The sequence below is a fragment of the Artemia sp. Qi Xiang Cuo genome, chromosome 13, assembly GCF_049724085.1.
Source record: "Artemia sp. Qi Xiang Cuo chromosome 13, ASM4972408v1, whole genome shotgun sequence".
Taxonomy (NCBI): Eukaryota; Metazoa; Arthropoda; class Branchiopoda; order Anostraca; family Artemiidae; genus Artemia; species Artemia sp. Qi Xiang Cuo.
This window is the reverse complement of record NC_142806.1, coordinates 69920053-69979404: the sequence shown is the minus strand read 5'-3', so window position 1 is coordinate 69979404 and position 59352 is coordinate 69920053. Positions and strand designations below refer to the sequence as shown.

Sequence of the window (59352 nt, the reverse complement as noted above, 5' to 3'; positions counted from 1 at the left end):
GAAGGGGTATGTGGGGGAGGGGATGGGGGGTTCTGACCATGGTACAGAATAAATTGTCGTAGGAACTACGAAAGGGGCTGTAACCATCGTTTCCCTAAACACATACAATCTAAATTTTGAAATAGTCACTTCGTTCAAAATAGTTCAAGTACCATATAACAAGACTTTTGTGAACGGAACAACAACCAAGAGTCTGGGGACAAGTGTTGTAATCTATGCCCTGTGGGGGGGGGGGCTCGTAAGGTTCTTTTGGAAGGAGTGGTCGTATGAACTTTGTAGAAGGCTCATTTGAGTCCAAAATCTTTTTTTAAGTAAAAAATGATGAAGGGCATCAGAACATGCAACAATACCTCCACGGTTGACATGACCCTTAGAGCAGAGAGGCAAGGGTTTAAAGTTATGCCCTAGTGGCATGCAAGGTTTTTATGAAATAAATTCGAACGGAAACAGGAAGTTCTAGTGCTCTTAAGAGGAGGCAAAAGTTATTGGAGGGCACCCTCCCCCCAGTTAAACACATTTACCAAAACACATTCAATCAAAATTTTAAGACAGCTATTTTGTTCAGTATTGTTCAAAAGTCCAGTGATTATGCCTTTGGGAATTTCAACCTTCCCACACCTTTCGGGGCAAGAGCTGTAACTTAGGCAATTCGTTTATTGTTTACATATAGTATATTTTATTGAGAAAGGTGGGCATGTTTAACCTTTTCTTTCAAAAAAGACGGAAGGCATTCAAGTCAGAAATTAAAAAAATTTTAAGGGGAGTAAATTGCAAGAAAATAGCTAAAGAAATTTGCAAGTTTTTTAAGCGTGGAAATTGCAAATTCGGCCAAAATTTTTGGCATAATCATTCAGCTATATAAGCTGCTCGCAACCTCAAAAAACGAAATCACCATACAATCACTGACCTGGCCGAAAGTGATATTTCTTCATACATTTGTAAAGAAAATTCTTAAGTGGTAACTGTAGAGCAAGTCATTGCAATGTGTTACGTTAATGTAAATTCTACCTATTAGGTAAATGTATTATAATTTAGTGCAATTTTAAGCATGTTAATATCTGTACCGTTTTTCCAAGTGGCCGTTGTTTTGGTTGCACTAAAGCTCGCGTTAAGGTTCCTCCTTCTTTTTATCTACCCCCAGGAAGAAAATTGCACCAATCTGTAAAAGATATCAGAGGCAACCCTGTAGCGTTGCCTATAGTAAAGACCATACGGCTCCAATGTTTTATTATTATTTTTTTTTCCCCAGAGGCACTTCATATGGAAGGGGTCGTCGTCGAAAATTAAAAGGGGGCTCATTCGATTGGAAATCGAGAGTTCTGGTGCCCTTTTTAATAGTCTAAAATGATTGGAGGGCAACTAGCCCCCCACACGCCCATCATTCCCCCAAACACAGCCGATCAAACTTTGGAGATAGCCATTTTATTCAGCGTAGTTGATTTCCACATAGAAAATATATTTTTGAGGAGGACACCCCCAAAACCCTCAGGGCAAGGGTTTTAAGTTATGCCCTGGGGGCATATAAGGTTTTTATAGAAGGTGTTGTCGTAAAAACTTCAAAACAGGCTCATTCGATTGGAAATTAAAGGGCTAAAACATAATTTCTATCTGTAAATCAACAACGCTGAACAAAATGGCTATTTAAAAATTTTGAGTGAATGTGTTTGGGGAAAAGGTGGGCGATAGAGGAGGGTTAGTTGCCCTCAAATCACTTTCGACTTTTAAAAAGGGCACTAGACATTTGAATTTCCAATCAAATGAGCCCTTTTTTAACTTTCAACGACAAACATTTCAATAAAAACTTATATGTTTTCAGGGCATAGCTTATAACCCTTGCCCTGAAGACTGTGGGGGGAGTGTCCTGCTCAAAGGCGAAATTTCCTAAACTTTAAACTGCGTGGAACAAAACAACTATCTAAAAATTTTGATTGGATGTGTTTGGGGAAATGGTGCGCGTGGAAGGGGTATTAGCTGCCTTCCAATTACTTTCGACTATTAAAAAAGGGCACTAGCCATTTCAATTTCTAATCGAATGAGCCCTTTTTGAAGTTTCTATGACAACGCGTTCTACAAAAACCTTATATGCCCCCAGGGCATGACTTACAACCCTAGCCCAGAAGGCTGTGAGGGGGTTGTCATCCTCAAAGACCTAATTTATAGAACTTAAAACTACGTTGAATAAAATGGCTCTCTAAAAATTTTGACGGATGTGTTTGGGGAAAAGGTGGGCGTGAGAGGGGGGTTAGTTGCCCCTCCAATCACTTTTGACGATCAAAAACGGCATTATCCCTTTGAATTTCCAATCGAATGAGCCTTTTTTGAAGTTTTACGACAACGCCTTCTATGAAAACCTCATATGCCCCAGGGGCATAACTTACAACCCTTGCCCTGAAGGGCTTTGGGGGAGTGTCCTCCTCCAAACATATTTGGATTCAACTCCAAGCATATTTTCTATTTGGATTTCAACTACGTTGAGCAAAATGGCTATCTCAAAATTTTGATTGGATGTGTTTTGGGAAATGGTGGGCGTGGAAGGGTTGTTAGTCGCTTTCCTTTTACTGCCATCTATTAAAAGGGCAGAAGCCACCCCAATTTCTAATTGAATGAGCCTTTTTCGAATTTTCTATGACAACTTCTTCTATACGAAGTGCTATGCTCTAAAGGAAAAAAAAAATCAATAATACATTGTGCCAACATCGTTCTTATATGCCCTCAGGGCATAACTTAAATCCCTTGCCCCGACGGTTGTAGGGGAGTGTTCTCCTCAAAAACATACTTTCTATCTTGAAATCAACTACACTGAACAAAATGGCTAGCTCAAATTTTGATTGGATATGTTTGGGGCAATGATGGGCGTGGGAGGGGCTAGTTGCCCTCCAATCACTTTCTACTATTAAAAAGGGCACTAGCCACTCCAATTTCCAATCTAATGAGCCCTTTTCGAAGTTTCTACGACAACTCTTTCAATACGAAGTGCCAGAATATGGAAACAAAAAATAAATAATAGATTGTGCGAACATTGTTCTTCTGGACGATTCTTCTATGATTTCTGGTCGTTTTGAGTTTGAATTTTAACAGGTATTTGTATCTGCTGACCTTAAGTTTAAAATGTCCTTTACTTTTCTTTGAAAAACTTATTTTTCGGAAAGTTTTTTTTTTAATTAATAATAATAAAACATTGGAGCCGGTTGGCCTTTACTATAGGCAACACTATAGCGTTGCCTCTTAAAGACCAGAACTTAATTTGCACTTTACTAAAAAACAAACAAATAACGATGGGTTGTCAATTTAATATACATATTCTTATTTTTATTCGTTAAAGTGTTGGTAATTTTTTATAAATTAAAGTAAAAACAGTTAAAATGTCTTTTGTTTTCAGTAAAATGCAAATTATGTTCTGGTCTTGAGAAGTAATAGTCTTACTCATGTTAATTTTTACTTGTTTTGAGTTTGACTTGGTTATTTATTATAATTTCTGCTACTTTTTGGTAACAGAAATTTACCAAATATTTTTAGAGCTCTTTACTTTTCTTTGAAAAACCTGTTTATTGAAAAAAGTTTTTTACATTAATAGCCAAAAAAGCCAAAGCTACTGTGTATCAAATTTATGGGGCTTTATTTGTGTTTCTTGGCCTCATCTTTTACTGGAAATTGAAATACATAGATTCCGTATTTAAATTCATGATTATTCAGTATTTTAGATTATTTAGTTCCCTTTCCGCCCCTCCAGCTACTGAACTTGAACTTGTAATACTTTTTACGGAATTATTTACTTATGATAAGTTTCTGTTACACTTGATCAGGAGAAAATCTTTCTAAATTATTAATGTCTGTGGAATCTTGACTTTCTCTCTCTTTCCTTACGGGCAAGATTGTGTTAGCTATCATTTTCTGGTATGAATGTATTATATTCACTTCGTAGAATGTATTTAGATATTCCAGTAGTGGCAGATGGACTTTGAAATACATATTCTGAAGCAGTTGTGTGTCACATTTATATGGCTTTGCTTGTATTAAATAAAAAATAGTTTTTTTTTTAACTGAAATTAAGGAGCGACATTAAAACTTAAAACCTGGTCCTGGGTTCTCTGAATATTTTCCTTATATTTTGTCTAGGAATATGACATTTCTAAATAATGTTTCCACTGATTTTCTAATGTCTATAATTTAAGTATTGTAAAGAAAGAGATGACATCCGACGGGAAGGAAGCATTGCTGCGTGATGTCGTAGCATGATGTTGACTTTTTTCAGACCAGGGATCAATCTAGCCAAAATTATTTTTAATTTTTCTTTTCTCCATCTGACCAAAAAACTTATGAATGAAAATTATGGTTCTAAATATTTCACCCCAAGACATGGGCGCCCATAAGGGGGGGCAGGGGGGGGGGGGCGTTGGCCCCCCTGGCTGAATTACGTTGCCTTACATTTTTGTTTTGAGATTTCTATTATATATAGCATTGAAAGTGCCGATTAGACCAGGTAAATAAGACATTTGCTTCCCAAGAGATCGTTAAAAGCTGTAATTGAGCAAGTGGCACCATGAAGCTGTAATTGATGCTAATAACTTCTGTGATTCAATGACGATGAAGAAAAAAGACATCAAAGAACAACTGGATTCTGCTATATCTGATCTTATACAGATAAACCGAAGCAAACTTACATTAATTTTAAAAGCAATCATAGTTTGTGGTACTCACGACATTGCTCTTCGTGGAAATCATTCAAAGAGAGGAAACTTTCAAGGCCTGCTTCGTTTTCGCATTGAAGCAGGAGATCAAGTTCTTAAAGACCACATAACGACATATTCAGGAAAAGCTAAATATACATCTCATAGAGTCCCAAATGAGCTAATAAATATTTGTGGGAGTATACTACAAGATACAATAGTCAAAGAAGTAAATGATAGCCAAGCATTCTCTTTGCTAGCAGATGAGACTGCTGATATTAGTGGGAAAGAGCAGATGTCAATAGGGGTACGTTACATAAAACGGATTCAAACGTTGGATGGGTGATCAAAGAAGAATTTGTGGGGTTTGCCGAACTTGAAAAATTAGATGCAGGAAGTATTGCTGATGCAATTTTTGCATTTCACAGACAAGATAGGACTAGACATGACAAAGCTAATTGGTTTAGGATTTGATGGATGTTCAACGATGGCCGGGAAAGATACTGGAGTTCAACGAAGAATCCGGGAAAAATATCCAAAAGCTGTGTATTTTCACTGTGCCTCTCATAGATTAAATTTAGTTGTCAATGACCTCAGTATTGTACCAGAAATTAAAACACAATAGGCACAATAAAAAAAGTGATCCGATTCTTCAGGGAGAGCACTCTTAGAAGGAAAAAGATCCCAAAAATATCCCAAAGAATCTTTTTCACTCTTAGAAGGAAAAAGATCCCAAAAATTCCTATTCTGTGTGAAACAAGGTGGTCTGAGAAGTACAGATGCATACGCAACTTTTCAAACAATTTTAGTGCCATCAAGGAAGCTTTGAGTCAACTTTCCACTGACAATGAGGCGAACCAAGAAACGCGTTCACAAGCTTTTCAGTTGGATATTGCAACATCATCAGTAGTTTTTATCGTATGTCTAAAAATCATTTCCAGATACTCTTCATACCTTGAGCCAGTTGTAAACAAAATGCAGTCCGTCGATTTTGACCAACATGCTGTACATATGCACGTAAAAAAGAAATTGTTATGCGTTTTTCAAAAGCACAGAGTAGAAGCAGTCATGGAATTTGAAGAAATTTTCACGGAAATACAAGAAACCTGTGATTTACTGGAAATTGAAATCAAAACATCTAGGACAACCGCAAGACAAACTCATCGCTCAAACATTTCAATTGACTAATCCAATAGATTACTATAGGTTAGCTGTTTTTATTCCTTATTTGGACTTGTTAATTGTGTCACTTGAATCGAGATTCAATGACCACAACAAAACCCCATCCAAAGGAATTCTTATTCATCCCAACATTTTAAAAAACACGGAGAAGGATACATTTGTTAATGCTATGAAAGATCTATCTAAGTTCTATGACAATGAAAATTTAGAAGTAGAAGAAAGAACCTGGTACGATGTGTAGAAAAACAAAGACTGTGGTGAGGAAGTGAAGCTCATAGATCTCTTCTCTGAAACTACATTTTTCCCTTCAATTATGAGAGCCCTTGTTAACTATTTAATCATCCCACCAACAACATGTACTGTGGAGAGATCCTTTAGCACCCTGAGGCGAGTTAAAACATGGCTGAGGAGCAATATGAGTGAAGAACGCCTATCAAGTTTGAGCTTATTAAGCATTCACAGGTATAGAGTACAAGAGCTCAATTTGGAAGAGCTGGCTATAGACAAATTTTCCAAACAGAAGCGAAATCTACAATTTGCTTTTTCTGAAAAGTTATAATTTTGTGATTTAAAGATCTTAAGTAAGTTTCTTTTCATGAGTTAAATCAATTTTTTTGAAATTTAGATAAATCAAAATTTTAAATCCGTTTTTTATTTTTTGAATTTTTAATGATTAAAAATTTGTGATTATGTTCCGAACTCCAGTTTCACTCATTTCACTTTCATGTGGTTCATTTCATTTCACTCTTGTGGTTCACAACAGAGAATTTCGCTAAGAGGGCAAATGTCATCTTTAGCAGAACCCACCGATGTTGACAAAATTTTCTGCCACCATTATGTTTTTTGTCTGTTTTTGTTGGTTTTGAAAGCAAGGCAAATATCAAAATTACATTTTACAGTTTAAAAGGGAAAATCGTGTGTTTGTACAATAAGGTGCCCTCTAATTAAATTGGAAGAATATACTGACATTAAAGGATATAGCTTAAATTTCACTGTTTTGCCCCCCCCCTAAAATTCAGCCTATGGATACCCATGCCCCAAGATGATACCCACCCCACCCCCCTGTGTTCCCCATGGATAAATTTGGATGTTCGTTAGAAAGGAAATTGAAAATGCTACTCACCTTTTCAAGTTAGAGGCAAAGCTGTTGCGCTGCCTATAATAAAGAGCCATAAAGGTTCAATGTATTGCTATTTCAATATATTATTATTTATTTATTTTTTCGCAGAGGTATTTCAAAAGGAAGGGGTGGTCACATAAACTTCGGAGGGGGTTCATTCGATTGAAAATTTTAAGTTCTGGTGCCCATATTTAAGAGTCAAAAGTCATTGGAGGACAGCTAACCACCACCAGCGCCGTTTTTTCCCAAACGCATCCAAATCAAAATTTTAAGACAGCCATTTTGTTCAAAATAATTCAAGGGTCAAATAACCCTGCCTCCGGTTTTCACAACTCCTATGGCAAGGGCCTGTAAGTCATGAAAGCTGTCCATTGTTAAGATGTAATGTTTTTATGGAAAGGGTGGTAGTATAGACTTTGAAGGGGACTCATTCAATAGGAAATCGAAAGTCCTAGAGCCTTTTTTTAAGATTCAAAGTGATCAGAGGGTAACCCACCCCCTCCCACGCCCTTTCTCCCTCAAATGTATCCGAGCAAAATTTTGAGATGGTCATTTTCTTTACATGCAAAATTTGCTCAAAGGAAGAGTTCGAGGGAGGAATAGAAATTAATATACAATGCCTTCCAAGATTTTTTCTGGTCTATGCTGTTATTACGAAAATAAAGAGTAATATTATACCCCAAAATGAGCAAAAATTAGTTCGTGTAGGGGAGTGGCCGTCCCTTCCTCATCCCTAACCTTCTTTTCATGGTTGTAGAAATTTCGGAGGATGCTTATTTGATCGGAAATCGAGACTTCTTGTCCTTTTTGAAAAATCGAAAGTGATTCGAAAACCAGCCAGCCCCCTGTCCTAGAACTGTTTTTGATGTCCGGTTCTTTCTTATGTTAAATAAAAAAACTTTTCTCAACTGACGGTATGGAGCAACACTAAAACTCAAAACAAAATGAAATTATTTCATTCATGAAGGGGATTTCCTCCCTCTTCAATACCTTCCTCTTTGCGCTAAAGATTGACTGTCCCAATTATTTACAAACGACTCCTGAAACATAAAAGCCGTATACTTTGAATAGGAAGCTTTTTTAAAGTGCTGAAAACTTTAGTGTAAAAATCAAGCTATTGAGGAGGAGGACAACCTTCATATACGGAATAATTTCCGTTCGTTTTAAGTTTAATGTTGTTCCTTACTTTCAGTTGAGAAAACTTCATGTTTTGAATTTAATGTCTGATCGTTTTTAAGTATTGCTGATAAATCTGACTCACCCTTCCTGAATAATTTCCTTCCCTCCCTGGAAAATTGCTCCCGCGTAAAATTTACATCCTCGCTACCCCCCCCCCCCACCTTCGTAAAATCTCTTGCGGAAGCTTTGGGCTGAAAAATTTTCTTTATCCTACTTTCAATTTAAAAAGAGATTTATAATTGCTTTTCCGATCAAATGAGAAATTCCCCTTCCATGGAGTTTTTTCCCCAGAAAATCCAACCCCCCCCCCCGGAAAATCTCCAAATGGAAAATTGAGTTGGCAAAGCGAAAGTAAGATAAATAAAAAGAATTTCCTACAGGATGTCTGTCACATCACCCCAGTTTGAAATTAAATAAAAAAAACAAGTTTTTTAAACTGAAAGTAAGGAGCGACATTAAAACTTGAAACGAACAGAAATGATTCCGTATATGAAATGGACTGTCCCCTCCTCAACGCCTCGCTCTTTACGCTAAAGTTTTTTATTGTTTTAAAAAATAAAGTTGTGAGACAGAGTCAAACTTTAGCGTAAAGAGCGAGGCGTTGAGGAGGGGACAGTCCCTTTCATATACGGAATAATTTCTGTTCGTTTTAAGTTTTAATGTCACTCCTTACTTTCAGTTTAAAAAACTTGTTTTTTTTATTTAATTTTTGAACGTTTTTGAATAAATGCAGGTTTTGATATTGGCTCACCGTACATGAATAATTAAAACAAAATTTTCATATTATTTTACTTTTATTTAGTTAAATGGCTTTCTCGAAACTTGTTTAATTTTATTTACGAACGTTTTGATTAGTAATAAATATACGTAACTTACGAATTAACTTACGTAACGAACTTTTATATTCATATATTTTTAATACGTTTATTAGGGGGTCCGCCCCCTAGTCAATACCTTGCTCTTTAAGCAAAAGTTCGAATTTTGATCCAATTCTTTAAAAATGACCGCTTAATCACAAAGGCCGTTAATTACAATAAATAGCTCTTATGAAAGTACTAAAACATCTTTGGGTTAAAGAGCGAGGCATTGACTACGGGGTGAACCCAATTATATATGTAATATTTTCTGTTCGTTTAAAGTTTCGATGTTGCAGTTGAAATACTTCTTTTTTTATATTAAATTCCTGATCTTTTTTTAAATAATGCTGGGAATTCCGGCGTCCCCTTCATAGCAATGTCCTTCAAAAAAACTTCCTTCATGGAAAGATTCTCCCACATAACCCCCGACCCACCCACCCCTCCTTCCCACTACCAGGAAAAATCTCCCCGGAAAACGTCTGTATACTTCCAAATAATCAATACTATATTTTAACATTGGGTAAAGTTCATAACTTTCAGCCCTCTCCCTGGGAACTTCGGAGGATTAAGTCGTCCTAAAAGACATACTTATAATATTTTCGAACATGCTGAACAAAATGGCTATCTCAAAATTTTGATCAGGTGGCTTTGGGAAAAAATGAGCGTGGGAGGGGGCCTAGTTGCCCTCCATTTTTTTTGTCACTTAAAAAGGGCACTAGAACTTTCAATTTCCATTCGAATGAGCCCTCCCACGATATTCTAGGACCACTGGGTTGATACAATCACCCCTGGGAAAAAAAACCCCTAGGAACAAACAAATAAACACGCACCCGTGATCTTTCTTCTGGCAAAAAATGCAAAATTCCACATTTTTGTAGATGGGAGCTTGAAACCTCTACTGTAGGGTTCTCTGATACGCGGAATATGATGGTGTGATTTTCATTAATGTTCTATAACTTTTAGGGGGTCTTTCCCCCTTTTTTTTAAAATAAGCCAAATTTTCTCAGGCACCTAACTTTGGATGGGTAGAACTAAACTTGATGAAACTTATATATTTAAAATCATCATTAAAATTTGATTCTTTTGATGTATCTATTTGTATCAAAATACCGTTTTCTAGAGTTTCGGTTACCATTGAGCCGGGTCGCTCCTTACTTACAGTTCGTTACCACGAACTGTTTGATTTCCAGGGTTGTATCCAGGATTTTTTTTGGGGGGTGTTACACAAAAGAATTTATTTCGAGGGGAGGGGGGTCTACAAAAATTAAAAAAAATCATCAAAAATTCCTTATAATCATTTTCGTTATGTTTGTACAAGTCCGACAAACATTTATAGAGGGGGGGGGGGGTTCAGTTCCCCTACCCCTCCCCCTGGATACGGCCTTAAAAATTTCCCGTGGAAAGTTCACCCCCGGAAATTTCCTTTTCCTGTAAAATTATCCCCACAGAAACCCAACCCAAGCACAAAATCCCGCCCTCCGAAAAATGTTTGTATACTTGCCAATCACAAATACTATACGCAAATAACAGGCAAAATCATAACTTACCGGCCTTTCTCCATGGGCTGTGGGGGGATCCTGTTACCCCTAAAGGCATAGTTATTGGATCTCTTAACTACGATGAACAATATGAATATTTCAAAATGTTAATCGGAAACCTTTGGGGGGAAAAGGGACGTGGGAGGGGGGCTAATTGCCCTCTAATTTTTTTGGTCTCTTAAAAAGGATACTTTAAACTTTTATTTTTCGTTCTTGTGCATCTTTTCCTTATCTTCTAGGTCTTCTACAACAAGTGTTTTAACACAATTACCCCCCCCTTCCCCCCAAAAAAAACTGCAAATAAACATACATCCGTGATCTTTCTTCTGGCAAAAAAAACGCATAATTCCACATATTTTTATATAATTTATTTATTATACACGCACATATTAGGCTACATAAAAAAAAAACTTTTTCACAACACCTATGAGGTAAACGTCCAGGTGATTTTTTTTTTAAATTTTAAACTTTTTAAAAATTTTCGCCTGTTTGTTCTACTCGTTAATACTAGTTAGCCAACTTACTAGTTGGCTCTTGTAGCCACTAATCTTCTGCTTGATTTTTGTTAATTGTACTTGTTAAAATTTAATATATGTATATTTTGAAAAAGTATTGGGTATCGTCCACTAAGCTTACATCAGAGCTCAAGTTTTCTTATATGGAGAACTTTTAAGGGCCTGTTTATTTTTCAATATAACTTAAAGAACTTGTAACAGTCAGTGTAACTAAAAAAAACAATCCAGTGTTTGAACTTTTTTAGATATTTTAAATAGCGGATCTATGCATAAAAATCTTGCTCGTTAGTAAAGTATTTGTTATCATCCCCTATCGACGAATCTAAAGCAAAATTTCGGGGGAGGATGCATGGACCAAGGCCGCCAATGTGACTCGGGATATATACCAAGAAAGTTTCTAGAATTTTCCAGCCTGTTTTAGTAGCCCCCTTTTGAAGGCTCGTGCCTCAAAACCTGAAAAAGTTTTTCCACAATAAGGTATTATTGTGGTTTAGTTTTCAAGCCGATATATATATTAGGCTCCTATTAGGAGCCTAAGGAGCCTAAAAAATTAGGCTCTTATTTCTTCAGAAACTTACGAATTTAAGGTTCAAGCCACAAAGGAAATATTTATTTTACCGTTTTCTGCTCCTTGGCCCTGGGACTGGTAAGCTTCAGTTTTGAGACCCTTCAAAAAAAAATTTCTGTATTTTAGGTAAAATATCATTTTTACAGTTTTCTTGTATTGGGTCCCCTCGGTCAGATGGTTTATGGACGGAAGTTTCAGGCCAATAAAAATTTCCCTTTGCTTTCATCTTCAGCGTTTGTGGATTAGGTTCCCGTAGCTTACGAATGTAAGATTCTAGCATAGAGGAAAATCATCTTGCCTGTTTTTCAGACTCTATATCCAGGGAAACTAATTTTTCTTGTGCATTTAGGCTCCAAAAATATAAGTTTCAAAGTCGATCGGGAAAAAAAATCCAGAAAAACTATGCATAAATAGAGAAAGCTTTTGCTTATTTTTGGGAGCCTCGTTGCCCAAAAATTAATTTTTAAATTATGGACACGTTCGGTTGTAATTTGTATGCCTTTTTTTATAGCATATTGTTATATTTTATAGCATATTGTTTATAGCATACATTGCTATAAACAAGCTTTTATGCGCATTCGTTTTGTGGAGGGACAGTAAAAGCATTTCTTTTTTTTTCTACTGTAAAAGCATCACTTATTTTCATATCATAGTCCCAAAACTTTGAGAAACTGACCCATACTGAACTTAAGCTCTAACCATGGGAAAATTGAAAATGAATCTTTTTTGCTATTATAAAACTATATATGCATACAAAATAAAATATTCAAAAATAATATAATTAAATATACATACCCTTGCCCTGATGAAACTGATAAATATGCCCCTCTTAGGAAATAATTGATGAAAATGAATATTATTATAAAGAAATTTAGACATAAGATGAAAACAAGAAAAAATATACTGAAATAAATAACTGAAATGAAATGAAATAAAACTAAATAGAGATGTGGTTTGCCATTTTAAGCAAACCACATCTCGGTTCATTTTTAGAGCTCGTGGCCCTATTTTTTCTCCTGTGTTATTGAGGTACTCCTGAACCAGAAAATTCAGGATAGAAGCCTTAGGCAACTGGGAAATTAGTTTTAAGCTGAATTTTGGCCAACTTGCTAAGTTTCTGAGGATAAACATGGGAGGCAGACGACGGTCTTGCGTTATCTTGATGAATGTCGATTGAATTTCGTCTTGTATTTTGGTCTGCAATTGGTGAACACAATTATTTTTAAACTAAATACGTTAGTTTAAATATATAATATATACAAGAAAATGAGGTATGTTTAAATATATTAATTTGCACCCTAAATATATTCTAAATATATAAATGAGCCTCACATTATTAAGCAGAAACAAAATCTTTATTAAATATAATTCATGTCGGCCGGACGACCGGTTACAAAAAATATGCTTCAAAAACGCAAAATTATAATATATATAATATAAATACATAAAAGAAGAGGTAAAGAATATGGCATTGGACTTTGCAGTGGGTGGCGCTAATTTCTGTTTCTTGGCTTCTCAGCCAGGAAGTAAAAGATGTAACAACATAGAATAAACAATAATATCATATAACAAATACAGAACAATCTCTCCACAATATATTGCCCAATATTGCGCCAGTTTATCCAACCTGCAAAAAAGAAGACTGAATTGTGCTATGTATTAAAATTTGTGATTTCGGTTAATTAATAAACAGACTTGAACTCAATGAAACTACGCAGGAGGGGCTTTCCTTGTAAGGGAGGGAGTGGTCTTCGATTAAATGAAGAAATTTGTAAACTATGGAAACTATGAACTAGTATGCGTAACTATAATGCGTAACTATAATGCAGATATGAGATTACACCGGATATGGAGGATGAAGCCCTGTGCATGATTCTGATTTAAATAGTTAGTATGCAAGGCTTGAATTCAGTGGACAGGTGTGATTTTAGACAGGTGTGAGTGTGATCCATTAAAAGTGTGATCCAGGTGTGATTCAGTGGACCATGATTTTGGACAGGTGTGAGTGTGATCCATTAAAAGTGTGATCCAGGTGTGATTCAGTGGGCCATGATTTTGGACAGGTGTGAGTGTGATCCATTAAAAGTGTGATCCAGGTGTGATTCAGTGGGCCATGATTTTGGACAGGTGTGAGTGTGATCCATTAAAAGTGTGATCCAGGTGTGATTCAGTGGGCCATGATTTTGGACAGGTGTGAGTGTGATCCATTAAAAGTGTGATCCAGGTGTGATTCAGTGGACCATGATTTTGGACAGGTGAGTGTGATCCATTAAAAGTGTGATCCAGATGTGATTCAGTGGGCCATGATTTTGGACAGGTGTAAGTATGATCCATTAAAAGTGTGATCCAGGTATGAGTCAGTGGGCCATGATTTTGGACAGGTGTGAGTGTGATCCATTAAAAGTGTGATCCAGATGTGATTCAGTGGACCATGATTTTAGACAGGTGTAAGTGTGATCCATTAAAAGTGTGATCCAGGTATGATTCAGTGGACCATGATTTTAGACAGGTGTGAGTATGATCCATTAAAAGTGTGATCCAGGTGTGATTCAGTGGACCATGATTTTTGACAGGTGAGTGTGATCCATTAAAAGTGTGATCCAGTTGTGATTCAGTGGACCATGATTTTGGACAGGTGTGAGTGTGATCCATTAAAAGTGTGATCCAGTTGTGATTCAGTGGACCATGATTTTAGACAGGTGTAAGTGTGATCCATTAAAAGTGTGATCCAGGTGTGATTCAGTGGACCATGATTTTGGACAGGTGTGAGTGTGATCCATTAAAAGTGTGATCCAGATGTGATTCAGTGGACCATGATTTTAGACAGGTGTGAGTGTGATCCATTAAAAGTGTGATCCAGGTATGATTCAGTGGACCATGATTTTGGACAGGTGTGAGTGTGATCCATTCAAAGTGTGATCCAGATGTGATTCAGTGGACCATGATTTTAGACAGGTGTAAGTGTGATCCATTAAAAGTGTGATCCAGGTGTGATTCAGTGGACCATGATTTTGGACAGGTGTGAGTGTGATCCATTTAAAAACCTGGTGCCTGTGAATCATTTTATTTTTTAGTAATGGAATTTCGGGAATTTCATATCAGGCAAATAGAAACAGAAAATTTATTTAGGACTTTTCTTTAAGGAGTGTGCCGTTTTAAATCTTACTTTTGAATACTAATTTTTTCAGCTGCCATTTTTGTCGAAAAAAGGACTCAGAGTCAATGCTGAAAAATTGCTTTACTTCTTATTTTAAACCAGTTCGTTCCTTACTTTAAAGACAGAAATTAGAAGAAAAAAGAACTGAATTAAATAAGAAATGGGCGAATAAAAAATTCGAACATAAAATATTTGAGCATAGTCGTTGAACCGTCATGGTGCGTGAATTTACAATTTCCGGTACGTGAATTTACGTTTTCTGTTCAACAGAAAACAGACGAAATCTAATGGAAAATGCAAAACGGTCGTCTTTTTCGCATTGGAAAAAAACAACGTAAACCAAGGTTGAATCTAGAGAAAAGGACAAGGGCGTCCGTCAATAGTGTGCCCAGCAAATATTTTAGATCGAAAAAAAATTGGGTTTCTTTTTTGTTTATTTTTTGTTAAAAGTTATTAATTTAATTAAGGAATAAAGTAAAAAGTATTGTTTGAATTTACACAGGGTCATGAGGATGAGAAGCATGTATTATTATTATTTATTTCTAACCCACACTGTACAGAGGTACAATACGTGGAGTATCACGAGGAAAAACACATAAAATGCAACACAAAGCAATATATAAATCAAAGATTACCAGTTACAGAGTAACACATAATAATTTAAAAGAAACTAAAACAAAAAAAACATGAAAGGAGGGGGAAAAGAGGAAGAGAGAAAAAAAACTCACAACTTGCAGAATCTAATAAGCAATAATATGAAGAAATATGGACACAAGCTGTCATTATTATTATCATTTTTTTATTTTTACTCACTCTTTACAATGTAAAAGTATGCGTAATGTAAATGAAGGAAGAGACAAGGAGGATGAAGAAAAGATGAAAAATATACGAAACAAAGCGAACTACAAATCAAATTGAAGTAATATACTGAATTATTATCTTCTAAATTTTGCGGATACACCCAAGTTATTTTCTGTTATAATTTTTTTCAAAACGAACTGAAATAAGAGCATTTGTACCTTCTGAAAAAAAAGTAGAACCATTTGCAGAGGTGTCTTCAGTTGAATTTGTCGATTCCTGACTTTCCATTGGTACGTTTAAGAGCATGCTCTGATGAGCTTGGTTGCCACGAATTCTTGATATCTATTCAAAATACATTTTTGAATCAAAACATACATTTTTAAAAACACTTCTTTTCTGAACTTATTAATGTCCATATATAAACAATTATATATATATTTACATATTAATTATATTATATATATATATATATATATATATATATATATATATATATATATATATATATATATATATATATATATATATATATATATATATATATATATATATATATATATATATATATTCTTCGGGAACGGATATACATATTCTGAAGCAATCGTGTGTCCTGTGGCTTTGTTTGTATTTCTTGGCCTCACCTTTCACATAGATTCGGTACCAAGATCTAGAAACACAATTTAATCCCCCTCCCCTACCCTCCTGATTCTGATCTGGACTCTTGAATCCTTTCCCGTTGAATTATTTACCTATGATAAGGCTCTGTCATAGTTCATCAGTCCGATAAATAAAAGTTCAAATAGGGATAAATCTTTTTAAAAGACATTGATAAATCATAGGCAGCGCAAAAGCGCTGCCTAAGTAATGAACGATGTTGGCATAATGTATTATTTATTTGTTCAGACAGGCACTTTGTATCGAAGGAGTTGTCGTAGAAATTTAAAAAGTGCTCATTCAGTTGCAAATTGAAAGGACTAGCGCCATTTTAATAGTCGAAAGTGATTGGAGGGCAACTAACATCCCTCCGACGTCCCCCTCGTCCCTACGAGTCCCCATTTTGTTAAACACAGTTCAAGGGTTTGGAAAATTATGTATTTGAGGATGACAATCCTCCCCCTCCACAGTCCTTAAGGGCAGGGGCTTTAGTTTATACCCTCGGGACGTATAAGGCTTCTATGAAAAGTGTTTTCGTATGAACTTCAAAAGGGCTGATTTAACTGGAAATTGAGAGAGCTAGTACCCTTATTAGTAGTCAAAGGGGATCGGAGGGTGAATGTTCCCCCCTCCTCCCCATGCCCATCATTTCCCCTAGCACATCTGATCAAGATTTTGACACAGCCTTTTTGTTTAACGTAGTTGAAAGATCTGGAAATTATGTCTATGAGGATAACACCCCCCCCCACAGCCCTCAGGACAAGGGTTGTAAATTATGCCCTTGGGGCATATAAATTTTCTTATAGAATGTGTTTTTCTAGAAACTTCAGAAAGGGCTCATTTGATTAGAAATTGAAAGGGCGGGTGCCCTTTTCAATAGTCAAAAGGGATTGGAGAGAAACTAACCCTCGTTCCACGCCCAGCATTTCAACAAACACATCCAATCGAAATTTTGAAACGTAGTTGAAAGGTTCGGAAATCATGTCATTGAGGATGAAACTCCCCTCCCCCAAAGTTCTCAAGGGCAAAGAATGTAATTTATGCCTTGGGGGCATACAAGGTTTTTATAGAAAGTGCTGTCGTAGAAACTTCAAAAAAGGCTCTTTTGATTGGAAAGTGAAAGGAATAGTGCCCTTATTAATAGTCGAAGGTGATCAGAGGGCGAATGCCCTCCCCTTTCCCCACGCCCATCATTTCCCCAAACACTTCTAATGAACATTTTGATATAGCCTTTTTTTGACGTAGTTGAAAGGTCTGGAACTTAGGTCTTTGAGTTTGACATCCCTCCCCCCACAGCCCTCAGGGCTAGGGTTGTAAGTTATGCCCTTAGGATATATAAGGTTTTTATAGAAAGCTTAGTCGTAGAAACTTCATAAAAGGTTCATTCGATTGGAAACTGAAAGTGCTAATGCCCTTTTCAATAGTCGAAAGTGATTGGTGAGTAACTAACCCCCTCCCACGTCCACTATTTTTCCAAACACTTCCAATCAAAATTTTTAAGTAGCCATTTTTGTCCAAATGTTTGAAAGGTCAGGAAGTTATGTCTTTGAGGATAACAAATCTCCTCAGGGCAAGAGTTGTAAGTTATACCCTGGGGATGCATAAGGTTTTTATAGAAGGCGTGGTCATATAAACTTCGGAGGGGGCTCATTGGATTGATAATGAAAAGTCCAAGTGCTATTTTTAAGAGTTAAAGTGATTGGAGAGCAGCTACCCCCCCCCCCCCACAAACATACACGTTGTATTGTCCCGTAACGTATCTAATAGAAATTTTGATATAGCCATTTTATTAAAAACAGTCTAATATCATATAACAAGGGTTTTGGGGTTGTAACAAACCCCAGAGTCTAGGGGCAAGGGTTGTAAGTTATGCCCACTTTTTTTTTAAGGTTTTTATGGAAGGGATGGATATATATATATATATATATATATATATATATATATATATATATATATATATATATATATATATATATATATATATACTCGGCAAGTGGCATTCGGGCTTCTATATATGAATTCTCACTGTCGCTTGTCTTCTAAACGCAGACAATTTGAGCTTTTTCTTCGCGTCATGACATCCAAATGGACCTTAAATTAGAAATAGTTCCTTTGTAATTTTACATTTTTTGAATCTTTAACTTTTGCCTCGGCTTGGCTTTTGCCATTATTAATTTTAAAAGAATTCCGAAAAAGAAGTTTTCTAAAGAAAAGTAAAGGCCATATTAACCTTAAGGTCAGCAGAAACCTACAATTACTCAAACTCAAAACGACCAAAAATAACCATTAAAGAATAAATGAAACCCAAACCGAATAGATATTAAATAAACAATAATAGCAAAAAAATACAATAGGTAGTAATATAAATGAATAAATAAAATTTAGAATGAGTAAAGCTTAAATTGAATATGCAAATGAAGCCTAAAACGAACAAAAATATTTTGCTATTGAAGTATAAACGAAACACAAAACCAACAGAATTTAAATAAACAATCATTTCAAACAAACATAGGTATTTCTGGTCTTTTTGAGTAACTGTAGGTTTCTATTTCTTCTGATCTTAAGTATAATGTGGCCTTCAATTTTCTTTAGAAAATTTCTTTTTTGGAAACTATTTCTAAATTAATTTCTGTTCGTTCTCGATTGCCATTGTTTCAAGTTTTTCAAATTCCCTATTTCAAAAAAAAAAATTATTCCAAAATAAAGACTGTTCTTAGTTCTTTTGGTAAGAACTAATAAAATTATACTGAATATTTTATATACAATGATATTAATTGCTAAAAGCTCAATATCTCAAGATTTTGTTTCACCCAGGGCCGGATTTAAAGCTTTGACGCTTCTAGGCCCCAGCGTTTTACCGCTCCGTTTAAGGACAACTCAAGATTATATTTCTTTGCAATTTCCATTTTATTTTCAATATTGTAATAAGTACAAAAGAGAATATTTGTAATATAATTCGTTTTAATAAAGAGCCAAATACGCAGTAGGCCTTATGCTTTTACCGTTAGGGAAACGGGCAGTAGCCAAACTCTTGTTTGTAGTGAAGAATATAGATGATGTCTTGAACAGTCTTGGAAAGAGCTAATAAAATTATTAGGATTTTTGGAATAAAATATCGTTAATAAGTTCTTTTGGTTGGGGGGGCATGGAGGGAGGACCAGGGGTTAGCTCCCCTGATTTTGGGGGAAAAATAATGATACTAAGCTGTTATTTGTTTTTTTCTTTTTTTTGGGGGGGGGCGGGATCTGGGCATGGCTGGAGGGCCAGGGGTCAGCTTCCTTGACTTATCTTTGATATTTTGGGGGGCAGGGAGGGGTATTGGGCTATGGAGGACCAGGGCTCAGCTCCCATTACTTTTGGAATAAAATATTGTTAACAAGTTGTTTTTTTTTTTGGGGGGGGGGGGGGTCAGGGCATGGATGGACAGGGGTGAGTTGACATAATTTTGGAATTAAATATCTTTATCAAGTTTTTTTCTGGGGGGGGGCATGCAGAGACGGCCAGGGGTCAGCTCGCTTAAATTTTGGAGTAAAATATCGTTCATAAGTATTTTGAGTGAGGTGGGGTGTTTGGTCTATCTGACCTTTGAACTATTTTCCAAGATCCTCGCATAAGAGATGTGTATTCCCTCCTCCCCCCAGGACATAATATATAACACTTGCCCCAGGGCTCTGGGGGTTATTTTAACCCTGGAGTTTTTGTTATCGGATCTTTTGACTTTATTTAACAAAATGGTTATCTCCAAAATTCGATCGGATGGCTTTGGGGTAAAAAGGCAGGAGGGCTAGCAGCCCTCCTGTACCTTTTGACTCTTAAAAAGGGAACTAGAACTTTCAATTTCCAATCGAATGAGCTCCTGACGAAGTTATACGATCATTCCTTACATAAGAACCTTATATGCCCTCGGTGCATAATTTACAATGCTTGCCCCAGAGTCATAAGATTACTTTGGGCTTCTAAAGGGAATTATAACTTTAAATTTCTAGTCATTTGAGCCCCCTTCGAATTTCATCACTTCCATAAAAACCTTATATGCCTCCAGGCATAATTTGAAACCATTCCCCCAGTCTCTGAGGGGGGGGGGGCTATTTTGACCCCAAAGTTTATGTTATCTGATTGTTTGAGTATTAAAAAAATTACTCTCTAAAAATTTTGAATGAATGTGCTTGGAGAAAAGAGGGTGTATGTGAAGGGGGGGGGGGCGGGTAGATGCCCTCAGCTCACTTTTCAATCTTAAAAAGGTAAATAAAACTTTCAATTTCCAAAGAAATGAGCCACCTCTGAAGTTTATGCGACCACCCCTTACATAAAAACCTTATATGCCCCTGGTGCATAACTTACAACACTTGTCTATTGGCTCTGGGGGGGGGGGTTGTGTCAAACCTAGAGTTTTTGCTATTTTAGCTTTAAACTGTTTTGAACAAAATAGCTCGTCGTCCCTCAACTATTGTGACATTCGGCAGAAATTTTGCGAAATCGGCCGAAATTTCGCAAAATTCTTGATTTCTGCAGAAAATTCGGTATAAATCAGGTAGCGATTCGGTAAAATTTACGAAGATCGCCCCCCGAATAAAAAGAGCCTCGGGACGCCTCTTCCCCAAGGTATAACTTACACCACCTACCCCTGGGTCCAGGGGGTTTTCTCCACCCCGGATATTTTTTTTTATCTAAATCTTGAACTAAGATTGAAATTTTATAGGATACATTTTGGGAAAAAAAGGATTCAGGGCCATTTGTCCTCCAATCACTTTTGACTCCTAAAAAGGGCACTACAACTTCCGATTTCCAATCGAATGAGCCCCCTGCAAAGTTTATAAGACCGTCCCTTCCATATGAAGTGCCATGATGGCCTTGGGGTTGATGGGGGGGAGGTTAGTTGCCGTTGCATCACATTCGACCCTCAGCACAAATCACTCTAACGTATTTATCTGGTTTACCAAACAAGGATAAGACCTTCGCCAAAGCTCTTCTATCAACAGAATCGAGCACTTGCTCATAATCGATAAAACTGAAGACTAAAGGTTTGAGAAGTACCTTAGTTTGAAACTAAGGCACTTCTCAATTATTAATCTAAGAGTGAAAATTTGGTCGACACATCTTCTAAATTTTCTAAAACCACACTGTTCTTTTCTAAAACCCCATTGTTACAGCACCTCCGTAAAACTCCACGGAGAGGAAAAACTCTCCTGAACTTAGATATTAGATTATGCTGATGATATAAGCATCCTAAATGAAAGTCTAAACAAAATGAATAAGCTTTTAGAGGTTTTGCAAGTTCAGGGTGATATAATAGGTTTAGAAATATTTGTTAAGAAGACTCAGTTACTAAGACTAGGAATAAGTGAAGATGGAAAGGTGACGCTGGGTAATAAAAAGATTTGTAAAGACGGTGGGAGCAGTGAAGATGTTAAAAGTAGAATAGCCAAGGCTCATGGTGTTTTTTCACAGTTAAAAAAAAGTTTGGAGGAATAGGAAGATATGTCTGCGAACCAAGATTAGAATATTAGAAGCTACAGTCATAACAGCGGTCAAATAGGGCTCTGAAGCATGGGCGCTCCGAAAAGTAGATGAAGATTTGCCTGATTTTTTTCAGAGAAATTGGCTACGGATTGTTCTGGGTACCCGGCTTCCTGACCGTATTTCGAGCAGTAGGCCGTGCGAAAAATGTTGTTCAACCCCCTTTCCTAGGGCTATAATGAGAGAAAGATTGAGATGGGTAGGGCACGTTCTTCGGATGAAGGATGACAGATTGTCAGTGATTGTCCTTTTTGGCCAACCATCTGGGGCTAAATGGAAAACAGGTCGTCCGCGGTTGGGGTGGGAGGATGTCGTAAAGAAAGATTTAAAGGGAATGGGAACTTCCTGGGGGTGCAAAGAGGTAGGCTTTGAATAGATTGGGACGGATAAGGAGCATGCGTAGCTGTTTTGGCCTCAGGTGGCTTGATACTGTGGTGAGTTGTTAGTAGCAGTAGTAAATCTTATCCCCTTTCACATACAGTGGTTGAATTAGGGTTGTCCTAAAATCGCTTTGTACTTCCTCTTGCTCAAAAATTATATTCATACCCATCAGTAACTTATTTATAACCCGAGACACCATATTTAAGAAACTCATTTTCCACAGTATCAGCACTTGGGGCCATATTTTTTTTTTAATCCTTGTAGTATTAAAAAAAAAGAAGTTTTTTTCAACTGAAATTAAGGAGCAACATTAAAACTTAAAACAAACTGAAATTATTACGTATATGAAGGGGATTACTCCCTCCTCGACACCTCGCTCTTTCGGCTAAAGTTTAAATTTTGTCCAAATTCTTTAAAAGCGACTCCTGAAACATAAGGGTCGTTTAATTGGAACAATAAGTAACTTTTTTTAAAGTACCATAATCTTTTTATTTAGTATGTTTTTATTTCGTAACAAATATTATACATGGGGCATAAATACTAAAACTATAAATAACAAATATTATTATTATTATTTTATTACCCACTATTAAGCATACAAAATGTTGTAGATGGAGTACAAAAAAAGAAAGAAAATTTACCTCAAAATATCCAAAGAAAACTCAACTACAGAAAAACAAAATTAAGAACATTACTACGACAAAAAAAAATTTTAAAATTTAAGTTATTACGACGCATAACAAAGTGTGGCTTAGTTCAAATACCTTTGCAAATCGAGCACGGCGATTCAGTACAGCTATCAGCGGGTCGGCTATACCATACTTCAGTGATATTTTCGAATTCCTCATCCAAATTGGAAGACGAAGCAGATGCTTGCTATATCTGTAGAAAGTAGACCGAATACTGCGGGGATCAGACGAAGCAAATATTTTCCAAAACGGAGAGGCTAGGGCTAGCACATGTGGCAAAACAAAAACGTTATACACCCTTGCGAGTATAAAACGGTTAAAGTGGTGCTTCATTGAAACGCGAATTTCATAAGCTCTGCGTGTCTTTACAGCAAACACCGAAACAAGGCAATCGCGAGTTTTATTTTAAGATCACTACATATTGGAAGGCCGAGGTACATAATCTTAGACGAAGAAATAATCATATAAGCTCCGAGAATAGCATCAACTGGTACACTATCTTTAACGCGGCTATTGTATACGAGAACTTCACTCTTCTGGGGATTAAAAGAAAGACCTATGTTACCGTATCTTACTCAGAACACGGAAAGTCTCTTCGATGCCTACAAGTGTTCTACTCTGGTTCAAAATGTCGTCGGCATTATCGATCAGCGAAACATTGAGACATATAAGGATACATGTAGACTGGACCGGTTCTTGGAATGAAATAATACTATTATTGAATAGCGGTGGCGAAGTAGGTGCCCCTTGGCGTATTCCCTTCTCTATTGGTGTAAGACTAGAAGATATAGCTGAAGCATTAACAAACGGTACATTTAGACGCACTTTTAATTTACACGCACTATTCCTCAGTGCGCATAGAATAGACTTATCCATCCACGCCACGCTTCCAAGCAAACAACAATATCTGAGGGTGCACACTGGAGTCGAACGCGCGGTTGAAATCGTGACCGGCAAAATACAGTGTATCATTTGAATCATCGGCGTGAATCAACAAATTAGCAATCATACGTATAATACGCGGCTTCTCTACTCATGTTCTTTTTGGAACCAAATTGATTATCTGTCGTGTTATATGTAGCCCTAAGGCTATTTACAACAATTAATTCAAATAATTTGCACAGTACAGGCGCGACAGTTATTGGACGGTAAGAAGAACACTGCCCCCCGTCTTTTCCCTTTTTTTAGTACAGGAGTAATTACACCCGTGCAGAAAGAGTCTGGAACAATCCCAGCATTAAAAATCATTTGGTACAGGAGAAAAAAGTGCTCAACAAGCTTCTGACTTCCCGCTTGCAGATGCAATCCACACAGGTTATCCACTCCCCTCGACAACTTCTTCTTCAGTTTCGAGAATGCCTTACTGACTGACAAATTAGACACAATAAAACCAACTTCCCGTTCACATTCCGCAAGACTGGCATCGAGCTCAATAGAAAATTTATGTTCCAGATCAGCATTAGGCGATGAAAACTCGTGCGCATATATTTAACCCACCCACTCTCACTGGGTGATTTTTCTCCCAGTTGAATGATTTTTTTTTCATCAGTTGAAACATCAACTGATTTTTTAAGTTTCTTCTGTTTTAGGAATATCCACATGCGATTGGGGTCTTGCATTACAGATTTACTATCAAATTCAATAATCAGAGCACGATGTGAAGCGAGGGTTTTTGCGAATCTTCGCTTAGTATATAATCGGATGGAGTTCGCTATACGATGACGTGGTATGCCGTTATCTATCCACATGTGCAACCAGAATTTCGCGTCCGCACACGCATCTATAAGATCCGAATTATCGGACCATTGGGGTATTTCCAAACCAATCCGAACATGACAAACTGGTACTGCAGCCTTTCCGGCACACTGCAGAGCATGAACTATTTCGCTACAGTATATATTGATCAGTACTTGTTTATCACTTGCTGCAAATGAAGAAGATTTATGAAGTAGATTGTAAGGGACGCGAACTCCTGCTAAAATATCGTCACATACATTCTGGTACAAGGGGAAATTATTTTTATCCCACATAACTTTCTGATGCCATTTTCTTCCACTGGGCAGATCAGGGTGGGATTTCGAAGATGTATTAGGTAGGGAAACATAACACACTGGTAAGTGATCAGATGCGGTGATAGATGTATCCACATATGACTGGCAAAGGGGAACTGGTTGATGGGAACCCATTATAAAATAAAGAGATGAAGTTGCTCCAGAGTTATGCACATACGTGAAATCGAGATCATTCTCCATTATGTTTAGACCAGAGCATACAGTCAAGAGTAGTTGGGATCTAGGGCCCTCCGGATTAATCAAATCACAGTTCATATCTCCGGCAACAATGTATAACAAATCTTGGGTGTGACAATTGGCAATAGCGTTTGTAAATTTCCGACAAGCACTATCGAACTTGGAATCTGATCTAGATGATTTGTAGTCCATAGGCATATAAACTGAGAAGATTATTGTCCGTTCAATCTTGATCGCAAGAAAATTATCGGATACGATGAAAACTTACGCGCGTAAAGACTTTGAAGCAAGGATTGCGATAACACCTGAGGGCCGGCCTCTGTCCCTCGATTTCGCACCAGCAGCAAAAAGATCGATTGAATCACCGATATTTAAAAGTTCAGTCCCTTCTTTTGTCAAGAAATGTTCCTGGAGACATATATTGTTATAGTCATAACTGCGAATAAGGTTTTCGAGGATTGGCAGTTTGTTGATTACATTTCCATTAATGTTCCAAGTAATCAAACTTAATTTGCGATTCATTTCTTAACTTCAACTAACTTTTGCGCTTCCGGACAGCTTCCAATATAAACTATGGGCCAATTTTAAAACTTAAAGACCGTTTCCCAGGGGTTGTGAGGGGTCATGTTATCTCTAAAGGCATAGTTATTGGGCCTTTTAACTATGCTGAACAAAATAGGTATCCCAAAATATTGATCGCACGATTTTGGGAAAAAAGCGGCGTGGGAGACGGCTTTGTTGCCCCAAATATTTTTGGTCACTTCAAAAGGGCGCTAGAATTTTTAACTTCCGTTCGAATCAGGCCTCTCCCGATGTTTTAGGACCGCTGGGTCGATACAATCACCCCTGGGGAAAAAAACAAATAACCACGCATCTGTGATGTTTCTTCTGGCAAATGAAATATAAAAAAACAAGTTTTTCAACTAAAAATAAGGAGCAACATTAAAACTTAAAAAGAAAAGAGATTATTGCGTATATGAGGGTGGTTGCTACTACTCAAAACCTTGCTCTTTACGTTAAGGTTTGAATTTTTTCCCAATTCTTTAAGAATGACTCCTGAGTCACGGGTTGGTTAATTAGAATAATAAAGAACATTTTTATAAGTACTAAAAACTTTAGGGTAAAGAGCAAGGTGTTGAGGAGGAGCGACCCCCCTCATATACGTAATAATTTAAATCCCCGCGGAGGGGGCCTACTTACCATCCAGTTTTTTTGGTCTCTTAAAAAGGGCACTACAACCTTTAATTTCCGATCGAATGAACCCTCTCATGATATTCTAGGACCACATGAAAATACAAACCCAGAAAACTTTGAACAATTTATAATTTTTCAAAAGCGGTCCATGAAACATCTTTGAGATATCCCGCCCAAAATCTGTATAGTTTAAAATTTGCAAAAATCAAACGACATGAGCGGATTTTAAACAATGCTAAATTACGGCATAGGACATCCCAGCCACCCCCCCCCCTCCCCCCCAAAAAAATTGTTGAAATGATGGAAAAAATTTACAGAATTCTAAACTGACTATAAAAAAGAAAACTTACCCCCATTCGAATGTGATAATAGATAAAGGAAATAAACAGTAAAAGAGCTGCCAGAAGACAATACAAGCCAACAAGAATACAAGCCGACAAGAAGACAATGCACACCAACGAGACAGTCCCTTCCTGCAAAAACAAAAGGAAATTATAACAAGTGGGAGAGAAAGTGTACATTGTCCTACCTACATGCTGGGAGCCATAACGAAGATCCCTCTAAAGGTCGTGAGAACTTCCTTCTGGTGAAATTCGGTGCAAAACAGCTTGAGATACGAGCCTAATATTAAGAACCTAAATATGTGCCCGGTGCCCTGAAGTTCAAGCACCCTACCCTACAAAATACACCCAAATTCGGGAAAGATCTCACGAAGATCCACAAGAAGGGAAAGATCTCAAATCGTTGAAAGAAAGAATAGTTGTGCTGTCATTGGTGCCCTACTGAAACCGAATGATATTACACACAGGGTTGCCACCCTGACCTGGAAGAATTTACTAAATCGGAGAGGAAAAATTTACTAGATCGCATCTGTTTTTACTAAATGGTAAAAAAATTTTTTTGCGCGTGCACCATCAAGCATCGATTTTTACTATAGGAGCATAATGAATTTCCTTTTTTCTTCTTTTTTTCTCCTTTTCTTTTTGCTTTTTTTCTCCTTTCTTCTTTTCTTTCGTTTTCATAGTATGATTGAAAATTCCGGAAACCTATAAGTTCAAAAATCTTTGTTTTGATAAATATATATATATATATATATATATATATATATATATATATATATATATATATATATATATATATATATATATATATTATATATATATATATATATATATATATATATATATATATATATATATATATATATATATATATATATATATATATATATATATATATATATATATATATATATATATATATATATATATATATATATATATATATATATATATAGTGGAGTATATATATTACTCCACTTTTTTATAATTGTTAATGGGTCAAAAATAAATTATTATTGTTATTATTATTAATTATTATATATATATATATATATATATATATATATATATATATATATATATATATATATATATATATATATATATATATATATAGTGGAGTATATATATTACTCCACTTTTTTATAATTGTTAATGGGTCAAAAATAAATTATTATTGTTATTATTATTAATTATTATACATATATATATATATATATATATATATATATATATATATATATATATATATATATATATATATATATATATATATATATATATATATATATATATATAATGTTACATTTCTACTTACTTTTAATTTCTTTCAACGTGCTCCTTTTTTCTCAATAAAAGTGTTTAAACTGAGGAGATTCACCTAATCACCTTGGGTGGTTGGCTTTTGTTTTGATTCCAATAGATTCCCGATCATCACAAATCCAAGTGTCATTATAGCTTCATTTTTATTTGGTAAGATTTGATACACAGAAAGCTAGTTTTATCGACCTTTAGACGCCAGAAGTGAAGTGTCTGTTTATGAAAATAGGTGACTACTTGTCTGTCTCTGAGATAGACAAGCAAAATTGTAAATTGTAAAACAGACAAGCCAAAATTGTAAACTGTCATATGTTCACGATGATTTTTTTCCCTGAATTCATGGAAAATAAAAAAAGGTTTGTTAACTATAAACCATGACTTTTCACTAGTTTTCACTTGATTTTGGGCATTTTATTAGATACTCTAAATTTACTATATTTTTTTTAACTAGATCTAGTAAAATCCTACTGACGGTGGCAACCCTGTTACACATCTTTTCTTTTGTGCTTATTACAACATTGTGCGCTGACAACAATTGCGCTGTAATGGTGCCCTACTGAAAACATATTACACATATTATATTAGACATTTTTTTTCTTTTGCGCTTATTACAGCATTAAAAATACAATGAAAATTGCAGTGAAATAAATCTTGAGCTGACCAGCTTTCAGCCGTCAGTATCACTATATATCAAATATCCAGTTTCATTTTTTAGTTCTTACTAAGGACTGTTTAAGACGCGTATAGTTATCAGTAAAGTACAATCGTGCAGTGGGTTTTATACCTTGACAGGAAATAGACAGTAGCCAAATTCTTGTTTGTAGTGATTTTTTGTTCGTTTTAAGGTTGATTTGCATATTCAATTGCATATTGTTTGTTCATTTAGGTTATTACCTGTTGTATGTTTGTTTTCTGAGATTGTTTATTTAATTTCATATTAAATGAGATGAGAGATGAGATGACTTTTATTTTCAACTAATAATTACATCGTACTTAACTGGCACTTACGACATTTTTTGAATAACATTATCAACAAACGTAGAAATGGTAAGAACATATGACGTTTTATTAAGCCACTATTGTGGCTTGAGCGATAGTTTATCTGCTGTAACTAAATAGTTTATTTAGTACTGTGAGCCATTTGAAGACAATTGGAAACTAAAATTGATTCAAAGATTTATAGCCGGCCATGCCCACAGGACTTGCAAGCGAACAGGCAACTGAGATTTCTAATTAAAAACGGGCAAAGAATAGATAAATCCGTACTTGTGCATTATATTGTGCAACTATGATGACTCCTTAACCAAGAAGTGCAACTATGGCAATCAGATGTGGATAAATCTTCGAGTCTTACTTTGTATATAGAAGTAAAAGAGAATTTTGGACAGGAGTTTTACTTTAAGCTGGGATTGCCCATTAAACATCTGAGGATTTGGGTTCATATCCGAGCTAATTGTCTTCCAGTTTATTGTAAGGTTGTAAGGAAAAAGAGGGAAGGTCTGGAGGCTGGGTCTAGTTGCTTGAGATGTGGGGAGAATGAATATGGGTTGGGCCATTTCTTCCTCCGGTGTAAGCAGCTTTCTCATTTAAGGGGATCAAAGGGGCTCCTTCATGGGTTAATGAGGTCTAGGTCCCCCCGTTATATTTTGGCAGTAAGAAATTTTGTATTGAAGGAAAGGATGTCAAATGGAGTGTAATTTTTCTTTAGTATTTGTCTTTTTTGTATATGGCTTTAAAATAAATTTTGTTTAGCTATAATGTGGTTTCCCAACAAACCGAAGGTAATTGTCTGGTATTGACAGCGTCAAAACTGGGTACTGTCTCATCTCGAGTGTGTTTTTTATACTGCACAAGTACCGATACATTTTTTGGTATTTCTATTGATATCAAAATTCCATTTTTTTTAGTATTGCTTACTATTGAGCCGCGTCGCTCCTTACTTACAGTTCGTTTCTACGAACTGTTTGATGATGGTTTCAGCCACAAGTTGCATAGAATTTCCATCCATAAATAACAACAATAACTCTCTTTTTGCACCCGAAATTCGGCAGCACAAACATTAATAAGGACTTATTTATTCATTGCAAATCTTGACAATCGATAGTATATTCAAATTTTGTCCGAAATTTAAATTTAAATCTAACATTCTAATTCAGAAAAACAGGAAAAGTAGGTCAGTACTAATCGATTTACAGTTATTGACATATAGATTTCAACATGAATAAGAGAAGCACTTAAGGGGTCGATGACCCAGATTATATTTTTGTTAGACTTTTGGCATAATTTGAGAACAATCAGAAATTAAATTAAAAAAAAACTGCTTTTCTCTATTGAAAGCAAGGAGCAGTCTTTTAACCTAAGATTAACAGAAATTATAATTTCTTATCTAGGGGACTGTCTCCTCCTTAAGTCTTTGCTCTTTACTTTAAAACTTGACTTAAGTCCAATTTTTTTAAGAACTTTTACTAACACAAAAGAACCATTGAATTGGAAAACGAGGGTTTTTCAAAACACTAAAAAACTTTATCTTAATCCATGGAGATTATCTTAATCCACGTGGATAAAAACTTTATCCACGGAGAGGGTCATTTCCTCCCTATATAGAAAATAATTTCAGTTTATTTTTTTTGTTTAAAAAATTATTGTTTTCAGTTGAAAAAATTTATTTTGTTTAATTTATCAATTTTAAAACAAGATATACTGCTGTGATAATGGCTGCACAGAACTGGCTATGGCTACTCAATTATGACCACTGTTGCTTCTTTTTATTGCTATCTTTGATAGGGAGGGGGCAATTCTTCCTAGATATTTTTACCATCCTTATCCTTATATTTTGAAATGGACCTCTCTTTGAAATACATCTTTTTCGGCATTTTAACCGGATCCCCCAATAGATTTATAAAATACACTTCACTCCCTCCCTACTTTATATCAGTGTGTGTAAAATCAAGCAGTTCACCTGTCTTTATTTCGAGATTTGCAGTTATAATAATCAAGATAGAAGCGTTAAAATATACCAAACATAATTTCAGAATAATAAAAATGGGTATGGCTATTAAAATAGAAACTAAAAGAAATGAAATACAAAAAAAAAAAACTGAATATGAGGTGAGATCCGAAAACTATAGCTACCGACATGTAAAGTATTTTCATGTAAAGTCAATTATATACTCTTTTTTTGTTTAGTCTCTGATTTTTTCAGCTAAACTGTTGAAACTAGGCCAAAAAAAATTTAAAAAAATAAGAACTAAAATGGACTTGTCCATAATTATACACATAATTAAATAATTATATATGACTGGGAATTTAAAGCCAGACACCCATAGAAATCCCGATTTTATGAATTTTAGGCACTTTTTCAGATTATTACATAGAAATAATTTTATTTTCTGCCCCGATGGACAAAAAAGGAGTGTAGTGAACAAAAAATTGCACTAAAACTTATTACTTGTTTTGGAATAATAATAAACACTTTCTTTTTGTCTATCCTAACAGTAAAGGAAAAACAATAAAAGACATTAAAAAGAAATTCATTTAGGCTATTGTCTGTTGTATGTTCATTAGCTGAGATTGTTTATTTAATTTCTTATTAAATAGTTTATTTAGATTATTTAGTGTCGTAAGCTATTTGAAAGCAATTGGAAACCAAAAATGATTCAAAGATTTATAGCCGACCATGCCCGACGGACTTGCAAACGAGTAGGCAACTGGGATTTCTAATTAAAAAACGGGCAAAGGATAGATAAATCCGTACTTGTGTATTATATAAAACACACTCGAGAAGTGAAGTTTGTTTAATGCTAATGAATAAAATATGATGAAAATAAAATATTTTAGTAACAAAATTGTGAAAACTACCACAAAGATTTATGGAAGGGGAACCGCCCAGAGCGCATTATAGTAATAATAATCTGTATTTAAAAGCCTTTTACAGCCATATACAAAAAAGACAAATACTAAACAAAAATTACACTCCAATTGACATCCTCCCCTTCAATACAAAATTTTTACCGCCACAATATAACGGGGGTCCTAGACCTCATTAACCAACGAAGTAGCCTATCTTCCCCATCCTGGATAATTTATCCCCTTAAATGAGAAAGCTGCTTACACCGGAGAAGGAAATGGCCCAACCCATAATCATTCCCCCCACATCTCAAGCAACTACACCCGGGCTCCGGAAATTCCTTCATTTTCCTTACAACCTTACCATAAATTGGAAGACAATTAGCTCGAACCTGAATCCAGATCCCCAGACATTTAATGGACAATCCCTGCTTAAAATAAAACTCATATCCAAAATTTTCTTTTACTTCTCTATACAAAGTAAGCCTCGGAGAATTATCCACAGCTGATTGCTATAGTTGCACTTCTTGGTCTTCAAGTCTTGCACTAAATTCCTTGAAGAACTTTTCATGGTCTTCTGGCCCTTTTCCTTTCTCTCACGAACTTGAAAATCTATTATCATCTAATATGCTTTTGATTTGTGCTGTCCATGATGTTTTGTTACACTGAAGGAGAAGATCTTCATATGCTGTTCGGGCAAGTCTAGTCTGGGGAAGCTTGAGGAGTCTTAACCAAAATTTGATGATTTGGGCGTATCTTTTCAATTTCAGGTTAAATATACCAAGATCACCTTTTAATACTAACGTATGTGTTGTATTCTGTAAGCCAAAAACTCGTTTATAATGTTGAAGTTGAAGGGTTTCTATTTGCTTCCCCGGCTAATACCTCCATGATTCTGATTCGTAATATAGGATAGGTACAATTTTAGTTTTAAATATATGTTTGTGGAGGCTCAGTTGTCTTATTTCTGATGTTAGTATGCTTCTGTATATGTCAAATAATTCATTTCTTCCTTTCTGTGCGATTGTTGTAACATGACTCGTCAATTTTCCATTTCGGCAAAGGTTGAAACCTAAGTATCTGGCTTTTTCCACAACTTCCAGCATTTTTCCATTCAATAAAAATTTTATTGCTATTCCAAGAGTTTTTTGCTAAAAATCAGGATTTGGGATTTCGTGACATTCGCCTCTAGTTTCTTCTCTTGCAAATATTTTTCAAGGAGATTCAAAAGAGTTTTAAATCATTCTTTTTCTTTGCCAGTAATATAGTGTCGTCTGCATAGTAGCATTTACATATTTAGATTTCCCAGTCGGAGGGTAGGTGCCCATCTTTGTCGGAAATAAAGAAAAATATAATAGCAAATAATTTTGGGGAAAGTGTACTTCCTTGGCGCACGTCCTTTTTCGAGATATTCCCTTCCTAGCAACTTTCACAAAACTTTTATTCTATGAATACATAGATAATAGAATTTTTCTAAAAGGGATTGGTAGGTCTAAATCTAATAAAAATATTAAACAATAAAACACGATCTACACTATCAAATGCTGATTTCAAACCAATTAAAGCCACACATAACGATCCTTTGCCTTTACAATATTCTTCTACAAGAGCATTAATAATAAAACGGTATCAATCGTAGGATAAGCTGGCCTGAACCCATGTTGTTCTTCTTGCAAGATTTTTTTCTCTTCTATCCGCATTCCCAGCCTATTTATAATTTTTTCTAGAACTTTTCCAGCACTGTTTAGTAGGCTTATTGGTCTATAGTTATTATGTGTAGCGGGATTATCTTTCTTATAAAGTGGGAAAATAAGCGAGGTTTTCCAGGTCATTGGCCACTCCTTTAAAATTATTAAACAAAAAAAAACAAGTTTTTTAAACTGAAAGTAAGGAACGGCGTTAAAACTTAAAACGTACAGAAATTATTCTCTATATGAAAGGGTGCTGTCCCCTCCTCAACGCCTCGCTCTTTACGCTAAAGTTTTTTTTATTGTTTAACAAAAATAAGAGTTGTGAGAAAGTCAAAATTTAGCGTAAAGAGTGAGGCGTTGAGGAGGGGACAGTCCCTTTCATATACAGAATAATTTCTGTTCGTTTTAAGTTTTAACGTCGTTCCTTACTTTCAGTTAAAAAAAAACTTGTTTTTTTTTGTTTAATTTTTGAACGTTTTTGAATTAATGCAGGTTTTGATTTTGGCTAACCATACATGAATAATTAAAAAAAAATGAATATTAATTTTACTTTTATTTGGTTAAATGGCTTTCTCGAAACCTGTTTAATTTTATCTACGAACGTTTTTATTAGTAATAAATATATGTAACTTACGAATTAACTTACGTAACGAACCTCTATATTCTTACATTTTTAATATGTATATTAGAGGATTCGTCCCCTAGTCAATATCCTGCTCTTTAAGCTAAAGTTCGAATTTTGTTCCAATTCTTTAAAAATGACCGCTTAATCACAAATTCCGTTAATTAGAATAAATAGCTCTTATGAAAGTACTAAATAATCTTTGGCTTAAAGAGCGATATATTGACTAGGGGATGAACCCAATCATATAAGTAATGTTTTCTGTCGTTTTAAGTTTTTATGTTGCTCCTTACTTTCAGTTAAAAATCTTGTTTTTTTTATATATAATTTATGATCTTTTTTTTAAAAATGCTGGGAAATCCGGCGCCCCCTTCATAGCAATGTCCCTTCTCCCATTAAAAATTACTTCATGGTAAGATCCTCCCACATAACCCCCGACCCACTCCCCCCCCCCCTACTACCAGAAAAAATCCCCCCTGAAAACGTCTGTATACTTCCCAAAAACCAATACTATATGTTAACATTGGGTAAAGTTCATAAATTTCAGCCCTCCCCCGGGGGACTTTGGGGGATTAAGTTATCCTAAAAGACATAGTTATCATATTTTCGATCATGCTGAACAAAATGGCTATCTCAAAATTTTGATCGGGTGACTTTGCGAAAAAAATGAGCGTGCGAGGGGGCCTAGTTACCCTCCATTTTTTGGTCACTTAAAAAGGGCACTATAACCTTTAATTTCCGTTCGAATGAGCCCACCCACGATATTCTAGGACCACTGGGTCAATACGATCACCCCTGAGAAAAAAAACAAAAACAAATAAACACGCATCCGTGATCTTTCTTCTGGCAAAAAATGCAAAATTCCATTTTTGTAAATAGGAGCTTGAAACCTCTACAGTAGAATTCTCTGATACGCTGAATATGATGGTGTGATTTTCATTGAGGTTCTATAACTTTTATGGGGTCTTTCACCCTTTTTTCGAAAATCAGCAAAATTTTCTCAGGCACGTAACTTTTGAAAGGTAGGAGTAAACTTGATGAAACTTATATATTTCAAACCAACATTAAAATTTGGTTCTTTTGATGCGTTAATTGATACCAAAATTCCGTTTTCTACAGTTTCGGTTACCATTGAGCCGGGTCGCTCCTTACTTACAGTTCGTTACCACGAACTGTTTGATGAGGCTAAATAATCAGGCCAAAAAATGTAAAAGAACAGTTCTGAAAAAAGTTCTAAAAGGTAAAAGAACAATTCATTAAATACGTAACCTAACCAACATATAAACTAAATACTTAATTCAAGTGTAGCTATAATGTAGTTTCCCAACGAACCGAAGGTAATTGTCTGGTATAGACAGCGTCAAAACCGGGTATTATCTCATCGTCGTGATACAAGTTCTAGAGTGTTTTATATACTACACAAGTACCGATACATTTTTTGGTATGTCTATTGATACCGAAATTCCATTTTTTTTAGTTTTTGTTATTATTGAACCACGTCGCTCCTTACTTACAGTTTGTTACCACAAACTGTTTGATGATGGTTTCAGCCACATAGATGATCATAAGTCACATAGAATTTCCATTCATAAATAACAATAATACCTCTCTTTTTCCACCTGAAATTCTGCAGTAGAAATTTTATTAAAGACTTATTGAACAAAAATACTATTCATTGCAAATCTTGACAGTATATTCAAATTTCGCCATAAATTTAAATTCTAACATTCTAACATAATAATCTAACATTCTAATTCAGAAAAACAGGAAAAGTAGGGTGGTACTAATCGATTTACAATCATCGACATACACATTTCAACATGAATAAAACAAGCGTTTAGATGGAGCTGATGGCCCAGATTATATTTTGCTTTGACCTTGGGAAGGGTCTGTAAATCAGTATTTAAATTTAAAAAAACTGATTTTTTCTATTGAAAGTAAGGAGCAGCTTTTAAACCTAAGATGAACAGAAACTATTCTTTATATAGAGGGGGCTGTCTCCTTCTCAAGTCTTTGCTCTTTACTTTGGAATTTGACTTTTTTCCATTTTTTTAAGAAATTTTACTAACACAAAAGAGCCTAAAAATTGGAAGAAGGATTTTCAAAACACTAAAAAACTTTAGCTTAATGAGTGGGGAGCTTAGGAGTGGTCAATTCCCCCCTATGTACAGAATAATTTCAGTTCATTTTAAGTTTTAAAGCTGGTCCCTATATTTAGTTGAATTTTTTATTTGTTTAAACACATTTCACCCCACGGAAAAAAAGGGTCAATGTTTCAATGCTCTCTGTGTCTTCCTCTTAATGGGCTGTAAAGCTTAGAGAAAAACGTTTTTGGAAGGTAATGAAAAAAAATGTCAAGTAAAGTAAAAGTATATATAATTAGAAAAAGTAAAGTAATTACAAAAATACACAAAACCATAGTCTACTTATGAAAGATAAGATAGGAACTCATAGCTTTCAGTTATATTGAGCACCGAGGGGTTGGATGGACTATATTTAACAATTCTCAAACAGTTCGTGGTAACGAACTGTAATTAAGGACCGACCCAGCTCAATAGTAACCGAAAATCTAAAAAACGGAATTTTGATACCGATAGAAACTTCAAAACAATCAGATTTTAATGCTGATTTCAAATATATAAGTTTCATCGAGTTTGGTTTTACCCATCAAAAGTTAAGTGCGTGAGAAAATTTACCTTATTTTAGAAAAAAGAGAGAACCTAACAGTAGAAGTTTCAAGCTCCTATCTGCAAAAATGTGGAATTTTATATTTTTTGCTAGAAGAAAGATCACGGATGCGTGTTCATTTGGTTTTTTTCCCGGGGGTGATTGTATCGACCCAGTGGTCCTAGAATATCACGGGAGGGCTCATTCAAACAAAAATTAAAAGTTATAGTGCCCTTTTTAAGTGACCAAAAAAATGGAGGGCAAGTAGGCCCCCTCCCACGCTCATTTTTTCCCAAAGTCACCCGATCAAAATTTTGAGATAGCTATTTTTTACAGCATAGTCGAAAAATATAATAACGATTTTTTTTAGAATGACTTATCCCCCACAGTCCCCGGGGGAAAGGACATTGCTATGAAGGAGGCATCGGATTTCCCAGCATTATTTAAAAAACAACATTAAATTAAATATAAGAAAATCAGGTAACATCAAAACTTAAAACGAACAGAAATTATTACATATATGATTTGGTTTTGCCCCTTACTCAATACCTCGCTCTTTACGTAAAGTTTTTTTTAGTTCTTTCATAAGAGCTATTTATTCTAATCAACGGCCTTTGTGATTAAGGGGTCATTCTTAAAGAATTGGAACAAAATTTGAACTTAAGCTCAAAAAGCGAGGTATTGAATAGGGGACTAAAGGGGGCGAGCCCCCTAATATACGTAATAAAAATATACAAATATAGAAGTTTGCTACGTAAGCTAATTCGTAAGTTACATATATTTATTACTAATAAAAACGTTCGTAAATAAAATTTAACAACTTTCGGGACAGCCATTTAGCAAAAAAAAGTAAAATTAATATACAAATTTGTCTTAATTATTCGTATTCGGTGAGCCAAAATCAAAAACTGCATTAATTCAGAAACGTTCAGAAATTATATAAAAAAAAACAAGTTTTTAACTGAAAGTAAGGAAGGACATTAAAACTTAAAACGAACAAAAAATATTCCGTCTATGAAAGGGACTGTCCCTTCGTCGATGCCTGGCTTTTTACGCTAAAGTTTGAGCCTTTCTCACAACTCTATATTTTAAAACAATAAAAAACATTAGCGTAAAAAGTGAGACATGGAGGAGGGGACAGCCACTTTCATTTACGGAACAATTTCTGTTCGTTTTAAGTTTTATTGTCGCTCCTTACTTTCAGTTAAAAAAAAATGTTTTTTATTTAATAGCGTTCTTGAACAAAAAAAACATTAAAAAAACAAGTAAGAATTTCTAGTATTGGGTGGTACTGAAAAAGGCTGTAAGTGTTGAACATTACTGATTAATAATTTGATTTAATTAATTATGTCAATGCAGTCGCTCCTGGTAAAAAAAAAGCAATAATGAAACGCCAAAAAGCATGCACCCGTTCTGGAAAAAAATAGGTAGGCTATTATACATTTTTTGATTATGGTGGCTTCAGATATCGGCTCAAAGAAACTCTGGCCTGCTCAACTTGACGGCGTATTTTCATCGGAATTACCCCATTTTTAAGTTGTTTTCCTTCTTTTTCTATAATTATACGAACTTTTCTATACACTAAGAACTTGGGATGTTTACTTCAAACCCGAAACAAATGCATATTAGGAATAAAAAGCTGGTTCTTTGATTATTTACTTATTAATAATATTTACTTGCTAAACTGAGTAATTACTTTAAAGTCCCCTATTTCCAGCGGGCAAGGCCCCCAATCTCCCTTATGGGCATCCATAGAAGTATACGGAATTTCTTTGGGGACATATTTTGCGGGAGGAATTCCACGAAGACGAGAGTTTGCCGGGACAATTTTTGAGGGATGAATTTCTATGAGGTGGGATGTAAGAAGTTTTTCTTTCCTACCAAGGTTTGAAAAAGTTTAGACATTAAATCTAAAAAAAATGAAAGTTTTATTTCAGTTCAAAGTAAAGGGGAATAATAAAACTTTAAACAAGAAGGACATCTTCCGAATATGAGGGGGCTGTTCTTTTTTTTAACCCTTGCTCTTTACGCCAAAGTTTGAATTTTTTCATCATTCTTTAAGAAAGATTGTTCAAAATAAGGACCGTTAAGTTTTCTATGAGATATAGTTTCTATATATACAGATAGTTTCTTCTATGAGATATAGTTTCTATAAGAAGTTTAAGGCTTGAATGAGATATATATTCAGGGGTGTCGTTTGGGGGCGGCAAGGGGGGGAGGGCATTTGCCTCCCCCAATAATGCGAAGAAAAAATTATTATACATTCCATGCCCTTTGACTGGACCTTTGATCCGGATATAGACCTCTCTTGCCCCCCCCCCCCAATAAAAATGCTGGAGATTCGCCCCTGTATATATTTCTATAGAACTTTAAGAACAAAGAACGTAAATGAGGGACAGTCCCCTCACTTGGAGAATAATTTCTGTTTGTTTAAAGTTTTAATGCCGCTTATTGTTTTCAGTTGAAAAAACTTTATTTTGGTTAATTAGTCAATTTTAAAACAAGGATGTACTGCTGTGATAATGGCTGCACGGAACTGACTATGGCTACTGAATTATGACCACTGTTTCTTCTTTTATTACTACCTCTGTTAGGGAGGGGGGCTATTCTTGCTAGATGTTTTTGCCATTCTTCGCCTTATATTTTGAAAATTACCTGTTTTGCACTTCTCTTTGAAATATTATTTTTTGGCATTTTCACTGGACCCCCAAAAGATTTATAAAATACATTTCACTCCCTCCCTACTTTATATCTGTGTGGGTAAAATCAAGCAGGTCACCTTCCTCTATTTCGAGATTTGTAGCTGTAATAATCAAGATAGAAGCGTTAAAATATACGAAGAATAATTCCAGAAGAGAAAAAAAATGGGAATGGCTATTAAAATAGAAACTAAAAGAAATGAAATACAAAAAAAGCTGAATATGAGGTGAGATCCGAAGCTACCGACATGTAATATATTTTCATGTAAAGTCAATTCTTTACTCTTTCTTTTGTTGAATCTCTATTTTTTTCAGCTAAATTGTTGAAAGTAGGCCATAAAAGTTCTAAAAAGAAGAACTAAAATGTTGAAAAAATGAATAGTTATACCATCAATAAAGCTGTCTTTTATACCGGGCAGAGATGACTTGGGCCTGTATTTGTGAGGGCCGATGGCCCAAGCCTATCGACGAAAAGCTGTATCTTTTTACAAAAAGTATGAACGTGCGACAGCATGAAAGTTTAAAGGTACTTGTGTTTTATATGAAACACACTCGAAAATTTCGATCGCATGAGACAAGAAACTGGTCAAGCAACTTCTTTATACTAGACACTTTGCTTTAGATCAGTTGGAAAATACATTATAGCTATATTTTTTAAAGTACTTAGTTGGTATTTTGGTTAGGTTAGAATAGGTTTGTTTAGGTTACGTATTTAATATATGCTCGACTTTACCCCCCCCCCCCCTCAAATGTGCAAATATATAGCCCAAATTTGTTTCTAAACTATTACATTTTCATCATAATTTTGCTTTATTTCATTAGCATTAACCAAACTTCACTTCTCGAGTGTGTATCATGTAAAACACTAGTACCGTTTTTTCTTTGGTTCGTCTTTAAAAGCAAAAAACTTACCAATAGATTTATTACTAATAGCTCCCAATTCATAGACTCCATTTCAATTATAGAACTAGGCTCTACCTCTGTGATACTACTTTCCTTGAAATGGCAATGATGACTGTTCAGTTATGACAATCATTGCTTCTCATATAGGACTAATCAATGGACTAATTAATTCTTTACATCCTGATCTACTCATTAGGAGTATGATAATATTCTTATCGAGGAAACTTTTTTATGAATGATTATGCAAATTTATATATTACGAACTGATCTGACCTTAAATGAGCAAGATGTCTATTTAAAATATATAAAATGAAATTATTTTTGGATTTATTTTTTTAAATGGTTCGAAAGCTTTAAGCGCAATATATTCGCTATTCCTGTTATTGTAGTTTTTTTGTTTTTACTATAAAGTAAAATGCATAGAATTGACTTTATTACTTTATTTAACACAATATACAAAAATATAAACGGTTAAAAATATAAGTGACTAGGCTAGGAAAAAAATTATTTTTTGCAAATGCACTATATTCGAATCAGCATCTGAAGGTGTCTTAGGGAAGAAAGCTAGAACTGCAGCTAAGAATATTGGTTGAAAAGCTTTATGTTTGATAGAAAGGAGAAAGGACTTGTACAAGAAATACCTTAGTGATAGATGATATGAAAACAAAAGGAATGTAAATAAGTGGAGAAAATATTAAAATAGGAACTAAGGAGGTATGAGATGGAGGCTATGGATAAAATTGCAGAGGGTCTGGAAGATGTAGCTGGACCATGAAATAGTAAAATGTTGTGCTGGCATGTTTATAGATTAAGAGAGATGAGTCAATGCAGACATTGCCCAGTTAAAAACAGTAAAGGGACCGCAATTAGCGACAAAGAAAAAACTAAAGAGAGATGGGCCGAACATTTTGAGAATAGGCTTAACCGAGATAGAGTTGAAGGAAAAGATATAGAGGAAAATGAAAAAGTTTGTGATACTTTGGATGTGAAGAAATATTTGTTTTGTGAGGAGGAATTAGCGACAGTACTAAAAGGACTAAAAAATAATAAGGCTTCAGGTTCTGATGGTGTGGTAAATGAATTTTTTAAACATGTTGGTTCTGAGTTTAGAAATAAGTTACTGAAGATTATGAATGTGATTTTTGAAAAAGGGGAAGTACCTAATGATTTTAGGAAAACCTTAATTAAGCCACTTTATAAAAAGTGAGTGTGGTAATTATCGAGGCATTAGTCTGGTCTCTGTAGGTGGCAAATTACTTAGTATTATGATACTTTTTAGACTGAGAGATGCCGTAGACAAAGTTTTAAGAGAAGAACAGTGCAGTTTTAGAAAAATGTAGAGGACGTGTCGACCTAATTTTCACTCTTAGGTTAATGATTGAGAAGTGTCTGAGTTTTCAAATACGTTTGGTCTTCAGTTTTATAGATTATGAGCAAGCGTTCGATTATGTTCATAGAATAGCTTTAGTAAAGGTTTTATCCTTGTGTGGTATACCAGACAAATACATTAAAGTGATTAGTGCTATGTACGAGAATAACACTGCTGCGGTTATCGTAGGAAATGAGGTTAGCAGCTGGTTTTGTATTAAATCAGGAGTTAAGCAGGGTTGCGTTCTATCCCCTTTTATATGGATTATTTTGATGGACTTTGTCTTAAGGAGCACAGGAACGGTAATGGGAGACCACGGAGTCAAAAGGGGAGGAAAAAGTCTCCTGGACTTACATTATGCTGATGATTTAGGCATCCTAGATGAAAGTGTGAGCAAAATGAATGAAGTTTCAGAGGTGTTGCGAGTTCAGGGTGCTAGAATAGGGTTGAAAGTCAATGCTAGGATGATTAAGTCACTAAGGCTAGGAATAAGTGAAGATGAAAAGGTGAAGTTGGGCAATGAAAAGATTGATCAGGGGGACAGCTTCACACACCTTGGTAGTATTATTAGTAAAGATGGTGGCAGCAGGGAAGATGACAAAAGTAGAATAGCCAATGCTCAGTAAGTTTTTTAACAACTAAAAAACGTTTGAAAGAATAGGAATATAAGTCTGCAAGCCAAAATCAAAATATTAAAATCCAGAGGAACAGCAGTGGTTACATATGATTCTTAAACATAGATACTCCAAAAAGTGAAGGAAGGGTTGTTAGATGTTTTCAAGAGAACTTGCTTAAGGATTGTTCTGGGTACCCGGCTGACTAACCGTATTTCAAACAATAGGCTATACGAAAAATGTGGTTCAATACCGCTCTCTAGAGCTATTATGAAAGAAAGGTTGAGGTGGCTAGGGCGCGTTGTGCAGATGAAGAATGGCGGATTGCCGAAGATCGTTCTTTTCGGCCAACTGTCTAGCGCTAAACGGAAAGCACGTGTCACCGTCTGTGATGGGAGGACGTCATAAAGAAAGATTTAAAAGAAATGGGAACTTCGTGGGCGGGTATAAAAAGGGAGGCTTTGAATAGAATGGGATGGAGGAGGAGCGTGCGTAGCTGTTTTGGCCTCAGACGGCTTGGTGCTGCGGTGAGTTGTTAGTAGTAGTAGTAGTAGTATAGTTGAAAGGTCAAATAACTATGCCGTCAGGGGTGATATGAACCCCCCCTCTAGTCCCAGAGGAAAGGGTTGTAAGGTAAGAAAATCGCCCATTGTTCACATAAAGTATTTGTTATTGGAATATTTGTTACTGTTATTGGATAAGGAATTTTTTAAGGTGTGAATTTTTTTACGATAGGTGACTATATTGGACAAATTGGTTATTCCGTAATTTCAATCAGTGTTTAGGGGGAAATATAAGAAGGAAAAGGGGACCTTTTGCCCTCCTCGCGCTCTCCAATATGCCCTGAAATTTTCAGCTGTTCATTCCCTCAGCTGTTCATTAGCTATTGCTAATGTGTCCTTTTGACAACCAGCATTCACACAATGTGTTTTGATTTTATTCAACATCCCCCCAAATGTTGCCTGAAAGTAGTCACCTTCGCGTTTTTATTTGTGATAATATCAACAAAGAAATGAAATCACTATAATATCTAAGATTAAGGGAAAGAACTGATTAATGGAATACCCTCCGATCAATTTTAGAATCCCCCAAACATATCCTCCAAGCTTCAACGTAATACCCTCTGTGATTACTAGGATATTTCAGTAGCCATTCTGTTCTCATTGAGTTAACATCGAAAATGGATTCTATTTATAACAGAAAATAAGGACTAAAAGTTAACTTAATTTAAACTACATTTCAACGCTCTACTAAGCGGGTGATTTCAATTTATTCAATTTATTTGCTAATTGCATCTATTTTACCTGCTTGTGGATGTAATCAGATGGGATTGCTGTTTCGTTTCAAGGCGCTGGCTGGCTATTGTTTATTTTGACTTTGTTTGAAAGCGGCTCCTCTGGATTTTTATTTCTTAGAAGAGAGGTGCCCTTGTGAGTAAATTTTCGCTCGATATTTTTTTTAGAGTAGATTTAACACATTTACATAAATTTATTGTTAGTATAAAGTCGTGCCAGTATTCGGAGCTTGCCTCTAAAAGTAAGAATCTTCTACTTCACGGGATTCCCGTTGTGTCTGGGCAAAGTGTAGTAAGTGCTGTTCGCGAGCTTTTGTCTGATATCGGGTTGGCAAATGCAGACGCTATTCCATTTGTGAAGTGCTATTGCTTGAACAGTAATTCAAAAACAGGGGCTTCTAATAGGTCTTTTGCTGATAAATATAATATTATGCGGAACTGTTGAAAGCTCAAAGGCTCTCGTAGAAGTATCAGTTACAATTTACCTCGAGACCTAGCGCGTCACCGTTAAGAACTTTTAGCGTAGAGAAATAGTCTTCGCACTTCTGATGCTTCTTTAGTGAAAGTGGCTGAAATCAGAGGGTACTTGTCACTTAGCTGGAACCCACACAAGAAGTCAAATTTGGTTAATGCTAATGAAATAAAACAAAATATGATGAAAATATAATAGTTTAGAAACAAACTTGGGCAATATATTTGCACATTATCGGGGTAGGGGGTAAAGCATAGCACCCCCCCCCCCAAAAAAAAGAGAAAAAAAGTTTAAATCTTTTAAACGCAATGACAAACCACGGTTTGCAATCCCATTTTCTAAAGAAATTAAATTAAAAAAATAAGTTTTTTTTAACTGAAAGTAAGGAGCGACATTAAAACTTAAAACGAACAGAAATTGTACCGTATATGAAAGGGGCTGTCCCCTCCTCAACTCCTTGCTCTTTACGCTAAAGTTTTTTATAGTTTTAAAAAATAAAGTTGTGTGACGGAGTCAGAGTTTAGCGTAAAGAGCGAGGCGTTGAGGAGGGGACAGCCCCTTTCGTATACGGAGCAATTTCTGTTCGTTTTAAGTTTTAATGTCGCTCCTTACTTTCAGTTAAAATAACTTGTTTTTGTTTTTATTCAATTTCTGAACGTTTTTGAATTAATGCAGCTTTTATTTTGGCTCACCGTACATGAATAATTAGAATGAAATTTGCATATTAATTTTACTTGTTTTGGCTAAATGGCTTTCTCGAAATTTTGTTCTGGCGTAACTTACGAATTAACTTACGCAACGAACTTCTATATTTGTATGTTTTTATTACGTATACTAGGGAATTTACCCCTAGTAAATACCTCGCTCTTTACGCTAAAGTTTGAAATTTTCGAATCACAAAGGCCGGTTAATTAGAATGGATAGCTCTTTTGAGAGTACAAAAAAAACTTTATCGTAAAGGGCGAGGTATTGACTAGGGGGCGCCCCCTTCATAGAAATGTCCCTTATGAAAACATCCTCCATGTAAAGATACTCCCCCGTAACCCCCTCCTCTGACCCCCCCCCCCACCACCACACACACACACCAGAAAAAAATCCCTCCTGAATCGTCTGTATACTTCCCATTAACCAATACTAAATGTAAACAATGGGCAAAGTTAATAACTTGCAGCCCTTCCCCCGGGAACTGTGGGGGATTAAGTCACCCTCAAAGACATATCACTATTAGATTTTAGACTATGCTGAGCAAAATGGCTATCTCAAAATTTTCATTGGGTGACTTCAGGAAAGAATGAGCGAGGGAGGGGGCCAAGTTGCCCTCTAATTTTTTTGGTTACTTAAAAAGGGCACTTGAGCTTTTAATTTCCGTTCAGATGTGCCACCTCACGATATTATAGGACTGCTGGACCGATACGGTAACCCCTGGGGAAAAAAACAAATAAACACGCATCCGTGATCTTTCTTGTGGCAAAAAATACAAAATTCTACATTTTTGCAAATAAGACCTTAAAATCTCGTCAGCGAGATTTCCTGACGTGCTTAACCGGATGGTGTGATTTTCGTTTGAGTTTTATGACCTTTAGTAATTGTTTCCTTCGCTTTTCGGAAGCAAAGCTAATTTTTTCAGGCGCGTAAATATTGATTCGTAAGACTAAACTTGATGAAACTTATATATTTGAAATCAGCATAAAAATTTGATTCTATTCATGTATCTATCACTATAATATCTAAGATTAAGGGAAAAAACTGATTAATGGAATGCCCTCCGGTCACTTTACAGCATCCCCCAAACATATCCTCCAACCTTCAACGTAATACCCTCTGCTATTCCTAGGATATTTCAGTAGCCATTCTCTTCTCATTGAGTTAACATCGAAAATGGATTCTATTTATAACAGAAACTAAGGATTAAAAGTTAACTTAATTTAAACTACATTTCAACGCTCTACTAAGCGGGTGATTTGATAATCGCATCTATGTTACCTGCTTGTGGATGTAATCAGAGGGGATTGCTGTTTCGTTTCAAGGCGCTGGGTGGCTATTGTTTATTTTGAGTTTGTTTGAAAGCGGCCCCTCTGGATTTTTATTTCTTAGAAGAGAGGTGCCCTTGCGAGTAAATTTTCGTTCGATGTTTTTTTTAGAGCAAATTTAACAAATTTACAGAAATTTATTGTTAGTATTAAGGAATTTGAAGATGATATTACAAAGGATTTTTTCAATCAGAAGCATCAAGAGCTGTTGCAGTTGGTGGCTAGTCTGGAACAAGGAATTGATGCTCCCCGCCAGAAAAATTCCCAACTTCGGCAGGAAAAATGTGTTCTGAGATCTCAGTTAGTTAATATAACAAAATCGTGCCTGCATTCGGAGCTTGCCTCTAAAAGTCAGAATCCTCTACTTCACGGGATTACCGTTGTGTCCTGGCAAAGTGCAGTAACTGCTGTTCGCGAGTTTTTGTCTGATATCGTGTCGGCAAATGCTGACACTATTCCATTTGTGAAGTGTTATCGCTTGAACAGTAATACACAGACAGGGGCTTCTAATAGGTCTTTTGCTGATAAATATGATATTATGCAGAACCGTTAAAAGCTCAAAGGCTCTCGTAGAAGTATCAGTTACAATTTACCTCGAGACCTAGCGTGTCACCGTAAAGCACTTTTAGCGTAGATAAATAGTCTTCGCACTGCTGCTGCTCCGTTAGTGAAAGTGGTTGAAATCAGAGGGTACTTGTCAGTTAGCTGGAGCCCACGCAAGAAGTCAAGTTTGGCTAATGCAAATAAAACGAAATTTTATGAAAATATAATAGTTTACAAGCAAATTTTGGCTATATATTTGCATATTAGGGGGGGGGGGGTAAATCATAACATATATTAAATACGTAACTTAACCTAGGTACCTTTTTTCACCCTAAAAATCACCCCTCCCCCCCCCCCCCCACAAAAAAAGTTTAAATCTTTTAAACGCAATGACAAACCACGGTTTGCAAGCCGATTTTCTAATGAAATTAAATAAAAAAAAACAAGGTCTTTTTAACTGAACGTAAGGATCGACATTAAAACTTAAAACGAACAGAAATTGTTCCGTATATGAAAGGAGCTGTCCCCTCTTCAACGCCTCGCTCTTTACACTAAAGCTTTTTATAGCTTTAAAAAATAAAGTTGTGTGACAGAGTCAAACTTTAGCGTAAAGAGCGAGGCGTTGAGCAGGGGACAGCCCCTTTCATATACGGAACAATTTCTGTTCGTTTTAAGTTTTAATGTCGCTCCGTACTTTCAGTTAAAAAACTTGTCTTTTTATTTAATTTTGAACGTTTTTGAATTAATGCAGCTTTGATTTTGCTCACCGTACATGAATAATTAGAATGAAATTTGAATATTAATTTTACAGGTTTTGGCTAAATGGCTTTCTCGAGATTTTGTTCTGACATAACATACGAATTAACTTACGTAACGAACTTCTATATTTGTATGTTTTTATTACGTTTATTAGGGAGTTTAGTGCTAGTCAATACCTCGCTCTTTACGCTAAAGTTCGAAATTTTTTCGAATCACAAACCCCTGAATCACAAAGGCCGGTTAATTAGAATAGATAGCTCTTTTAAGAGTACAAAAAGACTTTATCGAAAAGGGTGAGGTATTGACTAGGGGGCGATCCCCCTCATATGCGTAATGATTTCTGTCTGTTTTAAGTTTTAATGTTTGCTCCTTACTTTCAGTTGAAAAAACTTGTTTTTTTGTTTAATTTCTGATCGTTTCTTAAATAATGGTGGGAAATTCGGCGGCCCCTTCATAGAAATGTCCCTTCCCCCAAGAAAACATCCTCCATGGAAAGATAAATCCCCGTAACCCCCATCTCCGACCCCCCCACACACCAGAAAACAATCCCTCCTGAAACGTGTGTATACTTCCCATTAACCAATGCTAAATGTAAATAATGGGCCAAGTTCATAACTTGCAGCCCTTCCCCCGGGAACTGTGGGGGATTAAGTCATCCTCAAAGAAATATTTATTAGATTTTAAACTATGCTGAACAAAATGGTTATCTCAAAATTTTGAATGGGTGACTTCAGAAAAAAATGATCGAGGGAGGGGGCCAAGTTACCCTCTAATTTTTTTGGTCCCTTAAAAAGGGCACTAGAACTTTTATTTTCCGTTTAGTTGAGCCCTCTCACGATATTCTAGGACTACTGGATCGATACGATAACACCTAGGGGAAAAAAAGTAAATAAACACGCATCCGTGATCTTTCTTCTCGCAAAAAATACAAAATTCCAAAGCTTTTCATATGGGAGCTTTAAACCTCTATAGTACGGTTCTCTGATACGCTGAATCTGATGATGTGGTTTTTATTAAAGTTCTATGACTGTTAGGGGTTGTTTCCCCCTTTTTTCAAAAATAAAGCGATTTTTTCAGGCGCATAGCTTTTGATGGGTAAGACTAAACTTAATGTATTAAGTTTAGGGGTAAGACTAAACTTATATATTTGAAACCAGAATAAAAATTTGATTCTATTGATGTATCTATTGGTATCAAAATTCCAGTTTTTAGAGTTTTGGTTACTATTGAGCAGGGCTGCTCCTTCGTTACCACGAACTGTGTTATTTGAAGGTTGGTTAAGAATGTTTGAAAAAAATTTTTCTGGGGTATATATTTTTATTTTTTGGATGTTTTGGGTTTTGTTTATGTTTATTCCATTGGTGGCACTATATAGGGGTATGCCAGATTATGGCATGGCGCGCTCAATTGCCTGGGTAATGAAATTTAAGCGCCGAAACCCATTTAGGCAATGATTTTTCATCTGACGAGCCCCAATATATGGTGATCACCTTGGGAATATAATGTTTTTGTAGATTTAAGGTGCTATATCTTGGTTTTGGAACATAGACGTATGCTTATTGATGCTGATTTTGCTCTATTTTGGACTTGATTTTCGGACTGTCGGATTGGTTATACTGTTTTGTCCTGGGGAACTGGATGGATGAGTAGGGTATAGACCTTGTTCAAGTGCTCATTTATTTCAGTTAATAAAGTTGTAATAAAGTTTTTTTTTTTTTTTTTTTTTTTTTTTTTGCCAGGTGATTACCGTAATACACTATATAAATGATTTTTACACCATTTTGTAGAGATAAAAATTCTGTACAACCTACCAAAAGTCCCCAAGAATCCCCTTGGCGGAACAGGGTGAAAAACAGGGGAAAGGGCACTGTCTAAAGAGGTTGGTTCTTTGGTTGAGGCCTCTGTTAAAAAACTTGCCTCTAGTCATGTGCCTGCTGCTTTTGATGCTAACAACATGGAAATTATTAAACAAGAGGTATACAATAGTCTTAAAATGGATTTTGATATGCTTGTTGAAAAGTAACTAAAACAATATGATTTGAGGATGTCAAAGCTTGAATCATCTCTTCATTTGCTTGACTCAGGTTTGTCAGAGCTGCAAAAATCTCTGAAACCAATTCAACTCAATGTGGATCGTCTGAGCGATCAGCTTGACCAAATGAAAATTTAAAATCAGCTGATCATATTTGGTTTCAAAGAAGACCTTTACACAGAAGCTTCTGAAATCAAATTTCTTGGATTTTGCAGTACTAGATTTCCTGGTATTCCTCTGATTAAGGATGACATAGTTTCTGTTAAGAAGGATTGGAAAACAAGTCTCAGGTTTGAAATCTCGCCTACTTGTTGTGGAATTTTGTAGTCCAAGAATGCAGCAGCTTATTCTTAGAGAAAAGAAAAGTTTGCAAGGTAGTGGTGTCTTTATTTCTGCGTCACTTACAAATCCTAGACTTCAGCTACTGAACTAAACTAAATAAAAGGTTGAGAAGAGGTCTACATGGTATAGTGGAGGAAAAATACTTACCAAGCTTTCTGATGGTAAAGTGATCATTGTTAAAGAGTCCTCTCAAGTTGATGTTCTCCATCAGTCAACTACAGCCCGTCCAAGCCCCTCCCAGGACTGAAATAAACCATTTTTCCCCTTTTAGCTCTGTTATTTTTTTTTTTTTTTTTTTTTTTTAACTCTTTATGATATAATGGTTTTACTTATGCTTGCATTTATGTTGTTTTACATTATTCTTTTAAGTAAATTACATAAACCGTTGATAACTCTTTCCTCTGGTTGCTTTTTATTGTTTTGCCTTTTTCTTTATTTTGTTTTTGCCTTTGTCCTTGTAATTGTTTGTTATTTTTAATTTTTTTGAGCTTTGTAGCTTGTTATTGTTCTTTGTCTTGCAGGTTTTTTTTCTTCTCTTTATTTTCTTCGTTGCCTATAGGTTTCACCTTTTTAGTTTCAATTTAACCTCTGCTATTTCAACATGTTTGTTTGATATCTTGTTCATTTGTGAAGCTATTTTATGCATTTGTTATGTGTGGTAAATCTGGCTGATTTTTCTTTTCTTTTGAATTCTTCTATTCTTAAATCAGTTATCTTTGAGCAACCAAGTAGTGCTGGCAAACAAGAAGCACACACACTTGACCCTCTTCTTGAATCTATGGTTAATTCTAGTTGCAATTATCACACTACTATTGATTTTTGTGATAAAATTATGCCTTCTCTATCTTTAAATAGTTACTTTAATGTATTTTGTTTGAATGTACGTGGGATACAAGATAAGTGGGATGGTTTGAAATCATATTTGTGGTCTTATAATTCTTGCCCTTTGATGTAATAGGTTTAACAGAAACATGATTATCTTATAGTGATAATTTAACAGCTTATGATATACACGGTTGTATTGCCGTTCATGTCCTTCGGATGGCAAGAAAGCGTTCAGGCGGCATGTCTTTATTTGTATAACCTGATATTAAATTTAGTAGATGTTATGACCTTGAATCCTTGTTTACTTCAGTAGTGTCTAATAGTAGGACTGTTTATTTTCTTGTCATTGATCTGAAGAGCCAGTTTGCATGTGATACTGTTTGTTTGTTTTATAAGCCCCCTCCTTCTCCAACACATCTGTTCTGTGATTTGCTTGATCAGCTTCCTAGTTTGGGGACTTTCTCTAAAAAACGTATTTGTGTTTTGGCAGATCTTAATTGTAATATGTTAAATGTTGGATCAAGTGATGAATGTGACCATCTCTTTGATGTACTTTCTTCTTCTGGGCTACTTCCTTCAATTTTTTTTCCTTCTCGCGTTGATCCTACAAGAAGTTCTGCCACTTTGATAGATAATATTTTCATTTCTCATTCTCCTAAATTGAAGTTTAATTCTGGTCTTGTTTTCACAGATCTGTCTGATCACTTCCCTATTTATCTATCACTTTTTGTGCCTAAAACTGAGATTGCTGTGAATGAGCAAGGTGAATCTTCTTTTAGAACTTTTACAGATAATGAAATTTTTAATTTAATTCTTAGTCTTCAGAGTAATGATTGGTCTAGTGTTCTTGAAGCTAATGATGTTGAATGTGGAACAAGTTTATTTGTGTTTCGTATTGGAGGTCTGTTGGATAAGCATTTTCCTCTTAGGAAGAAACCCAAATGCCCATGGATGTCCATAGGTCTGATCAATGCTACACATATGAAGGCGTCTCTGTTCAAGGTTGCATGTAAAAGTAAAACACTGGATGATCTTTTGAAGTATAAACATTATAAAAATGTACTTACGACTTCAGTACGTGCAGCCAAAAAGCTCTATTTTTCGCGTCGAACTGATGAGTGTAAGGGGAACTTGCGAAAGGTTCGGAATGTAGTTAATGAAGCTATTTCTCGCAAGAAACTCAAACAGGCGCCCCCCCCCATGTCATTACAGGAATGCTGATGGATCTATTGTGGATAAAAATTCTTCAGCAAACGCCTTCAACTCGTATTTCACCACTCTTCCTTCAGTTCCCATTCAAACCAAGAGTAGAGTAAGTAGTTTTTCTATAGCAGAAAAGTCATTTTTCTTTTCCCCATGCAGTGATATTGAAATTTATAGTATTATTTCCCAGCTTCCAAGTAGCCGTTCAGTTGATGGTTTTGGTTTGAGTAATAATGTTCTAAAAAAAATTGGTCAGTTTGTTTCTAACCCCATCTCACACATAACTAACCTCTCTCTTTCTTCTGGTGTTTTCCCTCATTTATTTAAAGTTGTTAATGTTTTACCTTTACATAAAAAAGGTGATTCATCTCTAATTTCAAACTATAGACCCATTTCTCTTCTTCCTGTCATCTCTAAGGTTGTTGAAAGAGTAGTTTATCGTAGACTCTCTTCATTTGTTTTTAGTACTAATACGACTGCAGGAGATTCTCTCATAACTAACCATCAGTATGGTTTTCGTCCCACTTTCTCTACCTCATATGCACTTGCAACAGAGTTTGTGTGTGTTAATCTGGACAAGGGCTTGTGTGTTTTGGGTCTATTTCTTGACTTTTCAAAGGCCTTTGATATGGTTGACCACTCTCTGTTCTTTTGTCTAAACTATCTTCATTTGGAGTACATGGAGTCCCACTAGAATGGTTAAGGTCTTATCTGTAGGGAAGGTCTCAGTATGTTTCAGTTAATGGTAATTCTTCCACTACTTTGCCTATATTGAAGGGTGTCCCACAGGGCTCTGTGCTTGGACCACTTTTTTTTTAATTTACATTAATGATCTCGTTGATGGTCTTCATCCCCTTGTGCACCCTATTCTTCTTGCTGATGACAGTAACTTTTTCATTGCTGCAGTGGACTTGCCATCTACCACTTCCCGAGCCCAAGGTCTCCTTGATATAGTAGGATATTGGTGCTAGTCAAATGGCAGGACTCTCAGCAGCCAGAAAAGTGCCATTGTACACTTCAGGACCCCTTATCGTATGAGAGACGCTAGGGAGCCAGCTATCCTGACTTATGGGAATGATGTTATACCGCAAGCTGCTATGGTGAAATTTCTTGGTGCGTATCTTGACTGTTTTCTCTCTTTTAAGCCTCGTATAACTCACACCCGTTCCCTCATCTTCCGCCAGTCTTCAATGTTGCACCGGGTTAACTCATTTCTTCCCCCAGATGTTATGCTTTCTCTTTATTATGCTTTTATTTTTCCTTACCTTTCTTATTGCTGCTCTGTCTGGGGTAATACTAATAAATCTCTTCTCTGCTCACTTTAAAGAGCCCAAAATAGGGCAGTGAAGGCTACTTTTCTTCTCCCTCGGCTTTATCCTTCCTCTGATCTTTATAATGATACTCGAGTAGCTTCGCTGGATCGTATTGTGGGTAAAAGTAATCTTTATTTAGCGCATTCTGCTTTTCTAGGTACACTTCCACCGCCTCTGCAGCAATTTTTTTTCACGGGCTCAGGTAGGTACTCTATTTTTTACGTAGCTCTTCTCGTAGACTTATTTTGCCCAAACGTTCATCTACAGCAGCCCAGAGGTCTGCTGTTTATAAATCAATTCAGTTATGGAATTCAATCCCACCAGATGCCCAGTTACTTCTGTCTGCAAAGGCAGTTATTCGTCGTGTCTTTCCAGTTTAGCAATTTCTTTCTCCTTCGTTTATTTTCACTGTTTTCTCTTTTCCTAGTGTTTCTCCTTTTTGTGTTTTTCCCTTATATATCGTTATTATTATTATATATATATATATATATACATTTTTTTTTTTTTTTTACTGTATGGTAGTGTTTATTCTCTTTAATCTTTATTTCGTATATATTGTTTAATTTAGAATAATATTTATGGTTGTTTTAGTGCTTTATTATGTTGTAAGGCCCACAACAAGCCAACCTTCTTGGGCCAAATAATTTTTCTTTACGTTTGTATTAGAGTTTAGTATTAATAAAATGATTGATTGATTGATTGATTGATTGAAAGGGGAAAATCCAGGGGAAAACTCGAAAATCTTCGACCGGTAGTTTTTGATGCTGAGAATGGCATTCCTGATGCTCTTGGGCCTAAGGAGATCGAATATGCTTTTTTTGTTGCTGTATAATAAGTCTTTCCCCCGTTTCCCCACTTACAGGGGGAAAAGAGGGGGGAAATAAAGATCCTGCACAGCAGTCTGCAAGACTTTTTTTCTGGGGTTTCCCAGTGCGAGAAGAATGAATATGTTACTTTGATTACTCTGTCATTAGCCTTTCCTCCCCCCCCCCGACCTATTTTCCAGTTACAAGGGAAAAAGAGGGCGAAATCAAGATATCCTCTAAAGGGAAAAGATAGTCAGACGGCTCAACAGAATTTGGAGAGGAGACAAATGTCTATCAACTTGGTTTTAAAACCGTCTAACACCGTTTTGACGAGAGTTTAATATCCTATTCCCTGGTGCTTCTCTTTTCCACTTCGCTCGAGATTCACTAATGGTGCATTTACACATAGTAGAATCCGAGCGGATTGTGAAAACCGAGCCGATTTTCCAACCGGTTTTGCGCTTGAAATTTTTTCTAGCCGAAAGCTAGTAGTCGTTAAGATCGTAAAGTGAATTCTAACTTTGGAGAAAATTTGGAGCTTTCCTTATAGTTCAGGCTGTTTTCAAATGTTTTATATTGTGAGGCAGAGCAGAAATAGAAGGAAATAATTTGTGTTACTTGGAAAGTGCGACTCGTCACGCTGGTTGTATAGTTCCTGAATTCTATTTTTACGTGTGAACAAGCGGTAAACCTTACGTACAACTTAAGGTACTTTCCTTCCTCGCTTTACGTCCTATGTCTGAGAGCCACTTAAATGATCAAAATATTTAACTGCGCCTCCTGGCTCGAGGCTGATTAGAGGTGTTGAACTCACAAATCTTATGGACATATTTGCTTTATGGGTTTTTTTCGTGTTCGAAACAGGGCTTAGGTTTGGATTTAGCCACAAGTGTGACTACAATGTAGCTCATGCAAAAAGCTCTCTTTCTTGCCTAATAAGTTTTTGTTTGTAGTTTTCATATGACATCCTATTCAGGGAGGAAGAACATGAACGTTGTAAGCTCTGTAGCCGCAGCATCCGTACTGGTGGTGAAAGTGTCAGAATCACAAACAAAGGAGCTCTTCGGATCAACGAGGTCAGTGTGCAACTGGGTGAAAAGATAACAGTTGAAGACGGTGAAATAGTACATAGCCAGTGCAGAAAAGACTACTGCCGTCGTACGTCCATAGCATGTCTCGTAAAAAGAAAGAATGACGATTTCAAGAATACGCCAGCAGGTTCGACAAGTGCCTTTCTTCTTCTACAACAGAAGCCAACAGGGAAACAGTCTTGTGTACAAACCCATCCCGACCATCACCTTCGACGACAAGATCGATGGCATTGACCTACTATAGCATGCAAGCTGGATACATGACACGAAACGGGCCGGATGGAGTGGATTTATGCAAGCAATTCACCATGGGTCACACAATAGCGTCTCGTCGATTGTTTTTCTGCCTATAATCCCTCCGATCTTTCTTGTGTATACACAACCTTACATTTTATCTCCGATAAAGCACGCCAGCACGGAATGGTACCAGTTATGACTTTTGACCAACCTTTGTACATGAAAGCGGTGAACATCATCAATGCTGAGCCTGCTGATAGTCATCTCAAGGCATCAGCTCCAATGATCAGGGGTCTCCATTGCCCTATGAGCTTTTTTGGATCAATCGGGCACTTGATGATGGAAACAGGAATAAAAGAAGTGCTCGAATGCCTGTATGCGGGTAACACTATTATAGAATAGAATATGATTTATTGCCTAAAATAGCACAAAAGCTAGCATAAGCACGTCAGAATTACCATAACAAAACAAATGTTATGTGATAAACATAAAACAAAAATTGAATCAATAATAAAACAGATGTCATGGGATAAACATAAAACAAAAGTTATATCAATTATTAAAATAGGAAACAAAATAGGGGACAAAAGAGTTTTTGTAACTCATGGTCAACATTTGGGGATAAAGGTCCTGATGGGTATTTGGAGCTCTAAGAGCATTGAGCCTTGTATTAGGAAGGGTTGGGGGATTTTCTTTAAAGGGAGGGAGAAAACGTCGATGATAGTCAGAATTAAGGCACTTGAGACCAAAATTCATGGTAAAGATGTGACGTCGTGATTCCAATGTAATAAGTTCAAGTCTAGCCAAACCTTCATCGTATGTAGTATAGGACGTCCCGAGGATAATTTTTATTGCTCTTTTTTGAATACTTTCAATTTTAGAACATTGGTCTTTGGTCAACCCAGGGTGCCAAACAGGGCAAGCATATTCCAGACAGGGTCTTATATAAGAACAATAAATTATTTTAAGGTTTTGAATTGATATGGAGAATCGTTTGAGAAGAGAGAAAGATTTAAGGAGAAAACAACCTGACTTAAATAAGTGGGACATGTGGGAATTCCATTTAAGGTCGTTGTCCAACTGCACACCAAGCAGTTTAACAGTATTTAAATTTGGTATGCAGAGGTAATTATTGATAGGGGGTACATTTTTAAAAAAAGAAAATAACATGAAACTGATTCTAGGTATGCGGAAGTTGAGTTTAACATTGTCAAGATCATTCCTTAAATTGTTAATTAGTGAATCGAGTCTAACATTCAAAGTATTAGATGTTTGACAAAGGTTCAGTAATGTCAAATCATCCGCAAATTTAAAAGAGTTGTCAAAACATGGTAAAACATTATTAAAAGCAATTAAAAATGCTAAAGGACCTAACTTAGTCCCTTGAGGTGCTCCACAGGAAATTGAGGAAAATTCTGATGAATCCCCGTTATGGAGGACTAATCATTGCTCATGGCCTGACAAAAAGCTAGCTAACATACGTAAAACAAAATCTCTTGCACCTAAAGCCTTTGCATTATCTATAACTGTCTGATGATCCAAATTGTCAAAGGCTTTGCTAATATCAGCAAAAACAGCCTCAACGTAGGAACTATTCAACTCAAGATGTTTGAAAATAATGTCAAGTATATAAATTAAGCAATGCGCGGTGCTATGATTCGGCCTAAGGCCAAACTGATTTGGGTTGATTTTATCATGAATACCGTAAAAAAGGAAATGGTAAATAAAACTTTCAAAGATTTTAGAGAAAATGGGGGTTTTTGATATTGGTCTTAAGTCTGAGGGAACTTTTGGGGTCTTAGTTTTTGGTATAGGAGATATAATAGCTCTTTTAAAACACACTGGAAAAATACCATCTACAGAACATTGGTTAAAAATTGTAGTTTGAGGTACGATTAAATGCTAGGCACATTCCCCAATACGTATAGTAGGGATATCACCTGGGTTCACTCACTTATTTGTGTCCAGAGTTTCAAGTTTAAGTTGGACCTGATGTATTTAAATCACAGGAATGTCACTCACTGCACTGCTGGCCGGCATAAGCTGGAGCGGCGGGTGAATTTTACAAATTGAAGCAAAATGATCATTTATGACATCCGCTTCCACTGGGTAACCATTACCGTCCAGTAAGAAAAATTTTGAAGAGACCTTTCCTATCAGATCTTGGACAGTTTTGTGGAATTTCTTAGTATCCGAATACAATAACATATTGAGGACGTGCGCACCATGCTCCTTTCTTGCTTTACGGATTTCGCTCACAATGATGTTTCTAAGTTTTCAAGATTCTTGGAAAAATCCTTCCTTAAAGAGTTTATCTCGTTCATTTATTAGGTACAAAATTTTTTTTGTTTATCCACGGTTTGCAGTTAGATTTTCGAGTAACATTTTTCACTGGAAAGGTGTCACAATATAACTGGAAAAGTTCCGCTGAAAACTTAGAAGCCATTTCATTACCACTGGTAAGACATAGGATATTGGCCCAAGATTGTGAACTAAGTTTTAATTTGAAATGGGCAACCTTCTCGTCAGTAATGGGTCTATGGGAGTAACTGATAAATTGCTTAGGGGGAAAGGAAGATAAGGGAGTCCAAAAGATGCATAGATGGTCACTTGCCCCTAATGGAGGGGCAACTTTGGGGACACAGTAGTAATCTTCAATGTTGGTAAAAATTAAGTCTAGGGTTTTATCACCGCGTGTAGGCGACTTGACCACTTGATCGAGGCTAAGAGCAGAGCTAAGCCACTTTTGGTCTGGCTCATTAAAATCACAACATAATGTAATTGCAGCATAAGGGTACTTGCATCGAATTCTATCAGTATAAAGTTGCAGATATGCCGTCAGCTCCTTCTTAAATCCACTACGAGGAGGGTAATAAATAATACAAAAATCATGCAAGATACTTCTTTTGGGAGGTTTTTGGATCTGGTCCATAGCCACAGAACTTCGGTTTTGGAGTTGTTCACTATTTCGTAAAATTAAAGAACCCTATTAGTACGGGTAGACCGACAAAAAAAAAGCTACTCCTCCACCATGAGATAGAGGTATACCATCTTTGTCTATCCTGGGCTTAAAATGGGAAACATAATTTTGAATGGAACAAAAGTCTTCAGTTGCAGACCATGTTTCAGTAAGGCAAGCAATATCTATCTGGTTTTTGTCAAGACTAATTTGAAGTTCATCCATTTTATTTACCAGTGACCTTACATTTGCTAGAAGGATTCTGGGAAATGTGTAGGAGGTCCAGCAATGTATCAAACCAGAGTTTCTTGATTTGTTATTGTAGACTTGTTGTAAGTTCTTGGGCTCATTTGATGTAAATAACGGGACTGAGGAGATGGACTGATTTGGCAATTTAAATGGGAGGGAGCTGGAACATAACATGGATATCTCCTGAAAGGGTTTCTTCGGTGACGTTGATAATTCGTATTCATGTCGGTTTTGAGGACTGGTGGAAACAGTGGGCTGGTGTAGCGAACTTCGATTTTTTTCAGCTCAATATTCATAGTGATAATACACGGGAGAGAGTTTGACATTTGATGATAACTCTTTCTGGTATTATTAAAAAGTTTTTTGAATGCAATAGCCATGATTCAAATGAATCTGGTCACAACCAAAACAACGACCACTTCCAAACTTAAAACAAACTTTCTGGTGTAATAGTTGGCAGTCATAGACTTTACACTCACCCCCAACATTAAAACTCTTGCAAACATGCAGATATTTACATTTTTTTCCTTTTTTGCAAATATCATTCCAGGCGAATTTGCATACACCCTTATATGTAGTCAGTTCATGACCGCTTATCTTGATTGACTTGACCTTTAGTTCGCATGAACTAAACCGTGTTTTAGTTCCAAAAACACGGGATCGATGGCGGATGGCTGCTCCAGCATATTCCATGGAAAGCAGGAAACACTTTCGAACAGATTTGCAACAGTTACGTTTCCTTCGTGACACAGGAGTATTCAAATGCTTCTGTCGTCTTTGATGGTTACACTTTAGGTCTGTCTACCAAAGATGTCAGCCAAGTTAGACGAACGAAAGGTATCGAGTGTCCGACCGTC

At 35.9% G+C, this 59352-nt stretch overlaps 1 protein-coding gene across 1 annotated transcript; it reads right to left on the bottom strand.

The window, feature by feature from the left end:
* Window positions 1–13104: 13104 nt before the first annotated feature.
* Window positions 13105–40426, bottom strand: LOC148945596 (uncharacterized). The gene is made up of 4 exons (XM_089098775.1): window positions 40367–40426; window positions 26619–26741; window positions 15803–15926; window positions 13105–13253 (listed from the first exon to the last, which is right to left on the bottom strand). The coding sequence occupies exons 1-4, from the start codon at window positions 40406–40408 to the stop codon at window positions 13120–13122; spliced, it is 423 nt and encodes a 140-aa protein (XP_088954901.1). The 5' UTR covers window positions 40409–40426; the 3' UTR covers window positions 13105–13119.
* Window positions 40427–59352: the final 18926 nt, after the last annotated feature.

Bases quoted from the DNA above. Each gene is read 5' to 3' on its own strand.
- LOC148945596 (XM_089098775.1), bottom strand. From the start codon at position 40,408: ATGGAGTCTATGAATTGGGAGCTATTAGTAATAAATCTATTG. The intron at 15,927-26,618 runs GTAAGTTTTCTT...TATTTTGAATAG, and splicing joins ATTATCACATTCGAATGGGG to ATATCAAGAATTCGTGGCAA. The intron at 13,254-15,802 runs GTACAAATGCTC...TCTTTTTTGCAG, and splicing joins TTCTACTTTTTTTTCAGAAG to GTTGGATAAACTGGCGCAAT.